Genomic DNA, 72089 nt, shown 5'->3' with positions numbered 1-72089 from the left:
TATCAACACTAAATTCTTTGAAAAAGTTCAGAAAAAACCCATCTTCAATTCCTTCTTCTTGACTGTTGTTTTCGATGGGCTTGAAGACAAATATCAACTTGAACTAGAGGCAAACAAATACGTTATACTGAAGAATAAAAAATCTATGGGCATTCTCATGACACACAGAATTCAGAAGAGAGATGTGGAGAAGGTCCTTGATAAAACGTATACTCCTCTGATTGAGGAAATAAAAGCAGTACAAAACAAAGCTATTGAGGATTTAGACAAATCAGAACCGGTTTCAAATGGAAATGCACTAGAGGAAAAACCCAAAGCTTCTGAAATCAAATACAAACTGAGGCGAGAGCCCGTAGCTGGTAAAGTAGAGTATCTTATAGGAGAATTCAATATTGATGCAATGGTAAGACTTTCTATTAACATCTCCAAAATAAATTGTTAATCACCCCAATCTTGTGTAGTGAATTATTAAATTCATTTAATTTTCCAGATATCTGCGACAGATGTTCAAGTGGATGTTGGGGAGGATCGTATCATTATTGAGGTCCCTAAAAACAATCAGATACTTGACATTTTTATTCCGTACAGAATAATACAAAAAAATGTCAGAGCCATTCTCAACCAGAATACTGGGGTGCGTAGATCATTTTCATTCTATGACCATATTAACTCTTTCTGGGCTGCTTACTGTCTTAACAAAGTTGACGGCAAAATACACGTAACTCATGAGAAGGCATAAATTATTTTTTTTGCAAACAAATTTTAGTCATACCAGAACATGTCAATGCCCTTAAAAGGTTAAAGTACTTGGCAAGGTTCCAGTCAAACCTTCTAATGCTTTTTGACGATGGAGCTAAGCTCAATAGTTCTTGGTATCCGGTAATTGACGGCTACACCAGAGCTAAACGAAGAAAACTACTTTAAATAAAAAATGATACGTTAATGTTAGCTCAGAGGGTTGGAGCTGGCAACACGGTATCACATCCTCATACATAAGCTCACATTTCACCACAACCTCAAATAACACATCTGCCCTGATGATGGACACTGCAATGCTGTCCGAAACGTTGGCTAAAGAAGGAGTTAGCGCAACACGGCATAACACCCCAATAACAAATATACTTTCGGCCGTGAAAATTTTAAATCATATTCTACTAATGCTTATATAAATTTATTGTTTGTCAATCGTATTGTATGGAAAGACTGAGTGAAACAGATAGGATTCTCAGTGCCATAAAGTTAGCCTTTCCACAAGTTAGATTACAACTCTCAGTCCCTTCGTTATCATCCTCGCAATGTGTTCGGTGGACTGTTCCCAAGGGTCGTTCATTCGGGCACTTTCTGGAAAAAAACATATCGGGCCGTTCGTAACCTCATGATGTAGCTTGAAGTCCGAAATGAACAATCCCCTTTACTTTTCACTATATACATAATATTAGTTTTTGGTAAATCTATGTTTCCTTGCACTTATGTTTGTACATACGAGTCAAATTAGTCAAGTTAATAAGATGTAGTTTTTTAACAGTAACAATGTGGTATATAGAAGTGAATAGTAGAAAAAGCCAGAGACACCCGAGGAAGACTTAAATGCATTTTCTCTGTATTGGAATGATATAGGGAGTCGAATCAAAGTAGTTTTTTTAACAGTAATAACATTGTAGGTATAAAATCGGGGGTAATATTATCTCGACCTTAAAACTACATGCAGTTTTCCGGTACACTACAATTCGAAACCTCAAAACTTTATCCCAAACCATACATAAAACCGAGCAGCATCAGATATTAAATATTATTTTCGGTACATATTTCCACGCATTTACATATATAGGTTTGTACATATTTTGAATACATCATCACTGCATACTTTTAACCTCTGTTGAATTTGGCAGCCACCTCTGGTCTGGAGCCTTGATTCAGTGCGGAAACGGGCCGTCAGTTTGATAGATTCCCCTGTCTTAGCAAACGGTTTGCAATTTTTAGAACACAGGCGTCAGCTGGTAATGCTACCATGTTCTACCGGTATTTCGATGGAAGATGATCCGAGGAACTAGTGTCATTTATCCCTTGGGCACTGGTGCATAGTCAGAAATCATGCCAAATGTGCGCCCAACATTTATACTTGGTTGACATTATTTATCTCACGAGAATGGGTCAATGGTACCACTCGTTATTGATTTCAACTCATGTTTCTTCTCTTCAAGACCCATGTGGTAGGAGGGACAACCTCATCTTCTCAAAAAGACCCTCTACACAGCATCCCCAAAGATGACGTAGCCCCTGAGGGAAATTATTTTTCTCAGGGCCTCCTGTGTGGAGTTAATGTTAAAAAATAAATCCACATTAAAGTTTGGCTTTTTTCAGTATAATTATGTTGTATGTATTATAAATAAATTCTATTATTCCATTTAGCTGTGATGAAAAGGGTTTGGGCTATTTCGGTAAGAGGAAGATGGGGACCTGGCTATTCACATGTGGTCACCAAATACGGCTAAAGCCATTTCAAGCAACATTCTGATTCTGAATAACTTTCACAACTTTCACCAAGGCTATAATATATCTTGGTTTGAATAAAATTACTCTCCACACTTTCATATCCTTGTCATGATAGTTTGCTAAATGAGATTTTTAATTTGAAAATTTTAATGTAAACAAAATATATCGGTACAAGAGGCTCTAATAACCACGATTCTACATCATCAAAGTCAGGGCTGGCACTATGCGGGCGCAGTTGGAGCAGTCCACTCCGTGTGCCCAATTGTCAAGTATATCGCTGATAATACCGATGTCCGAACACATCGCCCGTGATGTATTTTATTTATTGTTTTTGTGTTTAATTCGTAAAACTCCATTTAATTTTTTTTTAAATTTAATATAAATCAAATTTAATAATATTATTATTAAGTTCTGCAAGTATTTTTTGGTTTTTGTTATTGATTACAGTACTCACCTATCTCTAGGCGTCTACTGGTTCTGACTAGGGGTGCCAAATTTTACCCAAACATTAATTTTAATATAATAATTACTGTAATATCTGCGCCCTTGAGGTCATTTTTCACAAAAAAACGACACTATACAAATCATCCAAATATTATTTATTATTATTATAAATAAATCATTTGCAAATGCATTCATAGTCACTCGACGCCACTTGTATAGCAATAAATTTAAATTTCCCATCGGAACTTCAGGCTCTTTCTAACCAATCACCACTCTACTCCGTCGATGAGTGAACCTTGTTAAGTATATATTTTCTACGAACCTAGGAATGTTCCCAGGACAGACCACATAAGCTATTTAAAAAAAAGTGCTTCCAATATGGATACATCTGTGTGTGATAGGATTTTATGAGAAGAAAAAAGTTTGATTTGTCCCATCATTTGAAGTTTGACCAATATGATGATATTAGCATTTCATATAAAATTTAAAATTTTTCAATTCATATTAAAATTCCTGTAATATTCAAAAATCTGTTAATGAAAAAATAAGAAAATACACAGATTTAGGAAATGAGATAAGGAGAATTTGGCATTCTCCGACTATAAAAATATTACCATTCGTTATTTCAGCTACTGGCATTATACCTAGCTCTCTCATTTTTTGGCATATTAGATCTATCAAAAAATTTATACATAAAGATGCAAAAGTCGGTCATTTTGAATACATGTAGGATAACGAAAGATTTTTTAAATATTTATGTTGAGGGATCAGTAGGATTTATAGGCCCTGTTAGAAGTTCTACCGAGCCGAACCCTCTGATATGAAAATATCTGGAGTCGGTGAATTATTTTCCCATTTGATCTCTGGTGAGTTGACGTGTTGTTCTTGTATTGTGTTGTATTTATTTTGCTTATATAATGCACTTGCATAATGTTGATTGACTAGATCAGGGCTGTCCAAACCACGGTTTAGATTATTGCGGCCCATTGAACCTTTTTTTAACCGACTTCAAAAAAAAGTCCGGAAACAGGAATTGATTTTTTTAAGCTCCTCGCTGAACGTTTCCCGAAACTGACGAATTTCGGGCAAAAAATGGGCTCGATGATGGGCAGTACCTACCTTTGTGAAAGTGCATATTCAACAATGAAGTTTATTAAATCGAAATACAGGTCTTCATTGACAGATACTTCACTTAAACATGCACTGCGCCTAGCTACCACTAGTATTGAGGTTGATGTTGACAGAATTGTAAAAGACAAATTAATGAAAAAGTAGATAATAAAATAACGATATTACGTATTATTACCAGTATTTTATTTTTATAAATATTTTGCGGCCCACCAATGTATTTAGTCTTTTTTATTGGCCCTGGGTCCCATCTAGTTTGGACACCCCTGGACTAGATGATCATTTGTGGAAAAGTGTGTGGAAGGGTTTAGTTTTTCGGACATAAAATTTTTTTTTTTTTTTTTTTATAGTGAATACCTCACAAGAGTCCCAACTGCTCCCGTCTGGAGCTAGTGAGACTATGGCATCCCCAATTGGGGGATGTTGTGAGGCTGAAGGTAAGTGGGGAAGGGAAAGAGGAAGGTGAGGAAGTACCTGGCTATTCAGATCTAGTCACTAAACACGGCTAAAGCCATTTGGAGCAACGTTTCAATTCTGAATGGTGGTCTTGCACCAGGGGGATACTGGTAGTATCTTCCAATCGGAAAAGATAATTTTTTTTTGAGAGAAATGTGGATAGAAATACCTTTAGCCACGGAAATGATCAAACATAACAATTGTCTAAATATATTTATTTTCTCTTTTCAGATATTGACTGTCAAAATGGCTGCTTGCGATGCAGCTTAGTACAAAATTGTGAAATATCAAATAATAATCCTGTTATTTTGTAGACATGAGATAACAGACCTACACATTACACATTATACATAAGACATGTATGTACTTAAACAGTAAAATGATTGGAAGAATACTGAATCATAAATTACTAGCCATTATCAGACCACTAGATGGATGAAGGCCACACGGCCACACATGTTGGCTTGCTGCAAAATATCATCAACTAAGAAAACTTATCTTTGACAAGATTAGCAATTCATTGACAATCAAAAAAATCTAACAGCCTTACTAAAAAAACGAGGTGTAAATATTACGCAGTGCGTAAGGTTAGACCAGTGAAAAACTTGACTTATGGCGGATAGATTTGAGATTAACGCCGTGTTGCGCTAGTTCCTTCTTTAGCCAACGTTTCAGATAGCATTACAGTGTCTATCATCAGGGCAGATGTGTAAAGAGGATTGAAGTTGACGACACGGTATCACATATACATACATAAGTACACACTTCACCACAATCTTTGAACATCTGCCCTGATGACGGATACTGTAATGCTGTCCGAAATGTTGGCTAAAGAAGGAGGTAGCGCAACATGGCATAATATCCCAAAAATAAATCACTATATTACCATGGCGTTTGTTTGGTAAAAACAGCCTTAAACCAGGCTCGAAGCCGGCTTTACCACACCAACGTTGAACAGGCGTGTAAAAATCTAAATAAGTACGACAGTAAGTACTCAATTTTTTTCTAATTAAATTGGAATCTTGGAAAAGTTGGTTTGTTATTTTTTGCAGTAAGCCAACAATATTGAGTATTTTCCTTAAAATAATATCAGACTATACCTATGTAGTTTAAAACAAAAACAAATTATCATTCAATAAATAACATTAAAATATAAAGTAATAATTTTTTTCCTCTCTTAGAATTATTCTTCTTATGGTGAGGGTTGGTTAGTGGGGGTTAGAATGGGATGCTGAGGTTATTCAGCCAGTGGACGGCATCGGGAGTCACTTGGTTCAGCACAGATCTGCCTCTGCAATACTGATGAGGGGGACATTCTTCCATGATGTGTTCTATTTGAATATGTTCACATTCACATAATCCAGAATGCTTTAGGCCCCATTTGTGCATCACATACGCACAAAGACTGTGACTGCACCGGATGCGGTTCAGTGAGGTTAACGTCTTCCGAGGGAGAGAGCTCTGGCAGTTTACCAGTTGGGTCCACAACAAGGTGCTAGATTTTCACATCTGAAGTCTGCCACTGAGCTGGCCATGACTCTTCAGGGTAGTGTCATGATGGAAGCAAAAAAGGTCGAAAAAAATCATGGAATGCTATTTGTTATACTTATTTTTCAGCAAAACTTTGAAATTTATGTTTGTATCATCAAATATCTAAATAAAAAAGTCGCTGATGTGTCTGTCGACATTTAGTTCTTCTAAACTACGCAATGGGTTTTCACAATCATTTAGAGAATTTCTTCCGGAAGGTTTATGTATGTATACAATTATAATACATACATGTTATATTTATAGAAAGTAGAAAAATTCGATGTTTTTTAATCAAGTCTAAAAAAAATATGATGAGATACATCAACATAATTTACTACGGAATTGTATATCTTAAACAGGCCTACAGAAAAGTCCGCGATGGTATATGTCTACCTCCTGAGGATAACCCCCAGCAACGTCGGGTACATGTAATATATTATTTTAGCTGACGCTAGTATAATTATAAAAAAATCAACCCGTAATAAAAAAGTTGCTTTACTTATAATACATCTATTTTAAAATGTCTTTAAAAACTTTTTTTTGGTTTGTCTGAGGATTGAACCATTCTTCCCAGGGACAACTACGCTAAAAACCTCGCCAAATGCAGACCGGGTAGGACTGATATTTATTTTGTATATTAAGGGGGTATTTCACTATGTCAGGCTAAATATCTGACTAGCTATCCGTTGGCTGGATTTAAAGATCAGAATAACTTCGTTATTCAACGGCGACCGTTTCACCATTGTTTCGAACTTCCGGATAGATAACACTCGAAATAGTCTGGCAACATCGCAAAATGTTTGCAGTTACTCCATCTACTGCCACGGCTGTCATGCGTCACAGTCCGCACACCGTGCATTTTTTTGGTTATGTTATGTTGATTATCAGGTCATTTTAGATAGATTCCTGTCGAATTAATACATTGTTTCTTATTTTGAACACAATCAAATAATTCAGGATGGATCATACAAGCATTCAAAATTCATTCTACAAAATTCGACTCACTTCTCAGCTGTCAAACTCGGAATGTTTTGACGCCATCTTTGATTCGAGGAATAGCGCCTTACGTGAAGTTCGAGCACTGATTAGTCAAATCTAACTTTAACCCGAGCGTTAGCGTTATTCAGATATAGTGAAAACGAAAAAATGACTAATCCGCGGATAAGTGCTTGGTCAGAACATAATCAGAGATAGTGAAATACCCCCTAACTGTTGTAATGTCATCCGATTTCAGAGAAATGCGTATACGTCCACGTGTGTTGTCACCAAAAGTTAATAGAATGCATTGTCATCGACAATGAGTCTATCTGCTGAGTTTCAGCTCAATTGGAAGTGGATTAATTTCCGCTTCCAAGATTTGCATTCATTGATTCCCGAAAACAAAATGGATATTCAAATATAAGATGCATTTAAAAAATATATTAAATTTTCTCCAGAAAATCTATGATCTAATGACTATAACTATGTTATCTGTCAAGTGTTTGGAATGTTCGACTAGTTCATCAGGATACACACATGCAAACAAATCAATTATTTGATTGTTAATCTCTCGAGCACTCTTGAGCAATCTTTATAGCTACACTTGGTTGCCTATCAGTACTTACTCTATTTTATCTACAAATCTAACTTGCTAATATTGTATATGGGCATTTTTGTCAAAATTTGTACATGTTTTAATCATTTTTATACATTCCATTTCGTTACTTCTATGTTTTATTTATCCGCTCGAGCGATTGGCCTATGTATATACATTTATCATATTATGTAATTAATATCATTCCTCGAAATATTAATATGGAAACATATGAATTGCTTACTGCGGTTTAAAGCCAATGAATCCACCTAGATTTCGCCGCCTATCCCATATTAGGTTCAATAAATTTGGCATATTACGAAAAGCGATCGCTCAAAATGTTTTTGCAAATTTGCCACAATTTACCAAAAATCACTTGAGTGATTGTGTCAAGTTTCCAGCGATACCAGATTCTAGAAGTGGGAATTTTTTTTTCAGTGCAGAAATTCTGGGACTTAATACTGTAATATTATGTACTCCTCATGGCCCAACACTATTGGAGTGTAATAATGTGGATTCTTGACCCAGAATACTATTGGAGGGTAATAATGTGGATTCTTGGCCCAGAACACTATTGGAGGGTAATAATGTGGTTTCTTGGCTCAGAATACCATTGGAGGGTAATAATGTGGATTCTTGGCCCTGAACACTATTGGAGGGTAATAATGTGGTTTCTTGGCCCAGAATACCATTGGAGGGTAATAATGTGGATTCTTGGCCCTGAACACTATTGGAGGGTAATAATGTGGATTCTTGGCCCAGAACACTATTGGAGGGTAATATGTAATGTGGATTCTTGGCTCACATTACTATTGGAAGGTAATAATGTGGATTCTTCAGTGGAAATCTTCAATTTATCACTTCATAAATACAAAAGATTGTTGCTGGGTCACTTCAGTTATGTATAAAAAAAACCGTTTGATAGTAATATAATTGTGTATGATTTTATAAACTTTTCCTACGTAAAAGCCCCTAAAAAGGGTGTTAAACATAAATAAATATGGTCACGTAATGGAAATAACAGATTATTTACCAGAAATATTAAATTTGATTTTTTCAATGTTGGTCCAAATTTGCATAAAAACTATATTTGAAAAAAAATTAAGCTATTAAAAAATTACGCCACAAAATGAATCTCAAATACCTAAAATTAAATACGAAATCAGACTTTGTTTAATTGAACATAGAAATGGGACATGGTAAAAACACACATCTAAATGATTAATAAAAAATATAGACAGTTTTTTTTTAACTGAATAAATAAAATAATGTTGCAAGTCAAAATTTATAACTTTCCTATTGGAGTATGAATACATATTTGTAACTATGGAAAAACCAATAAAAATCGTGGGACATGACAAACGCTATATACAAGTTGGCAAAAATGTCCATGTGCAGAATTGTTAATTGTTCCTATTTAAATATAATTATCCTCTTGTGTTGCGTGTACTTCCATAAGATATTTCTATTCTGCGATCGGAATCCATGTCTCCATTTTCAGGCGTGGTTATATCTCTCCTGGACGTCGAGTAAATCTCTTTAAAATGAACATCTAAATCTTTGAAGGCATTCAGCAGTATGATTCCAACAATTACAGTCAAAAAGCCACAACCGCTACCTAGAATATCCACACCCGACATGTTCTTCCATTCTTGGAAGAGAATAGACGAGGCAATGAGAACCAGAGAGGTGAACATGACGTAATAAACTGGAGTTACTAAACTAGTGTTAAACAGATCTAAGGATTTGTTCAAATAATTCATTTGTATCATTATACATAAGATCGTCGCGATTAAGAGAGTCCATAAACCGTAGTTGTAAAGTTCATTTGTGTCGCTTGTAAAGGTTTGTTTTAAAGAAATACCAATGCCTTTGCAAAAGACGACAGTCAGACTCCCCACTGCGGAGCACAATATCAGATAAACAAGAATATTCTGTCTTCCGTACTTGGGTCCCAAGTAGAACGGAACGGCGCCAGATATAAACATGACAAACATTAAATAAGTTAAGAAGAGTGGTTCTTGAATTTTCATTTCCAACTCTTCCAAGGAGTAGATTTCTTCGCCCTTGGGAGCGTGGATGACTATGATAGTGGAGCCAACTACACAGAGGAAGCAACCCAACTGAAAATTAAAGAAAAAATATTTTATTTGTGTTCTTTCATAATTCAGTAGAGCAAAAAAAAAAATATTTTAAATTTTATTATCACGATAGAACTCACCTTTCCGATAAAGTTGAGGCGTTCCTTCAGGAACTTGGATGACAAGATAGCAGCTACGAGCACACTAAGAGCTCCAAGTGGAGTGACGAGCGATGCGGGAGCAAAGGCGTACGCCACGAAATTCAAGGCTTCTCCAACCCCCACTGGAAAAATAATAAAAAGTAGTTTTATCAGAAATATTGCACAAACAAAAGTATTATTTTGCAATAAGATTTTGTGGCGGGAATGTTTGAATCCTTTGTCTCAAAGAAACATAAAATATCTAATTATTTATCAATCATTGTCTACACAAAGCTAAAATGCTCTGTGCAGACAGCTTATTATGTTTATTTATTTATATGCCCATTGGGCTTTTACATACATAGTTAATAAAAAAATAATATTCTGAAGATTGCAAGTTCACAAAAGTAATAGTAAAAATACATATAACCATATCCATTTGACATATTATAACAGCAAGTAAATAGTACAAAAATAAGAATATTCCTACTCCTAAGTTATACAGACTTAAATTAGTTAATAAGAAATGTAAAGTTTATATGTAAATGCTAGGTAGTGGCAGCAGTAACATGATACAATACGACACATAGTGTATGAGGCCTTTGAGTTAGAAAGCTAACGAAATAATTATTATTGGCAGTATTGTTAACAAATATACTGCGTTTGACTGGTTGTAGTGGCCTGCTCAATCGAGGGCGATCGGTCAGCCATTTTACATAGTTTATATAAAAAAAAATATTGTGCAGATTATAAATAAAGAATGGTAAAGCAATAATATTACATTCACCATTAGCAGGGCCGCCGAGAGGGCACGTTAGCCAAGTCCGAAACTTGGGGCCCGGGCCTAAAGGGGGCCCGGGACGGGGCCCGGATATTTTACTAAAAAATGCCAATGACACTAGGAACGGACGTGGGCCGGGCGCCCAGGCCCGCACGCTCCGTAGGCCCAACTGTCAGAGCGAGTTCACACACAGCACACAGCTATAATATGCGAGGGATAGCGTATTTCGGCATAACGTTCGCCGTACATTCCAAATTGGAATATATGGCGAGCGATATGCTGAATTACGTCATCCCACGCATGTGTGTGAACACGATCTCAGAGCGTGCCACTCACAGCTCAAGCTACAAGCACGCCATGCCGGCCGGCCCGCTGTGGGAGGGGCGATGCAGCCGCCCGCCGCGCCCCCGCTCATACTCACCCCCGGGCCCTACCGACCCGATCGGCAGACCGTCGCGTCGGCAATCCGTCGGCGACAGTCATAGCGGAATCGCTGCGCGCTGAGTTTGGTATGGTTTTATGGTTTAGTCAGGTTAAGTAGTGTTTCGTTTGAACTGTTTAAAGTAAAGTGATCGTTGTGGCGTTGTGTCATTGTGAAGTTTTAAGTGAAGAACGAAGCGACTCATTCATATAACACTAATAATGAGCTATCGCTATCAATGGGTCAAGAACGTTTAACAAGTTTGGGAATGTTATCTTTAGAAAATGGTCTGGCCAGAAACTTGGATTTTGATGATGTTATAACTAGCTTTGCAAACAAGAAAAGTAGAAAAGCAAAATTTTAGATGACAATCTTGATACATCATCTAGTTCATTATTTAAAATATTTATTAGTTCTTTATAGTTATCTCCAATTAAGTATATAAGTGTATCATCGGCAAATAGTCGTACTTTGCATTTTGAAAATATTTTCACCATGTCATTAATATAGACTTATAGATTATGAACAATAGGGGTCCAAGGATCGATCACTGCGGTACTCCTAATTTATTTTCCATTGGTTTTGAAAATTGATTATTTATTTTTGTTACCTGTTTTCTGTCTTTCAAATATAATAATTTAATTTAGCCTCAAGATATCTTGATTAACGAAGAATATGTAAATACACACAAACAAGAAACACAAGTATTTTATCTCGAGTATTCACCATAACTTTTTAAACATTTCCATTGAATAATTATGCTAAATTCGAATGATTGGTATAATGGTATAAGAAAAGGTAATGAAGTAGTATTCCTAGCAGTAGCAGGTAAGCATGAACTTATTAATTGTTATCTCCCCCCCCCCCGGTAAGTTGTGGGGAGGGGGCCCGGTATAGTCTACTAGACTTGGGGCCCAGATTAGCTGTCGGCGGCCCTGACCATTAGACATATAAAACCAAGCAAAAAGCAAATCTAAACATGATAGTTTGTAGGTATAAGCCTGTTTTGTCAATCTTGAGGAAATAATTCAATAAGAGGTGCAATAGCTAGATGTTTATTGTTTTATTTTAAAAGTTCTAATATTTTGGTTTTAAATTTGGAAACCGATTGGAAATGATAGACATCGATTGAACTATATTTGTTTCCAAGTGTATGAAGCCTTTGAATTGGAGAGTTTACGAAGTAATTATTGGCAGATTTGGTAACAAAATATAGAGCATTTAAACGGGTATCACGGGTAGGTATACGCAAATTAATTAAGCTCGTTAAATCGAGGGCGTCCAGGTTGCCATTAGATATATTGAAAAGGCAAACTAAGTCACTCACTGTGCGTCTTGTAGTTAAATCGCTTAGGTTTAGTAATTCCATTAGACATGTATAATTAAGTTCTTCGATTGGTATTCCAAGTTTGTAATTAATAAACCTTAGAAATTTATGTTGTACTCTTTCGATTTTTTGCTGATGAGTCTTATAAAATGGAGCCCAGATTGTTGAGTTGTACTCCAAATTACTTCTTACCAACCCAGTATAAAGCAATTTGAAGGAATTAATTGTTTTAAATTCTTTTATCATCCTCAGAATGAACCCCAGGCATTTCATGGCCTTGTTGGTTATTTCATTTATATGAGGAACAAAAGTTAATTTACTGTCAAATAATATAACCAAGGTCTTTAATTTGTTCAACTCATTTTAGGACATTGTTGTTGATGCTATATTGATATTTAATGGGATTTTTGATTCGGGTAAAAGTTATTGATTGACATTTTTCAATGTTGAGAAACAGTTCATTAAGGGTGCACCACTCTTGTAGCCTCACAAGATTTGATTGCAATACGCTACAGTCATTAAGATTAGTTATTGTTTTGTAAATTTTTAAATCGTCCGCAAATAAAAGAATCATAACTCCATCAAAGATGGTAGTTATGTCGTTGATAAACAAGGAAAATAACACTGGGCCCAGATGTAACCCCTGTGGGACTCCGGTGAAGATTTCAAAGTGATGTGAAAAATGTGAATTGATTTTTACTGATATTTTTCTTTTGTGAAGGTAGCTTTCGAACCATCTTAAAATATGCCCAGTTATACCTAGGGATCTTAGTTTGCTTAAAAGAATTTTATGTGAGACTTTGTCGAAAGCCTTACTAAAGTCTGTGTACACTACATCTGTTTGAAGACGATTGTTCATGGAATTAGTTATATATTCCTGATATATCATTAAGTTTGCTAGAGTAGATCTTTTTGCTATGAAACCGTGTTATCAATGTGAAATTACTTTATTGATTTCAGGCGAGAGTTCAGAGAGCAGGACAGATTCAAGTATTTTCAGGATTGACGACTGGATACAGATAGGTCTATAGTTGGATATATCAGATTTATCATCTTTCTTGAATATTGGAGACAGAAAGCTTGTTTTCCATTTTATCGGAAAAATGCCAGTTTTTATGGACAAATTAAAAAGTTTAGTTAGAGGATAAGTCAATACTGATGAGCATGAATGTTGTAGATAGCTTAGGTGTATTACTGATAATACTCACTCATGGTCAGTCCCAGCCACCAAACCCAGTCTTTCAGATATCTGAAACCTCCAGATCCTGCTCTCAGATATCCAAGACCACCCAAACGTTTCAAACCACTCTTTTTTATAATAAAGCTAGACCCTATAAAAACGCTTGATAAAATAGCGAGGGTCAAACCTATCGTAAAAGAGGTTTGGTCGTATTTTGCGATATTATTTGGAGCCGTTGTTTGTTCCATTGTTAACATTTTCGATGGTCCGAATTCAAATAGGTTTCTATTTGAACGAACTGGAGCTACTTATATAAAAACTTCTTGACTATGTAAAACAAACATTTGAGCCATATATTTTGAACGAATATTGCTGTGTCGAGGATACATTCCTCATAAATGACTTTCCAATGAATTATTGGAATTATTGGATTTCCAATCCCATTTTCATCGAATCGTAATTAAATTGCGTTTTGAAAACCAAACGTCAAAATAAATAGATAAGAACATAAACAAGACAGCATACATAAGTGATGTCATACCGCGAAAATGAAAATCGCTTGATTTGAGTGAAAAAATCTAGACATTTTCGGGAGACGAATGATTCCCCACAATATTATGAAATCCATGGGGGAAGGGGTGGTTAACGAATTTCAGACAATAATAATTCCCCAGATATTTTCAAATCATATGGGGATGGGAGGGATGGGGTAGAGAATTTGGGGGAAAAAATACCCACCTATTTTCAAATCCACGGGGGGGGGGGAGGTATGTGGAGAATTAAAAAGGTTGATCCCAGAATGCAAAAACTTCAGTACATATACTGTGGATGTCAATAAATTGAATTCGCTAGATTTTCGAAAATTTCGGTATATTTTTGAAGTCGATGATTTACCGAAATTTCGGTAGGTATGGCATCACTGGATTGCACTGGATCATAGATATATAACACCCATAGTAGACTAGATCGCCAATCACCCTACCTCCCGTATAGCAGCGCCCGTAGTGATTTGAAGAGCCGATCCGCCATCTTGTAAAGGTCAGCCGTGATTTGCCTGCTTGTGTACAATGGAGAATTGATTGCAAGTTTATCAAGTTTAATTAAATATTTTGGATTGTTTGAACCATGGTTGTGGCGTGTGCAGCATGGGGTTGCACCAACAGACGCGACAAGAAGAGAAAATTAGAATTTAATTAGAAATATAGTACTTATACATTTCATAAAAAGATGTTTAAAATAAATTTAAAATAGATATTAAAACAAATATTTATTTATTTATTTATATATATATATACGCCTAAAAAGGCTTTTACATAGAAGTGATACATGATGCAGTGTACATAGGAGAATATGTATTATACAGGAGATATTGACAGTAAATAGATATAATCCATTTTAAAGAAGGTACAAAATACACACTTGTAAAATAGTGATTACAAGTATAATAAGAAAATATTAAAAAATATGAAGCAAAATTAGTAAAACGTAAGAGTAACATAAAGTAAAAAAGAAATTACAACAACACTACATATAAGACAAAACATTAAAACTAATTTACCAACGCTACTCAAATTTGTAGGATTCAATAAAGTGTTGGTGTAGATTATGGTGTACATTCTATACATGGAGTCAATAAATAAATCTTTTTTATTTTTCGGAATAACTTTATTAAGTAAAACCTCAAATTGTAATATTTAAATATTGAAGACAATATTAGTGATTTCACACATTTTGATTGGCAACTATAGTTGCCAGTAAAAATGTGCGGTGAAAAAATGAAGATAATGTTAGTAGTTCTTATTCGAAGTATAATACAGTTAAAAGTGACCGAGGGGAATAGGGTCCCATTAGCTCAGTTGGTAGAGCACTGTCCCGGAAAGACAAGGGTCCTGGGTTCGAGTCCCAGATGTGACCGTTTCCTTTTCTGATTTTTCTGTTTCAAATTTTCGTTTAGAAATCACTAATATTGTCTTCAATATTTTAATAAATAAATCAATAGCGCCCCCAAACTTGTTGCCCAGATCATGCATCCTATTGGTCAGTGAGTGTGTCTGATAGTTGGTCGAGTATGTATTACAGAAAAATGTTATATTTTGTCTTGTATTCCTAGTCGGCACATGTAGTTTAATAGTAGCAAGGATGGCAGGACTATCAATTAAGTTGTTAATGACTCTGTGTAACACAACCAGGTCTGAAATAATTCTCCTGTCAGACAGTGTTATTAGATGCAATTGATTCATCAAACTGACATAATTAATGTAATCAATAGGAATTCCGAGCTTAAAATTTACGTACTTAAGGAATTTGTGGTGAACTCTTTCTATATTATTGGAGTGAACTTTATATAAAGGGGACCAAATAGGTGAATTATACTCCAATTGACTTCTGACTAATGAAATATAGAGGGTTCTCATACAATCTATGGACTGAAAATTAAGTTAATATTAGTTAAAGTTCTGCAAAGGAAGCCAAGCATCTTTAAAGCCTTATTAGATATATAGTTGATGTGTTCAATGAATGACAAGTTTTCATCGAATATTACACCCAAGTCACGAAAATGTGATACTGGTATTAATTTAATATTATTTAATGTATATTCATGTAGTATATTATAACTGATAATATACTACATGAATATAATAATATAGTAATAATATTATAATGTAGTAGGTATATTATAACTGATAATATACTACATAAAAATATGTTCTTAATGTACGATAGAATGCATGTATTTTGAATTCCCGCCGTAATCTGACTCTTTCAAGATGGCTTCAAATTCCTACGGCAATGGCCGCCAGGTTGGCGATCTAGTCCACTATGGGTGTTATATATCATTGCACTGGATCACCATGCCCTAGAGACGGCATTGCCATGCCCATGTCAGAAATCAGAAATACAATACAATAGCGGCGTTGCCAGGGCGCAAAATAAATAATATCATCAGTGTGTATGTTCTAAAATACCCGAAATAAATGTAAAAAAACCACACATTTGATTCGACATAATGACAATAAACAACAAATTTTTGAAAATGGTGCTATTTCCTTCAATTCGAAAATAATATTTTACGGCTTTAGTACGGCGGTCAACTGTCATGTTGATAAAACTATAACCTATTATAAATAAAAAAAATACTTTTTTAGGCCCTATTTTTTAATTATCGAAACTAAGTAACCTATTTTGCAAAAAAGGTTTTTATGTTCTTAGATTGGTTTTCTTAAAAATAAATATTGTTTTAGTAATAATGCATATTATGCTACATTACGTGGCATTATATTTTTATCACGAAGAAATTTACCAAGCAAAATTTGATACGAAATGAAAATGTATTGGTTATAGCGATCTTCGATCACGATAATAAAAAAACACAATTTCAAGAGAAAAATCTATCTCTATTATTCATCATTCTATGTTAGTAAATATCTATGTAAAATCTGACGTTTTGGGTTGAAATTCGGAAGCGTTTTTATTTTAAGGATGGAAATTGCCCATTACCCAGTTTTCGGCAAATGTTTGATTTGTGACTGAATTAAATATTTAAAGATTTATCTTCGAATTATTAAAAAATGTTATTTGTGTTCCTATATATACACTAAAATGCGACTAGTGACAGCTATATTTTTTCCCTGAAGGGTTTAATGATTACGTTCTACTCATCTCTCTTATAATAATCAGGCGATGCTCCCGTGGACATCAAAATTAATGATATTATAATCAAATTTATATCATTAAAATGGAAGTGCCCATACAAGTTGCTGTCCGTTTACGTCCGCCAGATATTCCTGATTCCCCACCATGGCTCGTGACAGATCCAATAAACCAGGCCGTAATGACCGGCAGTGGTCAAGTATTCCATGTGGACAACGCTTTACCCCTGGAAACTACACAGGCGTACCTTTATTCATCCATTATTGCAACGCAAGTGAATTGTTTCCTAGATGGGTGCGACACATCCATCGTTATGTTTGGGCAATCTAAAACAGGAAAAACATACACTCTCTTGGGGCCAGGTAATATTTCTTTTTAACGATTAACACTTAGATAGTTTTATGCATACAGGAGCCAGAAGAGCATGCTAAAATTTAACGAGTTTCCAACCCAATAAGCCGACAGCTAACAATGAATAAAGAACTTAAACCATAAAATGTATAACAATTATTTTATAAGCAATAATTATTAGCCTGAAACACTCATCCAAATTGAAAAATCTCCTGATAAAAGATACATGACGCCAACAGGACTTGAACCCGTGTACTTTCGATTTCCGTCTAAAGGACATTGAAATCGAAAGGACACGGGTTCAAGTCCCGTTGGCGTCATGTATCTTTTATCAGGAGATTTTTCAATTTGGATGAGTGTTTCAGGCTAATAATTATTGCTTATAAAATTATTGTTACCCCTTGCGCTATGCATAAAAAATCTTGTCTTAAACATCAGTTTACCAAAAAAAAAAAATAAATAAAATGGATAAACTCAAAGTATGATTTGAACTTGTACACAAATTGCTTACTTTATATTATCTAATAAGTAGTCATAATTATCCAGTCATCGCAGTTGTTAATCAATTCAACACCGTGCCATGTTCCAAATTTAACATAATAGCGGCAGACCAAAAAACTAGGTAGTTTACGAATTGCTTTTGAAATATTATATCTTGTACATTTTGAATTGTAGGAGCAGATTCTATTTACGGAGATCAGGACCGTGGAATAATTCCACGTTTTATCCAAGATGTCTTCCAGAGACTTCATCAAGCCTCAGAGCGTACCTTCATCATTCATCTGACCTGGATGAGAGTGACCAGCGGGAGAGTGGTGGACCTGCTGGGCTGCGGTCTGGTGCGCTGCAGCAGTGTTGCAGAAGCTTTCCAGTATCTCAATAAAGGCTCCATTAATGAATGCTATGAACCTTCGCACACAGTATTCACAGTTAGCATTGAACAGAAATGGATTGGTGCTGGCGGGATCCTCCATCACAGACTATCAACTGCTAGCTTCTGTGAACTCTCTGGATATCCTGAACCTAGCCTTAATAATTTAGAAGATATTATTAAGAGTCTCCTCCAGCCCATGGAAGAGAAAGCTGTAAATTACGAGCAGTCCTTGCTAACGGCAATGTTGAGAGATTCCTTTGGGGGAAGAGCTTTTACTTGGATTATCTGTTGTCTGAGTTCAGACTTGCGACACTCTGAAGAATCTATCAAGAACCTAGAACTCTGCTGGTGTTGCCGCGGAGTGCGTAACTTTGTGACAGTAAACGGGTTTGCAGATAATAATACTCCAGTTGTTCCCGAGAAAGAATTGAACAGACCTCCGGATCAAATGTTTGGTTTGCAGTTTGCAGCTCAGCAGTGGATCAAACTTGTATCTAATGCTGAAGGACTGTTTCAAAACCTACTGCAGTCCAATATGATTGGGGAGGCGGAAGCTGCACAGATTAACGAGTGGCTGTTTTTAAAAGCAGAATGTGACGAATGCTTGACTCCTGCTGTGGGGATCGGCGGTTCTGATGGGGATCCAGAGCATGAAGATACAGGAGTGAACAAACAACCCTTACCCCGCATTGCCGAGGACACGGAGCCCAGTGAGTTGAGTGACTTTGAGGGAGATTCAGATACGGATACCAGTGTTCAGCATGATGATTTTCTATTCACTGACAAACTATGTAAGTACATGGAATTCTTCAGGGAGAAAACTGACGAATTGGCTTCTGACAGATGCGAGGAGTACCTTCACTGTGGAGGATCAGATGAGAATCTTGATAATTCAGACACATGCTTATCAGAATCTTCGGCTCACGTCGGCAGGAGAAAAACTATTCAGCCCGGAGAGAGTTTGTCGGGAAGTGATTTGGAACTCTTAAGGCGAGCTGCTGCTAAAGCCATTTCTCCAGAATCTCAACAAATAATCATGGATTCTCACAAGACCTATGCTGATCCCGAACCTAAGTTAGTTCAAAGGGAGCTTCTCAAAATGATTGATTCTCCCGTTCCTAGCGAAAACTGTAAAAAATACAAAACTTTGCTACAAAAGTATTCCCTCAAACAAAGTTTGGTTACAAAGTTGTCCAAAGAAATTCAAGACGGAGAAGGACAACTAAAAGAGTTATTGAGTTTATGTTTAGCCAAGGAACAACTCATCCAGGATTTATCTAAAATTGTCAAAAGACAAAATAATGCTAAACAGTGTACAGAAAAGCAGTCAAACATCAAAGAAGAATATGAGAAAGCGAAAGCAGATTTGGTTGCGGCCCAAGCCAAGTATATTGTTGGGAATGGTAATCCAAGACTTAGCCAACAAGTTCGCAAATGCAAATCCATTGTGGATCACTACGAGCGGCGGGCGCAGGATTTGGAAGTTAGCAAGCGAGTAGACTGTGACAGCAATAAGGAAATAAAGAAACATGAAAATAAATTGAAAGCGTATAGGAAACAAATTGACTTGGTCAAAAAGCAAATAAAGCGAGATGAAAAACGTAAGAACACCCTAGAGCTTGAATTGATCCGAGACAAGAGCAAGTTAGACGACATGTACGAAAAAGATTTGAATTACCAGGGATCTGAAGTAAAGAGCAAAGAAAAGAAACAGCCAACATTGAAGCAAGTCAGCGCTCGTATAACACACCTGGACCATATTCTAAAGGAGAAATCTTCAGACTTGCAGAAGTGCCAACTGTCGGATGACAAGGAGTCTATGTTGAGACGGGAAATAAGAAATCTTCGGAGAACAAGAGAGTGTCTCATCGATCAGCGGTGTATTTTAGGACAGAAGCGGAAAACTCACAAATCCCTCTCCGACACAGAGGTAAATATATATATTTTTTTTTTTTACACCCGTCAATTTACAGCATATAAACTAATGTTGTTTAATGTTCTGTAGGAGAGGAAGATTCTGGAATGTGAAGAGGCGATAGAAGCCATTGACACGGCCATCGAGTACAAGAACGAGCTGATCTGCGCCCGTGGGCCGGTGCGCGATGTGACGGCCATTGGGCAGAAGCGCGAGCGCGGCGAGGAGATGTTGATGGCACGCCTTAGCAAACTGTCAGACAACGAGATGAGGACCCTGCTCTATAAGTACTTTCAAAAGGTTAGTGTTTGTTGTTTCGAATTTTAACATCACCAGACGACACCATACCATGAGATGAAAATGAATCAGTTGTAATATGTGGCCGTATTAACAGTTGATACGGGAATGAATCAGCATTTATAAATTGACTTGTGAATAGTTAATGTGGGAATGAATGCTGCCAATAATAGCATGACTTTCATACAACAAACCTGATGTATGTAATCCGAACATAACGATATGTTTGCCGACACTTTCAGAAATTAGCCAAAAACTAAATTTTATTTGGAAAAACAGATTCAGTTAGGCTAGATCAGGGGAGATTGATTTAAGGAGAACTTTTGACGTCTCCAGCAGGACTCCATTGCCTTGCACCCCAGTGGGATGGAAGGATTCATACGTCTATCACTCCTGGATACATTGACCCCCAGATTCCTACCCACCCCTCATACTTTTTTCCTTCTCAGAACTTAGGGAAACAGAAGGAAAGGAAGGAGAGAAAGTTCTGTTAAGGAAAATAGTATGAGGGGTGGGTAGGAATCTGGTGGTCAGTGTGTCCAGGAGTGACAGACATTTGAATTCATCCCTTCCACTGCGGTGCATGTGGGTAGTGGGCAAGATTCTTCAAGTAATCTTCTTGAAAGATGGCGTGCTTAATGGATGATCAGTTGAAGTGTCTATCACCCCTTTTGTGTTTATTTGTGATGAATCGGTTAGTGTTTTGTGAGATTGATATTTTGTTGTGATTTTAATAGATTTTTTTATATAGTATGTATACTTAATCTTATCTTGTACATATAAGTATTGTTTACAGTATACAATTACAGTATTTGGTTTCGTATTGTGCATCATAATCTTATATGAAAAGATAAATTTATTACGATTTTCCTAAGTGGAGTATTTTGTTATGTGCTATTAATTAATCAGTAATTAAAGGTGGGGATTATTTAAATCATGGTTTGCAATAGCTGTCGTAACAGAGACTGGAATGCACTGTTCAAATCGTGGTTTGCAATAGCTGTCGTAACAGACTGGAATGCACTGTTCAAATCGTGGTTTGCAATAGCTGTGATAACAGAGACTGGAATGCTCTGTTGAAATCATGGTTTTGCAATAGATGTCGTAACAGAGACTGGAATGCACTGTTGAAATCATGGTTTGCAATAGCTGTCATAACAGAGACTGGAATTCACTGTAGAAATCATGGTTTTGCAATAGCTGTCGTAACAGAGACTGGAATGCACTGTTGAAATCATGGTTTGCAATAGCTGCCATAACAGAGACTGGAATGTACTGTTGAAATCAATAGAGTAAAGTTACTTGCAATATGAATGTTTCTTCACCAGGTAATAGACCTGCGCGGCACATGCGTATCTCTGGAGGCGCAGGCTGGTGCGGCGGCGCGCGAGGCAGGAGGTTGGAGACGACGCTGCGCCGACGCCTGGGCTGCGTTGCACCATGCCCGCCTCATGCACGCCAGACGCACTACCACGCTCACTGCCAGGTAACAACACTTTTCCAACAGACGGAATTAAAATCCAAAAATCATGTTTTGTTATTGATTGAGCGTAGCGAAGTCCTGTTTTAACTCAGACTACTCTAACGTTTTCAGTTTGTCTTTCTCCAAATTTATTTGTTACGTTTCGGTTCAAGATGTTGGCTGTATTAACCTGCCGTAAGAAATAAAAGAATCAGCTGACGCACTGCGAAAATTTAGAGCGTCGGCACATGATGGGTTAATGGTTCATTAAATACAATTTTTTTTAATGTGATTGATTGTGTTTATTAATTATGTTGTTAAGTATTTAAATACTTATTTATAAATCTTATGATTTCAGAGGAAATTTTGTTTTTGATTTATTAAATAAGAGAAAATCAGAAACACACTTGCACGCAAGGCAGTGGCGGATCCAGGGGGGGGGTCACGGTGGTCATGACCCCCCCCCTGGGCCCCAGCCCAGGGGGGGTCATGACTACCTAGGTCCTGGGCCCATCCAATTGTTAAACATAATGTTTTTATATATTTTTTGTCACAATATAAATTTTATTTAAGTACTTTCAATATTTAATTAATTTAATATAATACTTTGTTTGACGGCAAACGCATTATTCGGGAACGAACGCATCGAAAATTCGAATGTTACCGCGTCTCCGCGCACCGCCACCGGCGCGCGCTTCGGCCGCCACCTTTCATATTATTATGACACATTTCGTGTAACCACGTGTGACGCTTGCGCGCGCTTTGTTTCGACTAACGTCTAGCGTCTAGCAAAACCTAACCTCAATCGGAACGACGAAACTTTATTAATGAAGTGTTTACTAAGTTAAAAAAAAATAAGTTCCAATATAAGTAATAGTGTTCTTAAAAATTGTTGCTGCAAATTCAATTCATTACAAGAAATGGTAAGTAATCTAATCAGTTTCTTCATTATGCCAGTGTATGTGTGTTTAAACTCAAATGTTATTTGTTAATGTTCTAAGGCTGGGGTTAGACTCGTAAGTTTTTTTAATAAAATCAATTCAAATTTTATAAATATTTACTTTTATTAGCGTTCCCCATAGTTTGAGGATTGTCGATAATATTGACTACGCTGCCGGCTCGGCCGCTGCTGGCAAAATAGAATGGACGGTATTCATCCACCAGGTAACAAGGTATTAACAAGCGTATGGAAGCATCGGCGAACGGAGATCTCGCTGGGCGCTTCTTACGTATTGTAAGCACCGCGTCATGGCAACAATATTTATTTCAAATTACTTGCCTCGTGCAAATCAGGCCAAAATATGACAGTGCAAGGCGCTCGGTTTTAAAATTTATAAAGCACAAGAATCGAAATATTTCCAGCGTTTATATTCCTCTTAAATATGGAAGTACAGTACTTACATTTATTAATAACATTTGCTGCACACGATTGGTCCTAAAGGAGTTCAAATTTTTAATTCATTCGGCCTCACTATTGAGAAGAGCACGCTGGAAGGCATTATTCTACTCTTCGATAGACTGGATAGACACTTCATACCTACAGTGAATATTTTTTTTTTATTTTTTTTTTATTCTTTAATATATTTGTTATACAATGGTATAGTATATTGTCCTCCACGCTAGGAGTTCACCTGTGTTGTGGAGGACTTTTTCAATTGTAAAGTTATATAATTCTAAAACAATACAGTGGAGTTGGTTACACAAAGAAACATTAAAAATTAAAATATAAAATCGATTTTTCCATAGTTATAACAGTAGTTTTTCCATAGTTATTCCAAAAAAGTGAAATATAAAAAAATAAATATTAACAGGATTGTAGCCAGTTCCATATGTGTTTTTTGTATTCTGTAAGATTAGATGTTTTATATTGTGTTGGAAGTGAATTGAATAGTTTTATAGCCTGGAATCTGTAGTGTTTTTGTCCAAAGGATGTGTTGGTTTTTGGTATTAGTAGTTGGTGTGCATGTCTTGTTCTGGTATTGCGAGAAGTTTGTGAAGTTTTAAATGTGTTTAGGTTCTTGTAAAGGAAAGTAAGTATTTGTTTTGAATATAGTTTTTGAATCTTCAACACTGGGAATTGTTTAAATATGGTTGAAGTGGGTGTTAGTATTGGTACTTTAAGTATAACTTTTATTAAGGTTTTCTGAGCTTTATATAGTGTGTCGATGTATTTTTTACTGGCATAGCCCCAGGCAATAATGCCGTATTCCATTATAGATTGTGCTATTGCGAGGTATATTTTTTTAATATCAAATATGTTCAGTATATTTCTCACGTTTTTGAAAAAGTAAATCAACTTGTTTATCTTTCCTTTAACCGATTCAATATGTCTGTCCCATTTTAAATATCGGTCGAAGTATAAACCAAGATATTTGATATTTTCGGTTTGTGTGATTGGAGGACAATTGCACGGGGTGCTCGCTGAGTGACAGGAATGTATTTTAAGGTAGATGTTTTTGGCGGGTTGGCCTCTCGAGTTTATGCTAAAGGTTATGAATTTAGTCTTATCTATATTTAAAGTTAATAAGTTAGAGTCAAGCCATTTTTTTGTAATATTTAGACCAATTTCAGCTTTTGTGATTAGTGTGTTCCAGTCAGTGGCCTTAAAAAGTAACACAGTGTCATCAGCAAAGCTTATAATTTCCCCGTCTATTTGGAGGTGACATAGATCGTTAATATAAATAAGAAATAGGATTGGGCCAAGTACGCTGCCTTGTGGTACTCCGTAGGATACTTGTTCCTTGTCACTACATGTGTTTTCTATTGAGGTATATTGGGTGCGATTTTCCATGTAGCTTTCAATTAATTTGAGTTCTGTTCCCGTGATTCCGAAATATTTAAGTTTATTGAACAGGTTTTGGTGGTGAATTGTGTCAAACGCTTTTGCCAGGTCGAGGAATATTCCAAGGCATTTTTTACCCTGATCTATATTTGTTTTGAGGAAGTCTGTTACTGAGGCTATGGCATGTGAGGTACTCATATTTTCCCTGAATCCAAATTGATTTGATGATAGTATATTGTTTTTGTTAAGAAAAATTAAAAGGTGGTTTTTGATATGTTTCTCGAGAATTTTTGAAAGCGTGTTTAGAATTGTAATTGGTCTGTAATTATTAATTTCTTGCTTGTTTCCTTTTTGTGGATTGGAATTACTTTGCCCGTTTTCAAAATAGTTGGGAACACTCCTTCTTTAATGGACCGATTTATAAGTATAGTAAGTGGGATAAGAAGTGCTGACTTTATTATTTTTAGTGTCATCGGTGATATTTTGTCGCTACCCTGAGAGTTTGTGTTTTTTAGTTCGTTTATAAGTTTTAGTGTTTGTATTTGGGTAATGTATGGAATTTTAAAGGAAGAAACACTAGTGTGTGTATAGTGGTTTGAGAATTCTGGGATATCGTCATTTGTAGTGATTCTGTTTGCTAATACCTTGCCGACGTTAGCGAAATAGTTATTCACAAAATTACATACTTTTAGTGGTTGTTCTGATGTCTTAATAATCTCGTTATCTATTTTAATCTCGGTTATGGAATCGCTTTTCTTTGAAGATGTGTGGGATATTTCTTTTAGGATTTGCCAAATTTTTTTGGGGTCCTTGTTGCATTTATCTAATTTATTTTTATAATATATTTCTTTCGATATACGTGCAAGTCGTGTGCATAAGTTTCGATATCGTTTATAGAAATTTATGAGATAGATGTCATATGGGTTAGATTTGCATTGTTTGTGGAGTTTGTCTCTTTTACTGAAACTTGTTATGAGTCCTTTTGATATCCACGGTTTTAGAAGTTTATGTTTAGTTGGAGAACTTTTTTCGGACGTGATGGTATTTTTTTTAAATTCGTCTTGAATACATTCTATAAAAAGTGACCATGCTTCATTAATTTTATTATTTTCTACGAGTTCTTCCCATTTTTTATTAAGTAGTATGTCATTTAGTTTTAAAATATCAGTTGTATTGTGGGTTTTTGTGGTTTCGGAGTGTATTTCTTGTGAATTGTTTGTAGTGTTTATTTCCAGGATAAGTGTATAGTGGTCTGTAATTGTCGAGTGATGGATTGTGGATTTGTATGATCTTTTTGTTTTTAACATAATGTGGTCAATACAAGTTTGCGTGGGTAATAGTGGAATATTACAGTGGAACGATTCAAATTCTTTACCAGGAAGCAAAGAAATAACTGTCAACAAGCTGTTATTATTTGTCTATTTTGTCGTGACAAGCAAAGTGTTACAATAATAATGTCGAGTCAAATTCTGCAAATGCAGAATGCTACGGATATGGTTGGCGAGTGGAAACGTTTTAAGCAATCATTTCTTTTATATATGATGGCGAATAACTACAATGAGGAAAAGGAAATTCAAAAAGTTGCAAGATTCCTACACACAATACTATGTTGAAGACACACCTGACACCATGTTATATTGTGGTGAAATAAGAACACGATTAATAATTGTAATCTGTACTGTATTGGTTGACAATTGACATTACACGAGCCTACGCCGCCCGGGCTTGCGGAGCAAAAGACAATCTTAATGATATACCTAGTGTTACCATATCCAACAATACCTACTTTTTACTTGTATATATTATTATCAAAATTAAATTATAACTTCTTGTAACTGTAACTGACCGGACCTAAGTCCTCCATCACAACACAAGCAAGCATTTTCGGCTTTCTGTGGTGGTGGTAGGAGTTATTGTTGGGTTATTCGTAACCCGGGAATGTTTGTCTTTCTTTAAAAAAAAAAAAAAAAACTTGACCACGACTACGTGACCCCCCCCTGGCGCCAAAGCTGGATCCGCCCTTGACGCAAGGTGTACTGTTCACAGAACTAGTAGTTAACAGAAAGTAATATTACTAGTAGTTCACAGAAAGTAAGAACAAGGTCTCAGAGAGTGTGAACAAGGTCTACTGTTCACAGAACTACTAGTAATATGTAGGTATCACTAAAAGAGTCTCTGGGTGAGGGTATATCCATTTTTAAATACATCTATTAATAAAAATATGTATAATGAAAAAAACTGTTTTTACGGGTTGATTTTTTTTCATCTCTTTTTACGAGCATCTAGTTTTGGACAAGAGCCTCCCTCAAATCTTAAATGTGTCCAGTTATTCTTTATTCTTTGTTGTTCTTACCTGTACCGTGTCGGAAGTTCTCTTCAGTTGGTCAGCCTGTCTCATTGGCGCCCCCTGTTTCTTTTTCTCAACAAAGGATGCCATTTTTGAAAGTCATAAAAATTTCAAAACATACTAAAATCATTTATTTTATGTAACAATTCAATTTTAAACGGGGTATGACTTTCAAAGGAAATTAAATTTTTGCTGATAACACACTTTAACATTCTATTACATATTTTATATTTGATACTCGTGTATGCAGAAATGAAATCCCTCAGGCGATGTGTGGTAAAATCATGTATGGCCGTGTGAAAAATGTGGAGATCCGCAAAGAATGCAAGACTGATGGAAGAGGAATGAATAAGATTAAAAAAGCGACGCTTAGATGGTTTGGGCATGTAGAGCGGATGAATGAATAGAGGAGTTTCAGGAGAATATACCCACTCTAGCTATTTTTGGCATACTATGGAAAGTTTGCAAAAACGTTTCGAGCGATCGCTTGTCATAATATGCCAAATTTTGAACTTAAACATAAGGTATAAGCAACAAAACCTAGGTGGGTTCATTGACTTTAAACCGCAGTAAGCATTTCATATGTTTCTGTATTAATATTATTAAAATAATATGGTAAATGTATATATCTGTACCTGAGAAGCATACGGATGCAACTCCAAAACACGAAATGTTGAGGAGAGCCGAAAACCTGTGTTTTTAGCAAATCTCACCTTATTTACACTAATATTTTGATTGCTGATTGAAAGAAATATTGTTTTTTTCAATTATCAATAATGATATTTATGGAAATAACGAGAGATTTGCTAAAAATCATCCGTATGCTCCTCGGGTACAGATATAAGCAACCAATCGATATAATGTGAATGCTAGAAAAAGTCAGGGAAACCCGAGGAAGAGAAGACAAGATCAAGTGAACTAAATACTTGACTTGGGTCATCAAAAGTCAAAATAACAGAAGAAAATGTATGAATATAACTGAAGCAAGGAGTGTGTGCCAAGACCGAGTTGTTTGGCAGTCCATCCTCTCTGCCTACCCCTGCGGTTAAACGGCGTGATGGTTAATTACTTAGTTTACTCATGCGTGCTATATTTTTCAGACACTACCACACTCTGAACCAACTGATGCGCGAGATGACAGGCGGCGACACTGAGAGTGACGGAAGCATGTATGGGAACAACATTTGCGGTCGCATGCCGCTCCCCTTGGAGTTCCCGCCCGGTAACGGTTATGGCAACACTGACTCGGAGGCTGACACAATGCTGACAACACAGCACAGGCGCATTGCATCCACCACGGCCAAGATTAAACTCAAGGATAACACAATGGAGGGAAATGCAAGGTTTCTAGATGGGATTCAGCGCCTTGCGAGATATCATCAGGTAATTATTGCTTTACTGCTTTTTTTCCACTGACGTAAATCATGTTTTCTTCTTGTCTTAATTAATTACGAACTTTGTATGTTTTATTTTTTTATTTATTGTACAAACTACTACAATCCGCCGTTATTTTTTCTAGTTGTAAGCACAATATCAAGCTCTATAAATCGCCGGTATTTGTATGCCGAATTCAGTAGTTCACCGCCTGCATAGACTCGCGCCAAGCTTTGTACATCGACGCAACGGGTTTGGTTATCTCATTCTTACACACTCAGTTACTATACTGCCGTCTAGCTTGCTCTCGATGACCATTATACCAATCACCAGTGTTATTTATTATTGATTTATGAAATTTTGGTAACCGAAATTTGTATTCATTGTATTCTAGTAACTGTTGTAAGTGTTTCTGTCCGTTTCATTCTGCCACTTTTTTGTTTGAATAAGTACAAAATGGAGTCTTCCCGCAAGCATAAACATGACACCTTAACTTTAAAACAAAAAATGCATATTTTACGAAAGATCGATAGCGGGGTTTGTTTGTTTCAACGAAAAACCTGTTTTAAATTTTTAGCATATTTTGTGCTTTCACTAATTGGACATTTGCGCGATTTTTTGAGGTGATTAGTGAGAGAGGATCGTAATAATAATGGTTGAATATAATTTTAGACGGCCATTCCGAGTCAGAACCTGAAGCAGCTGCAGCCGGCCGGTCACTCCCCGGCCACCAGGGTCACCCGAGAGAAGAACAGGCTCGTCATCGTGCAAGAAGATAAACCAAATAAGTGAATTATTACATCTTTCGTGCCTCTTCCGTGGGAAGAGTTTATGGAATATAATTATCATACTCATTTTGTGTGTATGTTGATTCAATGAGGATTCATTGAAATACCACGTTTTTCATGGTTCCTTTATCATGAATTCTGTGGTATTTCTTGTGGAACCCTAAAATAGGGGTTTTGTGGAATATCACCTTTTGGTATCACATAAATCATCACATCCATATGGATCTTTTGATATCGATTCTGTGGAATTTCATATTTTTCACGATTCTTTGATATATATATTATTATATATATTAACATGGAAAATTATATATATATATATCATTTTCCATGTTTCTTCAATATCGATTTTTTGGAATTTGTATCACCTTTACCATGAAACTTCTGATTCCTTGGAATACCCATAGACATGCAAATTGATAGACTTGCCCTAATATGATATCTGAATCTCATTTCGATGAGCTGGAGGCAAACCACATGACCATATTTTTGGCACCAGCAGGGTTTGAGAATGGTTTGAATAAAATACGACACCAGTCGTACATTGACCGCCGAAGAGCGCACATTGTAATACCAGACCTTGCGTAGAAAAGTAAAGTTCGCTAAAGTAAGGCAAAGGTTTGTAGCGCAGTCCATTGTGGAACTTATCTACCCAGGATCTAAATGTTCATTTTTAAACGAACCGCCTGGCTTAGTGATGCTAAAAATGAGCGAGGTAGGCAAATGAAAGATTCTAAAAGTGTCTAACTAAATAGTGTAACAAAATATTCAATTTTAAAATAAACAAGCCCAAACTTTTGTTTACCCGATTTTGTAGTTTTTACGCAGCCAGCAAATTTCTCATTGTAAAAAGAACTAGTAGTTTGTTAGAAGATTTTATTTACGAGGACTAAATAGTGATATTACAATGCGAGTTGCCTGTATACTGTCAGATTCATTTATTGAAAAATCACAAAAAGTAGACTGTCACACCGGGGAAGTTGGTTTGTCCCCCTTATCCTAATTGGCTAGTCTATCAGTTTGAATGTATGAATACCACATTTTCCATAAATCTTTTTAATAAGCTGTCCGAAGGATAACACATTTTTCATGAATTGTTTAATAGGGATTCTGTTGATTACCACATTTTCCAATGGTCCTTCAACAGGAGTTCTGTAGAAAACTGCTTTTCCAAGTGGATTGTCCCATTTTTCTTGGATCCTTCAGTAGAGAATTTGCTGTAGACCACATTTTCCAGGGACCCTTTAATAGAAGGTCTACTGAAAACCATGTGTTTCATGACTCCTCCAGAAAGTATAGAATGTTGTATTTGAACATTCATTATTCTAAGTCATTAAGCATCCAACATCTAAGATGTAAAAAAATTGAATCTCTTTAACCCCCCAGGCCTCTGGCATATTGACCATTACATTTCTTAAAGAAGCTGTCAGAACATTCGTGTTTATTTCCCGTTCGCAATAAAGTCCAAATAAATGGAATATTTCGAAATGTATCTGAAATCTAAAAACTTTTTGAAAGGTGAAAAAACACCAAATTATTAGAAATAAACATACATTTTTTTAAGTCTTTTCGTCTAAACACTGAACTAAAATTACTGATAATGAAAAAAAACACATATTTTACTAGACAAGTTATACAATAAACATTACTGCCATCTCACTTTTTGTAGTTTCATACAAGAATAATTCATTAAAAATTGACAAAGTTTTATAATTTTTTTTCAAATTGCGGTCGGAAGCTTTGGATTCATAGAGGTGCACAATTTAATTCTTCTTTGGTTAACTTCTAGATTTGAATATAAAGTGTGGTGTTTTGTTTTTCTAACGTCGTTTAGATCATATTTCTCACCATGACAGTAAGGGAGACCATACGAGCTGTTCCCAAAAGTTAATTAATTAGCTTGAGGGGTTAAGCATCAAAAATCTGAGACGTAAAGAAAATTGAATCTCTTTAACCCTTAGGATACAATCAACTACAATAGCAGTTCAGTGAAATCAAGACTACCTTCAGGCGCACTGCAATGTGCAGTGTATAGACCTAGGTTTTACAAGTTTTGAATTTCAATATTATCCATGTAAATTCATAAGTAAAACGTTGACATTGTAGATGCCTGTCAATTATTTCAAATATAATTTTCAATATTATATTTGGCTTTGAGATATTTACAAAATATTAAGGGTTAAGATGCGTGTTAAGGCGATGCACTACATCGTGTAACATTTTCAATCGGGCCGCTAATAATAACATTCCTTATGTAGATGGTGATAAGCGTTTGATTCCCGCTTAACACCAGCCGCCTGTTATGATTTATGCAAGGAGAAATATCGCCAAAAAGTGGCATTTATTTTTTAATTTCAGATACAAATTACAAGAGCAATTTTTATAGGCCTGATACATATTTTTTTCTGTGCTTATAAAAACTCAATTATTTCAAAGGCATTATTTCAAAAACATTTCCAAGCGATCAAATTTTCAAATCAAAAATACATGAATTTGCATTACTACGTAGTGCTTCGCCTTGCTACAATTGTTTGTAATTGTGTTTTTAATCAGTTTTACAAGTTTTGGTAACTGAAGGTTGTGAATTTCAGAGCACATAATTTCGTAAAGATTTTATGGTACAAAATGCTATCAAATTATCTAATGTTGGTTGTTTCTATTTTCTTATATGCCAAATGCAATCAAATTATCTGAAAAGGTTGTTACTTTTTTCTTATCTGCCAATCTCTGGCTTTTCTGTGCCAATTTAGGCTTATTGTCTAGGTATTGTGTATGTAAAGTTAAAGTGTTATATAAATAGCTTTTGGGTTTGAATTTACGATTGTAATTTGTTAAATTTTAAAGGATGCAAAGTTGAATTTACTGCTATTTGAGATAATGTTAAATAAAATGATATCAGATTATGTTGTTTGTGATAATCTACCACACTATAAAGTTTCTCAATTAATATTTTAGTAGATGAACCAAATTATTGTCAATTAAATAATATAGTTTTACTGTTACGTACATTCCTAAGGCTATGTGTACACACATGAGAAAAAATTGCCAAGCACGAATTATGAGAAAGGAACAAAGCAACTGCAAACGGTGCGAAATGCCGCTTACGGTTGCTTCATTCCTTCCTTAAAATTCGTGGTGAGAAAAATTTTTCAAATGTCAAAAGTTGTTTCATAGGATTATTTAAAAATTTTCAGGAGCGTTTATGGTAAATTTTTTAATGCAAACCGTGCAAACAAATAAAAAAAAGTTCTTTGTTTAAAACCACATTATTTGATTGTACACGCCGACCGTTTTCGATTGATCTCAACCTTCATCAGGACAATAAACATAAACCAGGCGGTCATCGTGTTTTAAACAAAGCCCTTTTTTCATTTGTATAATGTCAAGCCCACAAAGCGTTTGGAATCTTCGATAATTTGATATTTTTCAAAAGTTAAATGTTGTTTTCTAGAATTATTTAAAATTTTCAGGAGCGTTTAGGGTAATTTTTTTATGCAAACTGAAAGCGCCGTATTCTCTCTTTCTAAGACTGTTTAAATCATATTTCTCACCATAATACAAAATGAGACAGCATAACTTTTATTAGACCGTGTCAGGCTGGGATTTATATCTCCCAAAAAGACTCTATGTGTGTTTGTGAAGAATATCTCCCAAAATTTCCCAAGGGGTTAAATCTATATTGATTTTGACATCTTTGATTAATAAGTTTGATTTGTTCTTTTGGTGTTTTTCTATTTATAATGTATGTACTTAGCAGGTGCGTACAGTCCATAGAGGCTGTAAATCTGTTTTTACCGCAAGAATCTGCGGTTTAGGGTCTAATGACGTTTAGCTCTTTTTTTAAAAACTTTTTATTAGTAATGTGGTATTTTTACTATATCCATTTCATTTAAAATATATTATAATATTATAAAAATAGTGTGATTTTTTCTGTATGAGCAATTCATGAAAATTATACTCCTTATACTAGTGAGTCCATTTTTAATAATAATATGTACAGTTTTCAAGGGACCGAAAAACAAAACTTCTTATGCGTGAAAATTTTATTACGTATTTAATATATTTAATGTGAAATTTTATTATTAATTACTGAATTTATCAATATTTTTTATACACATTGGAATCTCTTAGGTAGTTTGAATTTTTTTTTTTAATATTTCCCTGCATTAATTTTGTATTATATGTACCTAGTCCAGAATTTTCTTTGAAGTTGCAACCACAAATTTATTTTGTTTTGAAGAGTTTTATTTTACATGTACCTTTATTACTTGATTTTTATTTATTTGCTGCCGGTTTCAACACTTCCGTGTCATTCGCTAGCAATCTTTAGCAAATAAATAACAATCTAGTAACAAATGTAAAATAAAACTTTTCAAAACAAAATGTCTAGAAATTGTTACATACATAGTAATGCCCAAGAAATACAAAAAATTGAACAATTTATGTTTGTGTAACCAAAATTTGTAATTAACCCTTTCAGACCTTGATTAAAACTGGCAGTGGCAGAACTTTTTTGATGCTTGATAAAATTAGTACAGATGTTTGAAATTTAAATTGGTACTTTAATTTGAAAAAAAACCATTATGTCTCAGAGGGCTACAACGGGTATACAACGACAAATCTTACAAGTAAAAGCATAATGTTTTATTTCTTTTAAATTAATAATTGCAAAAAAACCTTCTAAACTTACATCTAAAAAATTTGATTGAGATTAAACACAAAAATCACCCTTCAAAATATGAAAATGGCTTCTGCCTGAACTAGTAGCTAATATCCAATAAAAACGTTCCGCGTAAAGTCAGTTATACCAGCAATTGGAAAATGAAAACTGACATTTATATTCACTCTAGATAGTGAGGAAAAAGTTCAGAAATTTATGTATTTTCAAATTTACACACGGTCTGAAAGGGTTGAATATTTTTTATCTGTCCTAAATAACGTTTATTATAACAATATTGTATTTTCAGAATATATAAAAAATATTAAAAAGTTTACCTCGTTTTGAATTTTTTATTCATCACTTCGACCGTGTCTATGGGAAACAAGCCATAAATTATTGTTTTTATTCATCACTTCAACAGTGTCTGTGGGAAACAACCCATACATTATTGTTTATATTCATCATTTCAACCGTGTCTGTGGGAAACAAGTCTTAAATTATTGTTTTGTCTTAAAAAAAACAGCCATATTAACCTTTCCCTTACTGTGCTAAAAAAATCCACGCGTTCCGGTGCTGTGTAGTCAATACACATCTCAAAATAAGCGATTTAATATGGGAAAAATATGAATATTCATAGTTAATCGCTTATGTTTATTATATTTTATATCAAAAGTGATAATAATTGTAATTTAATTGCTGAAAACATGAAAAAACCATCGACAGATGCTAAACAAATGTGCGAGGAGTCCTTATCTAACGACGGCCCGAGACCGACAGGTCGCAGGTGCTTGATGGGCGCTGGACGCACACACACACCTATGCGGTCGTAGGTATCGATGGTCTAAATACAACTGTGGACGTGTGGATTTGCATAGCGAACTAAAGCGGAACATCAATAGCGCGTCATTTCCTCGCAAACTCTTCGCATAGCAGCGTCACACGGTTGATTGTATTGGTGTATTTTTTCCCGATTTTTAACAAAACACTCTGATTTTTAATTGAATTTGAAAACTATGTAAAACATTATTTTTTTAATTCAGTGCATAAATGTATAACAGAGGAATACCTAATATCTGAACCCAGAATTTATTATATTTATAGAGTTATTAGAAGCAATGTGTAGTAAATACACACCACAGATAAGGAAAGGTTAAAAAAAAAAAAAATTGTTTAAGTCAAGTTTTTATTTTTCACAAAAATATAATTCATTATTATATCATTTTATTTATTACAAACAGTTGACCTAGTATAAAACTAGCCATATTATTTATTTAATAGGCAACACTTTAGCTGTAGAAAAATAACTAATTTTATAACCTATGAGTACACGTAGTTCATGTTCAAAAGACTAGATTTACGTTTTATTAGCATCATTTTAGGCTATGAATTTTACCAAATTTTACAGGGGAAGCAAAAAAGTTTTCCAGTTTTAATAACGGTTAAACTCATGCACATAGCCGAGATTGGACCCGAAATCTAGATTAAAAGAAAAAAAAATGGTGTAAAAAGCTCCGCTGAAATCTGACACAGCCGTTTTTTCAAGTGTTTTTCGTGTACAATAATGTCAATAGAAACAAACCCTATTTATTAAAATTGATTTGAATGACTATCTTTTCGGGAATGACTGTTGAAATTAATATGTTACTATCCTATTATATCAGATTATGTGTATGTATTAAAGTATAATAACAAAATATATGGTGTCCTCTATTTCATTTAATATCTCGCGTTAAATATAATGGATTCGATTGATTATAATTTAAAATTCTCATGGTAACAGAGAAATTCTATATTGTAAGTAACTGTTTATTCTTCAACTATCCCAAAATTACTTTTTGGCATCATTTTAATTTGATGAAAATAAATGGCTTTTTTATACACATGATTTAATCAAAATTTAATAACATATTTCGAAACCAATGGTTTTATTTTCGTAAGGATAAACATAATAATGAAAATTAATGAATATAAGAATGGAAAAGTACCTATAGACAAAACTACATATTTATAGATTCTGTTGTGTTCATTCATAAAAGTTATTCTTATATAAATAATATAGTACCTATAGATTCTGTTGTGTTAATTTATAAAAGTTATTCTTATATAAATACAGTAATTACCTATTTTATAATAATAACTAATTAATCACAGCTCGTTGGAATATTTTTGTCTATTGGTACTTATTTGTCTATTCTTATATTTATTAATTTTCATTACACATTTCCTTACACACTACGCTATACGCATTATTTGGGTGTGGCCTATGCGTATTATATACTGAGGTGTCACACTACTAATCTTCCTCAGGAGAGGGGGTCAGACCAATTGGGGAACTGCCACGGAATATCATTTATTTGTATGGGATCTGTCACCTTAACAGATGATAGCCTCGTAATTACAGCGCTCCGTAAATCCATCTGATCCCTTATTCCTGCCTATGGCCAGGCGGTAGCATAATTTTCAAATATTGCCTGGCTAGGAAATCACAGTGTATCATCATCTCCATGCCCTTCTTATAACACACCATCTTTCAGGTGTGACAGGTCTGTATGGGATTGTATGGCGAGCAATATGGAGTTATATAAAATGCTTTGAGCTTACAGAGTAATCTGTCACCCCCATAATCCTGACAAAGAAACCACCGGTTTCGAAACATGTCGATTATTTTGATTAATTAGTACATATTATATAGTATACAAAGTGATTTATTTTCATTAAACTGTTTTATTGTCCATTAAAAATTCTTCCACTTGAGGGACTGCAGATCATATTGATCTCTGGTTGGAGTAAATTTTGTAAAAATGTACACATGCATAGATTGCAGAGTTGTTGGACTTAGCTACATATTTACTTTCTTTTTGGAAGCGCACTTAGCTTAATATTAAAAATGACTTGCACAGTCAAATTATTGTCACAAATTATGATGTTAGGTTACCATTTCCAGTCCCACGGGATGCACATGACTCCATCTGATAGTACGGAGTAGTAGCTGGTTATCCAAAGAGTTATACCGTATAGTTCCTGGAATTGAAAAAAAACTGTTCAATCTCTAAATAGTATAAAATAAAGTCACTTAGTTCTTCTAAACTACGCAACTGATTTTGATAAGGTTTCACTATCATTTAGAGAATTTCTTCCGGAAGGTTAAATATATATAATGCATACATGTTATATTTATAGAAAGTAGAGATAAGTCGATGTTTATCCTAGAATTCAAAACTTTACTCCAGATCATTCACAACCAGGAGCAGCTCGTGCTAACGTTCACTCATGCGCTGAACCGCCAGCAAAATTGAACAAAATTTTACAGCTTATCGTATTCCTACATAATATTTTTAATTATAAAATTGCACACAATCTTAAATAATGTTAAAAATAAAAATGAAATCTATCTAAATATATTAATTTGATTGAGAATAATTTATTGCGGACACAAACTTTGCTTCCCACACGCCAGTCACGACAGCTACAAACCGAGGTACATATCATTCTGGGCGATAGGGCTAAACGCCTCGTTGGGAATGGTCATTTTGTATGAAGCTCCTAGCGTACATCGCTAAACCGTTATATCCCACAAAATGTAGTGAAAAAATTGCCGCTGGACGTGCAGTGCGAAGATGACTCGAAGAGAATCGAAAGTATCCGAAGATTACCGAAGAAAGGGCTGCAGCGAACTAATTATTCTTGACCTACTGTTTGAACAAGATAGTAATCATATTTCTCTTGTAAAATGCAAACATTAGTCAACGAGTCAATTACGCGTCTCGTTTAATATTATTATCTTTTAATACAGCCCTTGGGTTAGGGAACCTATTTGACATTGACATTATTAGTTTTATTTGTTTTGCAGTTATAAAGTAACCATTTGTTTATGTGCGTTTTTTTGTCACTTATTGCAAACTTCACACCAAAGATCATTAGCTCAGTAAACACCCGCGCCGCAAAGTGAAATGTTTGTTAAGTATTGTGTTATTATCAGATCTATTATATATAATTATTCTGGTATCTCTAATCCTATATAATTATAATAATCTCTTTATATAAATGAATGAAATTCTTTTAAAATGAGTGATGCAATAATAAATGTGGAGTGTATAATAAAAGGGTCAAAGTATTGACCTACTCTATAAATAGGTAAGATACCCACACTTATATAAATTATATATATTACGTTTTGGATGAATTGCTCGCTGAACCAATAAACATTTAAGGCACCGGCTGCGCTTGTTCACAACCCCGAGCAACGCCGGGTAGACGTCAGATAGTTAACAATGAAGCACCAAAGTCTAATGAAATTTTGTAGGGCCGCATGTAAGAGGGGATATTTTAAGTGGATTCTGGAAGACTAGGATCGATACTTACTTCGTGCAGTTCCTCTGCATGCTGTAGCAGATGTTGGCAACATTGAATCATTCGGTCTGGTGTCACACAATCATCCTTCATTAACTCCAATAGCCTCAGTCGTGAAAGGCACTCAGTGTGCAGTGAACGTTCAATGTGCTTATTACTGGAAAAAATTTAAATAAATTTATACATACATTTATAAACACCTCTTGTAAAAAGGGATTAAGGTTAAACGCAACGCTCGTTGTATTCTACGTGTTCACAGATGGCGTTAATTAATTAATTTTGTTTAAATACGCTTTTGCAAGGTATTGCTTTACAGTATTAAGACAAATTTTTTGTTTGCGCCCTCAATAAATACAACGACACGATGAACTTCATTGTAGAGGTAGACAAGGACATCCGAAGAACTATAATACAAAAAGAAAAAATAAATATCGGATATCAAAGAATTTACGCCGAAGATGCAAACCCGCTGGTACAATGTTTCCATTGCTTACGCTTTGGACACACATCAAGTAGATGCCTTGGGAAAGAAAAGGACGCAGCTAGCTGCAGCTATTGTGGAGGCCCTCACACACATACGGCTTGTATTAATATAAGCCAAGCACCCAAATGTCTGAACTGTGAACAACATAACCTAAAAAATAAACTGACATTTCCATCAAATCACCGAGCAAATGACAAGATTAATTGTAAGTTTTATAAAAAAATGCTTGAAATTGCACACCAAAAAATCGATTATTGAAAATCGTAATGTTTTAATGTTTTCTTCATCAGGATGTCATAAAATTGACATTTCTAACTACATTTTACAAATCCATATTCTTGAAGTTTATTTTGTACTCTATAGTATCTATAGTATTTTGCACATAACTCTACAGCAGTATTCTCTCGTATTATTATTGAAACATATCTCTTTTTATATATTCTACTTACACGCCGATATTATTCAAGTTTGTTTTGTATTACTCAATACTAGGTTGTACATAGCTTCTCGGGAAATAGTATCAAATAATACTAAACCCAACAACCATAATATTAAAATATACGAGGATAATACTATTATTACAAACAGTTCGATATTTTTCTTTATAAGATGCACAAAATTAAAATCTATTTTTCAATTGATTTTTTACAAGCCTACAATATTCAAGTATATTTTGTACATCATTATTATTTTGTACATTATTAATAGATGCTATATTTCAACTTCCAACCATTATACTGAATGTTACGAGTATAATATTATATTATATTTTTAAATGGCTTTCAACTATATTGAAAATGATACTGATGTAGAATTTACCCGAGTAAGCAATTTAGAATGTTGGATTCACGCACAAAATATTAATAAAAGCAATACTAACCTAACCTGTGTCCAAATAAATATAAGATCACTAAACAAGTATTGGGATATTCTTCATGCCTATTTGAAAAACTGTTTGAAAGACATAGATGTAATTATGCTTTGCGAAACTGCAATTAACGAGGAACTTATTAAACTATATGATATTCCAGGATATAAATCGTATTATTATTGCAGAAAACATAAACAAGGAGGTGGAATATTGCTGTATATAAGGGAACATTTAAATTTTAAACAAAAAATAGTTGAAACCATTCACTTTGAAAATGTGTTTGGAATATTGAAATTACCTAATAAATGTAATTTTTATATTTTAGCAATTTATAGACCACCTAACCTCAATAAAAAGGGATTCTTAAATGAAATTTCTTGTTTTTTTTGCAATAATGTAAACTTTAATGATAATATAATATTTTTTGGGGATATTAATCTTAACATACTAAATCAAAGTGATTCAAATATAATAGCTTATGAAAATATACTTACCAGTAATTACTTAACAAAATGTATTAATGATACGACTAGAGAAGCAATCGTTGCTGGTCAAATAACCAAATCCTGTATTGACCACATATATGTTAGATCTAATAAATGTAACTTGTCCGCGTGTGTAATTGATTCGAGAATTGCTGATCATTTTATGACGGGACTAAATTTACAATACCATGACGTCAAAAATATTGAACAAAATGAAAAAATCACAATTCTGTCTCAAAAACGTGTTGATAAAGAAATAAAAAAATATAGTTGGAATATTCTTTTGAAAGAAGTGGATTGCGTTACTCTGTATAATAAAATTAAAAATAAATTTAATGAAATCTATGAAAAAAGTACTGTAGTAAAGTCTTATAAACCTCAAATCAGACCTAATGCCATAAATGAATGGATAAATGAAGATTTATTATCAAAAATCAAATTAAAAGATACACTTTACAAAAGATGGAAAAATAATCCTACAAATAAATTTTATGAAAGAGAGTACAAATGTAATCGAAACAAAGTTACAAAATTAATCAGTACATGCAAATTAAAATTCTTCAACTCAAAATTTAAAAATTACTTTGCCGACTCTAAAAAAACGTGGGACGAAATAAACAGATTGTTAGGGAGGAAGAGCAAAAGTAATTGCGACCAAGTAATATCAAACTATTTTTTAAAAAAAGAACAAACGACTGAACAAACATCTAACAATTTTGCAAACTTTTTTTCTGACAATGTTAAGCAACTATTACATAGATGTGACAAAAAAGCTTTTCATATTCAAACACATAGACTTCCACACAGCATGCTCTTAACACAAGCAAAACTTTGTGATATTGAAAAAGTAGTCAGAAGTTTAAAAAATAGTCAATCGCCGGGGATAGATAAAATTAGAATGTCTGACATTAAAAAACACTTTAATATCTTAGGACCTATTTTAACTCTATTAATTAATATGATTTTATCGGAGGCAATTATACCTGAAGATCTTAAATGTAGCATAATCCGACCTATCTACAAAGGTGGTAAACACAGTGAAATTGAAAACTATAGACCGATCAGTATTTTACCTGCAATTGAAAAGATCCTAGAAAAATATATATCTGTAAAACTAATAAAGTACCTTGAAAATTTTTCTATTATTGATACCCATCAATATGGTTTCCAAAAAAATAAAAGCACAGATCTACTACTTCAAGAATTTTCAAATAAAATTAATAATGATCTTAACAAAAGAAAACATGTACTCGTATTATTTATTGATAATTCAAAGGCTTTTGATACGATTGATCATAGTAAATTACTTAAAACTCTAGAAAACATTGGAATTACAGGAAACCTACATAAATTATTTGTTAACTACTTTCAAAATAGAAAGATTTGTGTAAAAATTTTTGATCATTTTAGCAAAAAAAATATTGTTTTCGCAGGCGTACCACAAGGGTCCATACTAGGCCCTACCTTGTATATAATATATGTTACTGCAATGAAATTTATTTTTTCTCATGTAAAACATTACGTTTATGCTGACGACACTGCATTAGTTATTTCACATGAGGATTTATTAATAGCGAGTAATTTACTTCAAATTGACTTTGTCACTCTTCAAAAATGGTCACATGATGTAGGTTTAATAATCAATGCTAAAAAAACGAAGCTTATGCACATCAGATCTCCTCATAATAACATCACCATAACTCCTAAAATTATTTCTCATGACTTTAATTGCATTCATAACTTTGTAATACAACCATGCTCATGCAAAAATATTGAACTTGTTTCAAAATACGTATATCTAGGCTTAACAATTGATTGTTATTTTAAATGGGATATACATATACAAAAAGTGTGCACACGGCTTAGAGCTATAGTGAGCAAACTTTATAGATTAAAGTTTTTTGTTCCACCAAATACCCTTAAAATAGTATACCTATCATTGGCGGAATCCCTAATAAGATACGGAATAACTTCATGGGGACATTCAACAAAAACAAATCTTCTTTCAGTCCAAAATGTACAATATTCTTTGGTAAAATTATTATTAAACAGAACTAAATACGAACAAAGAAATGACGTACCAAAGTCATTACTATACAACTCTGTAAATGTATTATCTGTTCGTGCTTTATTGTGGCTTAAAATTGCGAGTCAGCATACATCTCAATCTGAACATAATAAAATAGTGACACATGTTCATAATACAAGACTAATTGCAAACGATGGACTTGTAGTTCCCAGATACCTGAATAAATATGGTCAAAGAACTCTAGAATACCTCGTTCCAATAATTTACAACATGTTACCAAACTCAATAAAAAGCTGTGAATTGACTCACAGAAGGAAATGTATGTTAAAAAAATGGTTATGTGAAAGAATTTTTTTGTATTAATGTAATTATGTGTATATTTTATGTACTTGTTAAAATTGTATATGTATTTAAGAAGTAATTGTTAAAAGAACCCGTTGACAAACTGATATCAATCAGTTTAACGGGACTTAATTGTAAAAAATGTATTTTTGAAAGTTGATAAATAAAAATAAAAAAAATATACGCAATATGAATATGAATAAATAGTTTTGTCCATATAAAAACTCAATTCTATCGAGAAAGGCATACAAATACAATATTGGATTGAATCATCGGTAAAATATTGTATTTGTGTGCCTTTCTCGAAAGAATTAAGTCTTTAAACGAACAAAACTATTGATTCATATTTACATTGCGTATATACGGGCGCAAACAAATGATTTGTCTTAATATTGTAAAGCAATACCTTGCAAAAGCGTATTTAAACAAAATTAATTAATTAACGCCATCTGTGAACACGTAGAATACAACGAGCGTTGCGTTTAACCTTAAGATAATCTGTATATACCTTGGATGCTATAATTTATTTACCAATAGGTACTTTTTAGTAAACAATATTTTCAATCATGACAACATTTATAAGCACAGCAAAAAATTTGAATTTAGAGTTTAGTCGAAGCAAATAGTTATTTCTAGGGTATTTTAGATTGATTCAAAGTGAAAATAAAATATTGAATCAATGTTACATTTTGTATCGGGTGAGTCCTTCCATTGCTTCATCAAGGTTCTTAGCAATAAAGCTGATTAGTTGATCACCTGGACAGGAAGAGGGTGTGATGATTTGTCCCGTTGGAGAAATCATCAAAGGACCTGCTTCTCTGCAAATTGAGAAAAATGATTTAATGTTAGCTTCTGCTCATTAGTAAAATGTTATGTTTTAATGAAATAACTATCAAAGAGTTCATACATTAATTTGGTTATGGCATATTACAAGCCCTATTGATTTCCAAGATTACAAGCCTAAATAAATGCATTTTCGACATATGCAAGACCTTACAAGTTCAGTACTCGGCATTTAAATAAAAAAAATTATAGACAATAGAAAAGCGTGATGGAGATATGCCTATTTACTATGGTTTTAACCATATATTTGAAGATATTTAAAAAATATTAATTTCTGACTGACTAATTTTCAGGTAAAAATTCTCAAGAATTCTTATAATACAGCGAAAGAAGAATAATTGATTATTATTTTTTTGGTAAACTAATGTTTAAGACAAGATTTTTTATGCATAGCACAAAGGGTAACAATTATTTTTATAAGCAATAATTATTAGCCTGAAACACTCATCCACATTGAAAAATCTCCTGATAAAAGATACATGAAGATACATGTCCCGTTGGCGTCATGTATCTTTTATCAGGAGATTTTTCAATGTGGATGAGTGTTTCAGGCTAATAATTATTGCTTATAAAAATAAGAATAATTGAAAAGGTTGACAAGTCCGTGATGGATTCAAATTGAAACTTTAATAAGAGTTTGTGTTGGATTTCAAAATTAAAATACAAATATGTTGGGTTCCTACTTCCTGCCGTCAAGTATTATCCAAAGTACCTACCTTCCTAACCATCACTTATTTTAAGTAGAAGAACAGAACAAAAGTGAGTGTTTTCAAAAGAAAAAGAGTAGTTTTTGTTGCTATACATTTTTCATCTAGTTTTGGATGTAATTTTTAAAGTGCTTTGAATAGTTTAGTAATAGCTAGGTTTAACTTACGGTTCAACAACGATTTCATAGGCTTGTAGAGATTCAGGAACAGAAGCAGGGAAGTAGCCACCACCCACATGACTGTCGCCCAGAGAAGTGGTCAGGCGACGCAGTTGGTTGCAGTATTCGGCTGCCATCACCTTCGGCATGAACTTTCTGTCACAACAGACAAATTTATGTCAGGGATTACGCTAATTGGATTTATTACTCAAGACATTTTTTGAACTGTAAGTAAATCTATAATACATGATATAAAAGTACAAGTCAAGAAAGCCAACTTTTATTCATTTAGAGTTGTAAAAATTAGACTATTTTATAAGGTTTAGATTTTTTACATGAATTCTGCACAAAAGTTCCCAACTGCTCCCAGAAGCAGTGGGACTACGGCATCTCCAATAAGGAAATCCAGTCCCTTTTTATTATTATTTTTTAATCCACAATGACCTTCTAAGTTGACACTTCGTTTAGTTGGTACAACTGAACTGCTGATTTATCACAACCGGTCTACGTGAGTAGTATGTATATATGGTCAATATCCACATCAAGGTTATCAGTAATTTTATTTTATTGTTAGTTTTAATATTTAAAATTATTTTCAAAGTTTTAATTTTATCAGGTCTTGCAAAATCGCACCAAATCTATGGATATGATGCATGACGTCTCCGGTCTCAAAAAGCCTATGTTTTTTTATCAACTGGTGCTGTATTTTCCAGTGACACATTTTATTCTTAAGATTACTTGCTTTTAACATTGAAGACCTCTAGGTAAAATGTCAGCATCTCATCACTGATGTTATCGTACTGCACTGCGGGCATTGCAGACCAGAGATATATTACTCACGTAAACTGGTTGTTATGTCAAAATCAGTAGATTCAGTCATACCAACCAAATGGTGTGTTTTAATGTGATGTTGTTTTATTAGTTTTTAAATGACAATTTATAATTTCTATGTATAGTAAGGAACTCCAGCGACAAATATTATGGCTTAAAAAAAAATTCATATAGATCAACAATTACTGATTCTGAATATATAGGTTTTATTATACGTATAATTTATAAATCGTCATTTAAAAACAAATAAAACACCATGCCATTAAATCACTTTGTATGGTTGGTACGACTGAACTGCTGATTCATCACAACCGGTCTACGTGAGTAGTATATATATGGTCAATATCCAAATCAAGGTTGCTAATTCGTGGAGAATTCTCCAACTTGCGGGGAATTTCTAAGATTTTTCAAGAATTGGTTTTGTTGTTGGGAGATCCTTTTTGTGGGGAAAATGCGAGAATTCTGGGCATTTCTTGACTATCCATATTAAGAAATAATATTTAAAATAATTGTACGAACCCACTACATTTCGTTTTTGTTTGCAGCAAATCTTCAAAGAAAGAAAAAATCCGAAAATGACTAGATAATAAAAAAATGCTAATTTCAACAGTATTTTGTTTCATTTTGGAGGTAAAGGAATTTATGTGGATTTTGTGAGAAATTTGAATTTCTCTTCATCTCTTTTGGGTATTTTAAAACATATGCATTGTCAACTCTGGTCCACATTCACCTTTGAACCGGTAATTTTTTTATCTGGTGCGGTCACGGATGCATTTTTGCACTTTGGTTCAGTACAGTAACATTAGTAACGAGATGCTAACATTTTACCTAGTGTGCTTCAATGTTAAAATCGGGTAATCTTAAGAATAAAAAACATCTCATTTCCCATACAAAATACAGCACCGGTTGAAAAAAATTTAAGGCTTTTGGGATTGGTCACTGGTGATGTCATGGGTAACGTTTATAAACTCAATGTGTTTAACTCCCATCAACGCCAGATACACGTCAGCTAGTTAAAATATAATTTATTGTCATCTCAATAGTAATGAATAACATACCTGCGTTTAATACGAATGTTTCTCAACACAGTTGAGAGGGTTTTCTCAAAGTTTGGAATTCTCGATAATGCATGATCGTGATTATTCACATTTTTGATAAGCTGAAACAAGTAAATTTCATAATAATTAACTTACCAACATTGAAACAATAAACGGTTTTCTAAGGGGAATACATTATTTAGATACTGAATAGGGTCTCACATCTAACCAGGCATGTCTGACTTCGGTATTTCCCAGGAATACATCCCCATCCAGACTAACTCCAGTAAATTGACCTAATACAAGCGTGCGCCCTAAAAAGAGTTTCAAATTACATATTTATTTCGTTTCGAAGAGTGTGAAAAGGCCAGTTTTAAAATGCAACACATGGCAGGTTTCATATTGTTTCAAATTAAAAAGATACCTTTAAGGGTGTTCATCTTGTCGGAATGCTGAGACGCTAAGGCTTTGAAACTCTGTAGACCCCCTCTCACATGACTCACATTATAGCCAGACTCCCATTTTATCTGAAACATATTCATCACTCAATGGAAAGTTCTGGCATAATTTATTTTTTGTTTCCCTCGCTTCTGAATAAAGGGGGGGGTCTTATGGTAGCCAGGGCCAGGAGTCAGGATCATCTACCTTTTGCAAGCCATATTCTTGGCAGAGCTCTTTGATGAGTTCACTGATGTGATGTCTGGTCGCCTTAGTGGCTTCGTGCTGGCTTCTGGTTTTGGTATGATTGTTTCTAACCCAAGTTCTGTAAACATAAATTAATACACAATCCATAATGCAATCTCTTCAACTTTATGATTGTAAAATTAATTGTATAATTACAAAGGCTGCAATGTGACATTTTGGAGAAAAATGAGTTATGAATGTGGACATTGTCGAGGATTTGAAACTCCAAATATCTGTATTAGAATTCCGAACCAAAAACTGCATTTCGGCCTACAATATCAAATTGAAAATGCAATTTAGTTTCCCTTCTTCGCAAGAAAGGAATATAAGGAGAATATATGATGCAAATGTGAATGATAGCAGAAGTCGGGGACGCCCGAGGAAATCATGGCACGACCAAGTGAATCAAATACTTGAGTCGGGCCATGTCAAGAGTCAGAATAATATAAAAGTATGAAGGAGACGATGTATGAATGTGAATGAGGCAAGGAGTGTGTACCAAGACCGAGTTGTTTGGCGGTCCGTCCTCTCTATCCCTGCAGGAAACGGCGTGATGGTTGGTTAGTTAGTAAGATTTAGTTTCAATCACGGTAATCTGCTATATGTAATATCGAACAATCACAAAGCTCTTTGATGAGGTAACACAATGGTCAGTATATCGGTTCATAGAAACAAATTAAAAAATTAACAGATGAGAAACAAAAGTAATCTGTAAAAATGTTAGAATCATAACCGGCAATCTGACACTATTCTGGAATCAAAGGTAGCAATGAGTAAATGTCACTTTCAAATATATACTATCTAAGTATTCTGAGTTAAAGGTTTTTTAGTCTGCTGAAAAAATGACAACATCAGATTGCCGCCATTGAAATTATATGAGTCATATATACTAGTTTTACATACTGCCCACATTCATCATAATTTTTTTACAGTGTATTTCAACGCTCTTTTAACCCTAGATTACTACTCTATGTCGCTGAGGCGCCCACGTTTTTTATATATTGCTCTCTCTTTTTATCCTTCGCGCGTATCGCATTTACGTTGAAGGACATCTCAGTCATCGGCAGCACGTGTCGCAGGACGGTTGTTGCGTTACGGTAAGTTTGCTAGTATTTTTGATATTGCTACCCTTGGCGCTCCAAAGACGTATGAGTAGCTTGTATGTAAGTTTTGCGCTATTAGTCAAATTATTTTGTTAGTGTTTTTTTTGCATCATTAGTTACTACCAGTGCGTTATATCTTTTTTTAGGTACGGTTTGAAACTTCAACATCATGACTAGTAATAGAAGAGTTAAGGATGATATAATAGCTAATTAGCTAGAAGAAAGCGACCATAACAGTGATGATAACTTTTCGGGAGATGATTCTGAAATTGAAGATTATGTAAGCGATGATGATATATAGAAGATGAAACTATGGAGAACTCAAGTGAAAGAAGGGCTGAAGAATCTGTGCCATCTTTTGTCTCAGGAAATAGTGACACTTTGGAGCCATCCAGTTCTGATCGACGAATCCTTGTGCCGGCACATCAAACATTGAAGGGCAAAAACCAGCACTGTTTGTCTACTTCTAAAACCGAAAGTCGAGGTAGAACCGCTGCTAGCAACATTGTGCACACTTCTAGAGGCACTACTAGAATGTGTAGAAATAACAAACGGGAAATTTCTCAAGAAATGCAAAACACCCGGCTTCGACCCGTTGGTACATTCATATTCGCCTATGATGGCCCTTTGACTTTGGTTTCCTACAATCCAAAAAACCAGCTAAAATGGTGTTCCAGTTATCTTCGTGCGACGAAAAAGGGATCATAAATAATGAAACTGGAAAGCCGGAAATGATCATGTTCTACAACCAGACCAAAGGTGCTGTAGATACATTGGACCAAATGACGTCCTCTATGTCATGCTCTAGAAAGACTAACCGATGGCTATTTTGTATGACATGCTAAATATATCTTTTCGAAAACAATATATGAAAGAACTTAGCACGCAGTTGACTACTGAATGGATGCAAAAAAGACTAGAAGCACCTACGTTGAAATGCAATGTCCGGTTGAAACGCAATGTCCACCACCGCCAAAAAAAAGAATATATTGCTTGTATTATACATCTAAAAAGAAGAGACCGGAAATTGGTCAAATAGGCAGTAACAATAATTCCGCATTCTTTAGGTGTGCATCGCTCCATTGCTTGTTGTTAACTAATTCTCTCTCTGTCTACAACATAAATGTCAAAGAACAATGACATTTGAGGCCCATTGCAAAAATTATGGCACATATACATTATGACAATACTTTCGCCCCATCTTGTACATACATAATTATGATAATGAATAATTTGAGTATGGCATTTTTGATAAAATTAAAGTAATACATCATTTGAAAGTTGGATCCTTTGCTTTATAAATACATGTTTCTGTAATTATAATATAAGAGAACAACACCAACACAACGACTATCTAAGTGAATAATGGATCAAATCGAATCGTACCTACTCACTTTAAAGAATCTAATTGTTTAGCAGTATTGACCTGTTCTCTCATTATAAAACTGGTGTACATAGGATCATTTTCGTCAAACCCACTGCCGTAGCTAAATGGCCTGAAACAGATAACAAATATATGTATTTATGCACATTATGTATTAACCTTTGCATTACATTAAATGAAAGGTGTTTTTAAATAACAGACTCTGCCCACAGTCAGGTTTTTGCACACGTCAATATCATTATCACGGTCAACGAATAGTGTAAATGCTTGAAAATAGTCATTAAGTATACATGGCAATAACTTATTACTAATCCAAGCACAACCAGGTAAATTGTGTGCAGGCCATAGAATAAAGAATAACACAAGAAGTGCCTTGTGGGTGTGTTTCGTGATCTGAATATTTGCCATAAGGCTCAATTTTCCACAATACAAAACTGTGTTTACGGACTTCAAATGGGATGGAGATGTACGATGTCAGGCGAGAGTAAGTGTGACGGAGCGCTGGGCTAAATGGAACATTTGTTTCCATTCAAATTTATATGGAAGGCACTTGCAGTTTTTTTTATTGTTCTGTGGTGCAGGCAAAACTTTAATGTTATATAATTATTGCAAAATGCCATAATTTTCACCTTTTATTGAAGTTCTCTGTAGAAGGCTTTTTTGAAATCTTATCAACATATTCAGTGGATATTTTGCACGCATTCAATATTAACAGGACGGAATTTCTAACATCATTTCCAGATAGAGTAATTTTGATCAATTTTAGATTATCTGAAAGTAATAAAAAATGTAATTATAAGGTAAAAACAGTATAAGCACCATGAATATAATTATCAAACAATGTTATCTAGTCGGTGATAACAAATTAATTGGTAAATAAGACAGATGGGAAGTGGTGCCCGCATTCTCTTTGTGGCGGATAGCAACATAAGTATGTAATACCTCGTTTGACCAACTACAAGTTTCAAAAACTTTGTGGAAACATCATTGGTTGAATAGAAATAAAATAGGAAAGATCGTCATACGTAATACAAAAGCGTTAATATTGACAACACTGCATTTTTCTTAAATTTTTAGAATGTAACAACTAAAGTAGATTTTTTCAAAACTCAACAAATGCGTAACTCAGTTTTATATATTCTGTATTTTTGTTTTCCTTTTGCAGATAAAATTATGTAAAAAAAAATTTGCTATGCCCTTATTCATGTTCAACTTACAATTTGTTGCCCTTATTTAAGTTCAACTTACAATTTGTTGCCCTTATTTAAGTTCAACTTACAATTTGTTATGCCCTTATTTATGTTCAAGTTACAATTTGTTGCCCTTATTTATGTTCAACTTACAATTTGTTATGCCCTTATTTATGTTCAACTTACAATTTGTTATGCCCTTATTTATGTTCAACTTACATTTTTTGACAATAATACTGCTTTTTAAATACATCTATTTGAATTTCACTTTTGTTTTCGATAATGAATGAATGCAAATCTTGGAAGTATAAATTAATCCACTTCCCGACATCCGACCGAGCTGAAACTCGGGGAGATAGACTCGTTGTCAATATCAATGCATTCTCTCAACTTGTGGTGTCAATCACGTTCGTTCACACATGCGGACTTACAAGCATTTCTCTGAAATCAGACTATATTACAAGAGTTAATATACAAAATAAAGATTGGTCCTACACGATCGGCATCTGGCGAGGTCAGTAGAGCAGTTGACTCTGGTCCCTGGGAATTAAGTGTCAATCCTCAAATAAACCAATTTTTATTTATTTCAAAAAATTTTAAAATAGAAAAAGACATTGTTTTTTATAGGTTGATTTTTTATTACTACGCAGACGCACAGCATTGAAAAAAAAATGGTGAAAAATTTTACCTACGAAATATGTTGAGTTTTGAAAAACGCTCTTCTATTTGTAGTTTTGTTAGGTTATTTTCCAAACAAAAAATCTAATACTTAATTTTCTTGTCTACTAAATCTACACTTTCATTGATAATTAACATTCTTGTTTTACGGAAGACTTTTTGAGTTTGAAACAACTTGACTAGATGAAGAACGATCCAATTTATAAGTAATATTACATAATAATATAAAACATTATATGAATACTTGGATAAACCAAATATTGCTGCAAGCCATTATTAAAATTATCACTGATCGGTTTATTGATACCATATTAAATAGTATTTCAATTGGGCTTAAAATATTACCTTTGTCCTGATTCTTTCCACGAAGGTAGAATGAAAGAGGTGTTATCGGTAATCTTGTCTTAGCTTGCTGCGCCTCTAACACCGCACTGAGCTGCTTCAAGGAATTTTCATTGATAGCCTAGAATCAAATTGCACGACTGTTACCGGGGGCACACGTACAATGTTAATGCTTATTTAAGAAAATTAATTATTTTTTATTAATTATATTATAGTGCAATTTGTGTTCTTTACCCTTTCTTCTGGAAACTTTCCAAATAAGTCTGGATGGACTGAAAAATAGAAAGGCCTGAGGGCGGTTGATACTTCCGCAGTACTGAGATGTCTGCACAAAGCACACCCGACCCTGAAATATAAAAATCAAGACCAACAATCAATCATTTGTTATGTTCAGTAATTAGATATAATAAAATGTTTAGTTAAATTGCTTACCATCTTTTCAGATTCGTATACATATTTGAAATTGATTGCGTAACTACAGATATACTGTTATGTTATGTTTACAAACATTTAGAGCTTTTTGACGTACATCCTGTCACATATTTAAAAATGACATTCACAATTTTTTTCTTTTTCGTGTTTATTATCTGTGGTGATCTGTGGCTAGTGAATCGTTAACAAATAAAGGCAGTCAGAATAAAGTGATTAAACAGCTACTAGGTAGGCTCAAAAATAAAAGCGGCGAAGATTTTGAACATACATTTGAAAATTGGTAATACAAGTAATGGACTTATTATTTACAGATTAAAATTAGTACTTACACGAGGCACAAATAATAATTGTAGTCCCTCCAATTACCCTTTTTTTAAATGTCTAAAAAACAATGCTTTACGTTCTAATTTAGTCAAAGATTTTATTTAGTTTGTCGTGGGACATAAATATATTTCGTTGAAATAATTCCAAAGCAACAATGAGAATAGTTTCTTCGAAAATCGACTAAAGCACTCATTTTATTTGAAAAAGAATGCCGAAAAGTTATACACATTCCTGAAACAATTGACAAACCCCACCCCATTGTCCTCTTCTCAGCGCGATCCGGCCTAATCAGCCGTCACTTAACGAGGAACTGTTTGGGGGGCTATCTCTACACTTCTCCCACCTACGTTGCTCGAAGTTACCCTGCCTTTATTCTTCATTACCATGGTTTTAACGCCGCGAGGAATGTCAGATAGGCTGCGGAATGCATTCAGGGAAAATTTTCACACAAAAGGTTTGTTCACGAGAAATCGGCGGTTACGGGAGGACGTTAAGATAAAAACATCGATAAGGCTTGCACCTAATAACGGGCAGTGAATGGATACTCTGGATACTGGGCTGTAAACCATCCAACTACAAAGAGATTATCAATGACACAAGATGTCACAAAAATATTTACCCATGAGAGAACGATCCTTTTTTTGGTCTATATGGCGGCTTGAAACAAAAGGAACGATACTTATATATGGTCCGTGCACGGTTTTGCACTCTACTTTATGGCGTGCGGTACCATGATTCGTAAAATATTAATGGACAGGGTCGTTCGGGGCGATTTGTTCGTAATTTGCCCTACCGCCTAGACAGCCTTACTGCCATAAATAATACTGCTTTATCTAGATACGAGTCGTATAATATGTCAAATTATAACCTATAAATGAATTAATGTCGTCTGGGAGTTCACTAGATAAGCAATCAAATATTGTGAGTATAAGTAATAATAATTGTAGAGTAGAAATAGTAAGTAGGTGGTAAGGCTATTAGTTTTATTGTAATCTTGAGGAATGAGAAACCTTGCTAATCAGTTTGATGAATCAAATGAATTTAAGGAGTGTAAGGAAGGTCACTTTCCAAAAAATGTTTTTCATGAGAATCCCATAGTAATTCCTGATACCTATTTCTTACATAAAAGATACGTAAGGCTAATATCACGTAGGTAGCAGTTAACGAATGATGAAACCATGAGTTCAATGCCTAAAATAGACATTAAATTACATATTTTAAAAAATCCCACCTTCCCTTCGATTATTTACAAACTTGCTTTTGCTATGACATATTTTGGCTCTATAAGTGCATATTCTGGAATCGATAGTGCATATCGGTACATATTACCCAATTGATAGTGCATGAATTCGGATGTTTGAAGTAGAAATAAGTAAGTACCTACTTACTGTATAGTCCTGTCACTAAGAGCACATTTGGAGAAAAGGTTGATATCAGCGGTAGGCTTACACGTATACAAAATGTTTTTTTAAGGTTTTGAATTCACCACTGTTTTTTCAGACCGCCGATCCAAGTACCAAGCAGATAAAATTACGTACCCGTAGGTCGAGTAAATAGTAAAGCAGCTAAGTAGTTAGTAATGGGATGTGAGATGACGCAGAGAAACAGGGCTAGCTCGTGAGGACTGAGGAATGCCCGCTGCCGCCCAAAACAAACAAATAGCGCGGACCTAGAAATAATTTGGTAGCATGACTCAGGAGTAGCGGCTTCTCTGACCCGGGGCAGAGTGGCTGGCACAGGGCACAGGGCACACAGGCCCTGACTGTAGAAACTCGTCATACAATCATACAATCATCACACATCGCTGGAACATACATCACACAATTAAATTACCAAAGTTTCAACACCCCAATTTTCCCTTAGACTCGAGGAAGTTTTACGGCAATTTCTAGCCGTTAAGATTTACGTATTTTCGTGCAAGTTTGTCGTGTATTGCCTATATATTTTGACTTGCCGGAGAGCTCGCTCGGCTACCGGTATACGACAATATTGCCGGGCCAAATCCATTTCCTTTTCACTGCTTCTAGAATGTGCGTCTCTGTTGGCTACTTAACCGCTTACAAAACTGTCGTAATTTCGAACGCGATTATTATAATCATTAATACAAGTTCGGTGGAGTTATTGTAGGAGATCGTTTTTTTGTGTTTTGAATTTGTTTATTGTTTATTGTTGTTGTTATACGCCCATAGGGGCTTTTACATAGATTATAAATAAGTTTTACATAAGTTATCGAGTTAGAATTTATACTAAGAGTTATAAAAGTGAAGAATTTTAAAAAAATATACAAGTAGTTTTTGAAGAATATGGCGTAAAGAAACATTTTAAACAACATAATATTTAACAATAACAAAGAACAAAATATAATATAAAACATTACAATAACATATCTAATCGTTAAATCTATTACAATAATTTGTATGATTCCACAAAGTGTTGGTTTAATTTGAATTTAAGATTATAAAGGGAATCATGGAATATATCTATAATACCACCAAACTTGTTGCCCAAATCATGCATCCTATTGGTAAGTGAGTTTGACTGATAGTTGGTTTTATATGTGTCGCAAAAGAATGTTGTATTTTGTCTAGTATTTCTTGTCGGTACATAGAGTTTAATAGCAGCAACGATGGCAGGGCTGTCAATAAGGTTGTTCATGACTCTGTATAATAAAATTAGGTCTGAAATGGTTCTTCTGTCAGACAGCGTAATTAAATTAAGTCCATTCATCAAATTTACATAATTAATGTTTTCTATTGGAATTTTAAGCTTGAAATTTAAGTACCTAAGAAATTTGTGTTGAACCCGTTCTAATTTGTTAGAGTGTACTTTATAGAAAGGAGACCAAATAGGTGAATTATATTCCACTTGGCTTCTAACTAGTGAAATGTAGAGTGTTTTCATGCAATCCAAGGACTTAAAATCAGTTAGGGTTCTACAAAGGAAGCCAAGAATCTTTAAAGCCTTATTAGTTATATCATCTATATGCGCTGTGAATGTTAAGTTTGATTCGAATATAACTCCCAAGTCACGAATTTGTGATACTGGTGTTAATTTAACATTATTTAAATTATATTCATGTAAGATATGAGAATGAGTTCTGGAAAATCGTATTACTTGACATTTCTCAATGTTCAAAAATAACATATTTTGTTCGCACCATTTAAAAAATTTATCTAAATTAGCTTGTAAAATTAGGCAATCATATATATTTCGTATTCTTTTAAACAATTTTAGATTTGTTTTATACATTATTATTATTATTTATACATTTTGTTTTATACATTACGGCAATCTGGACGGGACAATGCAATATTGACTACCAGTTCCCTGCCCGGCAAGACTAAAGCGGCAAGATAATTATTATTGTTCGGCAATAGGCAATAATAAGTAATTTACCTTGCTCATTCACCAGCACCTTTAGAGTGTTGTTAATTTTTCTTTTCATCTTTTACATTATGCATTTCTAGTAGATAGGTACCTACTAACTGCATTATTTCCAGTTGTTGAGCGGGTAGATACAAACTCTGCGTTTCTGGACATGTTAGCTCTGGGGTTATGAAATTTGCACAGTAGTACGAATTCTCAAAATGTGCAGTGAGCAAATTATTTAGGGCACCATATGAATTGTAAAACAGAAAACAGAAATAAGAAGTGAGCTCTGGAGTCGTGAAGTTTGTTCATGACGCCAGACATCTTTTTATGTCTAGAATTTATAGGTCAACTTTACTATTTTCAGCTTGTAACGTAATTTCGATCTTGAGCTATGGAGCCTTTAAATAACCATTTAACATTAATACAATACAATACAATACTCCATTGCGTTTGTTAGATATTTTCTTTGGAGTGAAGCGTATATTGTTGATTTTATATTATGTGTATTATTTTAATTCCGATAACAGAAGGGTTAATTACTTTAATTGGTTTTCTGATTTAATTTCAAAACCTTAATACATTTTTGCTTACTTTTCCACCTTTCCCGTTTTTTTTAAATATGACTTATTTCATTAAATGTTATTTCACAATACCAAAAATATTGACTTATTTCATTAAATGTTATTTCACAATACCAAAAATATTGACTCATTTCATTAAATGTTATTTCACAACACCAAAAATATTGACTTATTTCATTAAATGTTATTTCAAAATACCAAAAATATTGACTTATTTCATTAAATGTTATTTCACAATACCAAAAATATTGACTTATTTCACAATACACAAAATATTGACTTATTTCACAATACACAAAATATTGATTTATTTCATTAAATGTTATTTCACAATACCAAAAAATGCGCCCCTTTTATATAGTATACCTACTTAGCAGTCAAGGGAATAATAATATCAAACGCTGGGCGATATCTTTTCAGGTTCTAAAAAATAATTTATTACCTCCGAACAATCGCCATGTTGTTCTCGTTGCCATAAAAGAGATAAGGCTTTTGAAAAAATTGACACATTACCTGTTAATGGAAAATTTATTTAAATGGGGGGAATTTATTGCTGCCTCATAAACAGGTAGGTACCTACGCACTAGGGAAATATAATATACAGTGCTGTTTTGGAGAAAAAATCAGGAGATTTCTGTGTTTCCATCAGTTGGGATAGGGTTCAACTGGTTCAGCTTAACACGAATAACTTTGCAGTCGGCGGAACCATATAATATGTTGGGGATACTAGAGCCAAAAAAATCATCAAACGCAGGTTTTATTAATTTGGAACACTTAAAACATGAAAACATCGAAATGTATCAATACATTTTTCACCTTCGGTAGGTGTAATCTAATCTAATATTTATTATAAAAAGAAACCAGTATTTCCCTATCCGCCTAATTTTCTTGATAACCAGCCATTTCCACCCACCAGTGGTTATGTTGGTAGCTAGCCCTTGAATTCGTCCAAACCAAATAGATGTCGTCATCAAGGCTGATTTTCCAAATCCGACGGAAGATCTGCAACTCTATAAAATAATCGTAAAAAAATGGTACATCGTCCATGTGGTTCACTGATCAAAAACTCGCCACGCGTGAAAGACAACAAATGCACGAAAAGTCCGAGACCATTCCTGGACGAAACGCAAACGGCTATTCAAAGTATAGACGTTGATCACCTGAAAACGGTGGATTTACAGCAAAAATGACGGCCGGCGTGGTCTAGTGGTATACGCTTTTGACTACAGATCCGAAGGTCGCGGGTTCGAACCCGGCGTGCGCAAATAAATTTTATTTGATTAATTTGTGTTATTTCACAATTAATTAATTTAAAATAATATATAGTATATTTGCGGCACGTTCCAGAGTGGAAGATACTCTCAGTATCGCCCTGGTGTAAGACCACCATTCAGAATTGAAACGTTGCTTGAAATGGCTTTAGCCGTGTTTGGTGACCAGATCTGAATAGCCAGGTACTTCCCCACCTTCCTCTTCCCCATCTCCCTCCCCTCCCCAATACCCTCAGCCTCACAACATACCCCAATTGGGGATGCCATAGTCTCACTGGCTCCAGACGGGAGCAGTTGGGACTCTTGTGCGGTATTACTGTAAAAAAAAAAAAAAAAAAAAAAATGAAGATGCGAGGCATGAAGAAATCGAAGACAACAATTAATGGATGATTTCATACAATACGCTCCTGTCAAAAATGTTCAAGGCTATACACGTCAGTAAAATCCATCAAATACGTCTGCAAGTACATCAACAAGGGTGGTGACATGGTCGTCTTTGCAGTAACCAGAGAAAACCATCAAGACGAAATAATACAATATCAAATGGGTTGTTATATCAATAGCAACGAACCAGTGTGGAAAATTTTAGGTTTGCCGATACACGATCATGATCCGCCAGTTGTCCATTTGACACCACCTAGAAAATGGACAACGAGTTTACTTTACTAGAGAAACGACTGAAAGAGTTGCGACAGAACCAACAACATAAACAATTTTGATTGCTTTCTTCGAGCTATGTCAAAACGACCCATTTGCAAGAACTTTACTTTATCCGGAAGTGACAAACTATTAGGTATACATGGGACGCGTCGAGACCTAAATTTAGGATACTAAGGAATATTGAAAGGAGAACCGATCGGACGAGTCTATACGGTGCATCCGAGAAACGCTGAATGCTTCTACTGATGTCTTTTATCGCACAAAATCCGTGGTCCAAAATGCTTTAAAGACGTAAACAATGTGGACGGTTACATTTGTGAAAAATATAGAGAGGAATGTCAGAGATTCGGCTTGATGGAAAATGAGAAATCACTGGGAATTCGCTTTGAGAGAGACAGCGGTGGACCAGGTGCGAGAAATATTTGCCATCATACTGACGATGTGCAATCCATCGAAACTGAATCATCTATGAATCTGCAATAAAGCCCCGATAATAATAATAATAAGTAGAAGATAAATGAATTGCAATGACCAACCGATGTTTAATTCAGCTTGGAATGCAAGAACCGCGACAAAAAATCGACATTATGAATACTGATTTGCTGAAGGAGAAAATTTACAATGTTAATGAGTTGCAACGTTACATCGAACGCAACAAACTGTTGCTAATCGAAAGCCAAAAGCAAGCAAATAATATCATCATGATCGAGACCGTGTAAACAGACAGCAAGGCGGTACAGGAAAAACTTTCCTGATCAACCTGATTTTGGCCGAAATTAGAGCAAATAAAGGAATTGCACTCGCCCTGGCATCATCCGCAATTGCGGCTACATTGGTGAAGGGGGAATCGAGTTTAAGATTGGCGTTAAATATAGTTGAACAGGAATTTCTACTTTGCAATATAACGAGATCGTCAATGCGTGGCCAAATTCACAATGGCTAACACAAAATCATTTGAGGTACTGGATAGGACTCTTCAAGATTTGCAACAAAACACAAGACTTATAGGAGGTGCCCTCCTAATATTATCGGGCGATTTCCGTCAAACGCTGCCTGTTATCGCTTCATAGCCGAACTAATTCATAAGTTTTTTCCAAATATTGGCGAAGATTACAGGAGCTCAGAATGGCTATGTGAGCCAGCCGTTTTAGCGACCAAAAACGAGATCGTCAATAACATCAACAAGATAATTTAATACATGATTTCCGATCAAGAAAAATCCTATAAATCAATTATTTTATCAGCTATAGCTGAGAATAGATATTAATCGTCGATAATGAATGCAGCAAGCGAGATATCACCATTCAACGCCGAAGCAATACACCCCAACGTGTTGCTGAAAAACAGTGCAGCTACAGTGCGGCAAAATATATGTTGACATTTTGGCAAGGTAAAGACGGTCCTGCAAGGCAATCCTTTCACAGGTGCCGAAACTAACAAAAAAATAAGTCAACACAATTCCATGCTCACCGAATTATGGTCACGGGCGAAGCCGGGCCAACCAGCTAGTCATAAAGGCGCTACTGCGTACTAATTAATATCTTGTGGAAACTTGTTCCACTATATAACGCGATAAGCGGTGCATTTAGACCGGATTCGGTGGTTTTATTTAGAGCGTTGGGAGAGTTGGAGGTCAAAAAGCGGAACCTTTTTTTTCGCTTCATGTCTCATCTAAATATAATACATCAATGGGTATAATATAATTAATACCAAATACACATTTCGAGTGGGTCTCTGTCTTTAACTCCGGTTCAATGAACTCTAGAACATTTCCTTTGACTTTAGGTGTCGTGTTCAAAATTGGAAGAGTTTGGAGAATTCAGGCAAGAGATAATTTAAAATTTTAACAAAAACATATTTCAATTGCCATTTTCAAAATTGGAACTGAATTGACGAGAAATCAGGCTATCCCATTGATGTATTATATTTAGATAAAACGCGAAGCGAAAAAGATGAGATTCCACTTTTTTACCTCCAATTAGATCTCCAAACTTCCCACCGAATCGAATTGTGCAAAACACATTTCGATTAGAAGGTACGCAGTAGCGCCTCAATGATTATCGCGTATATTTTTCGCGGTCTGCGCTAGTAATATATAAAACTAATATTTAAAACTTACTTTTAGCTTAGAAAGTTCCTATCCACCGAATACGCAAGTTAAGAGGGTACCTACACTCCTCACATTGAAAATATCCTCGAATTATTCTAATAACATTATTAGGTTTGTGAAAAGGTACTTACCCACCTAGGTACAGTTTCACTTTGAAAATAGAACTACTCCGAATTATTCTAATAACATTATTAGGCTTGTGAAAAGGTACCTACCCACCTAACTATGCAGGTACAGTTTCACTTTGAAAATAAAACTACTCCGAATTATTCTAATAACATTATTAGGCAGATGAATTTAAAAAGGTACCTACTCAAACTACATAATCTAAGTAAGTACGTTAATGTGGTGGGTCCGCTCAGGTGGGTAGATGCACGCCGACCAATGGATAAAGGTGGGTCCCAGTCCGAGCACTGGACACTGGGTAGGTTTGGGTGAGCCGGGTGGGGGAGGGTGGGGTAGCGCGGGATAGCCACCTGTGAGCCCTGGGAACGCGCATACTAATGGTGCCCATTATTTACATCAACATTTCAATAAAAGTCACGGAATGCAGCCAAAAACAAGGGAGCGGCCTGGTACGCCAGATCTTAGAAATGTAGAGCCATTAATTTGAGAAAATTTCACCAGATAATGTTTAAAACAGTTTTTTTATACCTGTCTCTGAATTGGTATGCTCTAGTTTAATTTCCGATGAAATGCAAATAAGATAATAGATTTTCCGTAATATATATATTTGTCACGTTTTTGATATCTAATTATTTAGGTAAAGAAACACAAAATTGTGTTCGTGTTAAACTTTTACAATTTTTTAAATTCAGTCAATTATATTGAAAAAGTTCATTTTTGCACCATTTTAAATTTCAATGGAAAAAAATAATCTCAAATTTATTTTGTTTCCAATGTCGTACTAATTTTAAAAAAAATCATTTTTTTAAACCTAAACTTACACAAAATAATTTCTATCGTCATATGTGTCTGTGAATCCAATTGGAAATCGTCGATACCATTTGAGAGGGAAGAATGAGCAGAAACGGTTGGTCCGTATTCAAATGGTTACTTTAATTTTTATATGTGCTGCCAAAAATAAATAACTACATACAGGGTTTTCCAATAAGAGGTGTTATTTTGAATAGCCCGCTATTTCGGTAGGTGTTACTTTTGAAGCTGTCATTTTTTGACATTTGACAAGTAAAAACTACGCCATTAATACAAATGGAACGATACACGCTTCAACAACGCATTGAAATTATTAAAATTCACTTGAGTGAATCAAATGCAAATCATCTTGAGTGATGAGGCCCATTTCCACCTCGGTGGCTTAGTCAACAAGCTAAATTGTCGCATCTGGGGCTCGGAAAACACAAGAGTTATTGTTGAAAAGCCTCCCTATCCTCAAAGTGTGACTGTTTGGAGCTGTTTACGGTCCGACGGAGTCATTTTACCTTAATTTTTCGAAAATGAGGCTGAAGCAACAGTTACGGTGAATGGATTGCGCTATCGAGAGATGATTAATGATTTTTTATGGCCGGAATTGGATGGTATTGATCTGGACAACGTTTACTTTCAACAAGACGGCTCTACGTGCCACACAAGCAACAAAACCATTGATCTTTTACGATTGAATATCAAAATTACATCTCTTATTGGAAAACACTGTAATATGATATAGTTCAGGTAAATTGTTACCTTGTAGATTAGACCCGTTTTCTTCATTAGACCCGTAAAATTTTTTTTTCCATTTATAAAAAAAACATTTTTCAATTGCTTCATGAAATAACACATCCTCTTTAATTGTTTATCCCATCTCAAGACCCGCATCATAAGTGGATTGTTTTTGGCTTATTGGAAATAACTCTTTAGGGGTCCGCTGGGTCTTTATTGTTTCAAAATAGAACTATGATTTATTCGATTTAGATCCGGACTGCCGAATGGCCGGACTGCCGAATGGCCGGACTGCCGAATGGCCGGACTGCCGAATGGCCGGACTGCCGAATGGCCGGACTGCCGAATGGCCGGACTGCCGAATGGCCGGACAGCCGATAGCCGATACAGCTTTTAGTTAATGGGATGATAAATAAGCAAGCACAATAAAATAAGAGTAAGGTATTATAGCGGATTAAGAAAAACAATTCTGTAAAAATTATTATAAATTGATTATTTCATTAAATAGGTAGGCGTCTATTTACTGTATAATAGGCGAATGAAGTGACATTGACCTCTTCTGATCAACTTTGAACATTAAAATAAAACAAATTTTATCTTCAATGAATGATTATTCATATTTACGTTAGGTAGGTATATATACTATTTTACATCTTGAGCTATGAAGATTTGAAATATGAATTTTAGTGTAAAACATGTAAACAAATCATAATATTTTATATCCGTTCAATAATTTTTTTTTTTTTTAAATTTTTATTATAGCGACTATTTAAACATTGTACATACAAAATATGATGTTAAATATATGTATAGTATTTCTTAGTCCTCCTCACTAGGGTGACCTGTGCTGAGACGGACTAAAGTTATTCATTTCTATTTTATTAGTTTTCTATGTCGTTTTTAATGTTTTTTTCAGAGATTTTTCATAAATCTCTTTCAGCCAGATTTTTACTCTTGATTTGTAATCATTCAAATTTTCTATTCGCTTTATATCAGGGGGAAGGATATATTAGTATGTTCCTACATGCCCCACTTTGTCAAATTTTCCACATTTCATAAACAATTTTATTTCGTTTGTTTTTTTTTAAAGTTATGTTATTTATTTATGTGCTTCAAATCCCGGCAAGCGCAAGTAAATTTTATTTTGATTAATTTTGTGTAATTTCACAAATTATTAATTTAAAAAAATATACAGAAACTTGCGGCATGTTTCAGAGTGGAAGATACTATCAATATCTCCCTGGTGTAAGACCATCATTCCGAATTAAAAGGTTGCTTGAAATTGCTTTAGCCATGTTTGGTGATTAGATTCTAATAGTCAGGTACTCCCCCACCTTCCTCTTTCAACCTCTTTCAACCTCCTTCCCTTCCCCATTACCTTCAGCCTCACAACTTACCCTAATTGAGGATGCCTTAGTCTCACTGGCTCCAGACCAAATACAAAACCCTTATATTTGTAGAAGCAAAATTTGCCTACATACATTTTTAAAAACATAGAAAATAAGATTTTTAATAGCGGTGCCTTGTTACTTAAAAAATTATATTGTTGGAAGAGATATGTGGACGACATTTTTTGCATTTGGTTAGGAACAGAAAGACAATTGAACATGTTCTTTAACTTTTTAAATAAAATACACAAAAATATTCAATTTACATTAGAAATAGGTATAGATAAGAGTTTAAATTTCTTAGATTTAAATTTAACAATAATAGGTAATAAAATAGATTTTAATATTTTCCGTAAAGATACGTACACTGATATTGTCATTCATAATTCATCAAATCATCCCTTTTCTCAAAAAGTCGCAGCTTTCCATTCTATGCTTAATAGATTAATTTCGATTCCTTTGTCGGATCCTAATTATATCTCAGAATTAAATATCATAAAACAAATAGCATCTAATAACGGCTATCCTAATAAATTGATAGATGAAATACTAAATAAAAAAATTAAACATAAATTCTTTACACTTTATATTTATCCTATTTATAAAGATACAAACAAAAAATGGCGTAGAATTCTATTTGTAGATAATGATACTTCCAAAATTATAAATAAAAACATCCCCTTCACTATTCAACCGGCGTTTTATACGAATAACAAATTAAAAAAATATATTCTTAATAATAAAGATATTGATAGTCAAACTAAAAAATCAGGTGTTTATAAACTCAACTGTAATGATTGTAATTCTTTTTATATTGGAAAAACTAATAGAAACTTTGAGATCAGAATTAAAGAACATCTTAGGGCTTTAAAGGGAAACTGTGAATCAGAATTTGCGGATCATTTATTAAATAACGACCATACTTTCGATATTAATTCAGGTTTTAAAATACTACATTCTGGTTACAAGGTATCTCAAATCAATAATTTTGAAATCCTAGAAATAAGAAAACACGTGAATATGAAAGCAGATATTATTAATAAACAAAAAATTTTTATAAACCCCATTTTAAATATTTTCCCAATTACCCGGTCTTTCCCGTCTAATTACATTTTAATTCCTACTTTGAATAACCCTCCCCCACTCTTACCCCTCCCCGCTCCTTCTACCTCTTCTTTCTAGACCTAATTTTAATTATAACTTTAGTATACTTGTGCTCCTGATGAAGTGAACTTGGTTCATGAAACATGTTGAGATTTTGTATCGAAATAAAGTGATGTAAACAATGTTATTTGTGTTTTAATAAAAAGTACTAGAACCATTTGCTCATTTTCCACAAGGGCATTAAAATACTAGTCTCAATATTTAATATAAGGACACTAAACACTACACTACAGTATACAAGTTGAACAGAAGAATAAACCCAAAAACCCTTCGATTTGCCATCTCTGCCCCGCAGTTGTTGCTAGGAGCTGCCCCCGCCCTACCGGGCACTCTGGGCAGGCCGGGCACGCCAAGGGCCACCCTGGGTGGGCACACCAATCCCGCGCCCGAACCCCGCAGCCGTGCCCTTTCATTATTACCAATTACCAGGCCCGGCCGGCCGCACGGAGTAATCACCTATCTATTTGTTTTCGGCACTTCTAATTGGTAATAACGCGAGGATATTGTGAGCTAGTTTACGAGTCAACAGATTGGGGCATTCCTGTCTGATTATATCGCTGATTGACTAGTTCCGTGTGATTAGGAACGTTGTTTGTTATATTAAAATATTGTTGGATTTCACCGCTCGTTATGCCTGGCGAGTTTTGATCGTCCCGACAGATTTTTTATTGATTCAGGGTGATAAAGGTTGATTTTTTTAAAGTAAGTAATGATAAGTTAGTTACGTAACTAATTTTATTATATTTAATAACGTAATTTTATAATCATTTATATTTTTTAATAGATATTGGTGTCGCGAAGCTGCGACTCCACTATATATTTTAAAGGTGGTGTGATATGCCACACGCCCAAAGGACCAGTCCCAAACTACTCCGAATGATAGGTTATGGGACGATATATGCATCCGACAAACCCGATGGACAGTGCAATAATCAAAGGTATAAATCTGGGCTTCTGGAGCACAAGATAAGCCCAGATTGGAATGCAGGAAAGATGGACTCACCCGTTGATGACTATCACACGTCTCCAGGAGTATTAGTTGATTTCACTTCACAAAATATATGTATATTCGCCCTGTCTGATATTAATTATCACTCCGAACTCTGATAAGCAACTGACCCCAGTTGTCAGATTTTACATGTGTTGCAACAATATTTTTAATATGGTGACATTTTGGGATGGGTAAGAGGGTAGGTAGGACATTTGCAGGATTTGGTATTGACATTACACTTGTCCTTTAAGCCTGTGGATGCATACCTAACAATCCCATATATATTGCGCGAACATTCTCCCGGCGTTGAAAGTACCTTCCGAAATTTTAAGTACTTTCAAATAAAGTAAAAAGTTAAATGTAAAACGAAAGATGAAATATAAATATTCTTATCAATACGCTATTAATATTGCAAAGTTAAAACGAAAATTTATAAAATAATGAAATAAAGAAATAATAATTATTGTGTAGGCAAAGGACACAATTTTACGACTGGTCGTTTAAAGTTCCCGGAAGGGGTCCTTACGCGTGCGACACGAACCACTCCGTCTTTACCAGGGAACACCTCCTCAACAACGCCCACCGGCCAATAAAGTGGAGGCGCATCCTCTTGATGCACCAATACTATGGTACCTACTAGAATGTTATTCGCGGGACTATTCCATTTTTTTCTCATCTGCAGAGAGTGAAGATACTCTATATGCCACTTCTTCCAATAAGATTGAACGAGGTGGTCCAAAAGCTCTTTCCTTTTCAGTAGACTAATGCTTTCATTAGTCAAATCATAAGCAGGTAGATGCTGAATCGGGGTAGACATCAGAAAATGAGCCGGAGTAAGAGCTTCTGGATAATGAGAACTGCTTAATAAACATAATGGCCGTGAATTAAGTACAGCCTCTATTTGTGTCAGAACTGTGAGAAGCTCTTCATAACATAAAAGTTGAGTACCCACAACCCTATACAGATGCGATTTAATGCATTTAATATTTGACTCCCATAATCCTCCAAAGTGAGGAGCGCGGGGTGGAATCGTCTTCCATTCAATTCTCCGATTGTTAAATTCATTACGAAGAACTTCTTTAGTTGAATTTGCCTCTAAAAAATTATATAAGTCATCCAGACAATTCTTTGCGCCTATGAAATTTGTCGCATTGTCACTGTACATACACGAAACCGGTCCGCGTCTGGATAGAAAACGCTTAAATGCGTTTAAAAAATTGTCCGTGCTTAGATCTGATACCACTTCCATATGTATAGCCTTCGTTGTTAAACAAATAAATAGACATATATATGCCTTTTGACTTTTTACCCCACGACGCCTAGAAAGGGTTATATTTATTGGTCCGGCAAAATCTACACCCGTATGTGTAAATGCCTTTGCTTCCTGAACTCTAGCTGTAGGTAAATCTGCCATTAGCGGTATAATATTAGAAGGTGCAGTTTTAAAACAGAAATTACAAGCATGTACTCTTTTGCGTATTAGATTTCTCCCCGATAAGATCCAATAACGCTGTCTAATTATTGACATAAGGAGATGTGCACCAGTATGACAATTCACACGATGGTGAAAGTCTATAATTATATCGACAATATGATCCTGTCTTGGCAGAAGTACTGGATGTTTGTTTTCAAAAGGTATATTCGCGTTTGTTAATCTACCACCTATACGTAACAAGCCATTATGATCTAAGAACGGGTTTAGTTTTCGGATTGAAGGTGAGCATAATTTATCCCTCTGTATTGATTGTATATCGGCACTAAAATACCTATTCTGTAAAGCTTTTAATACATTCATTTCAGCAATGTTTAATTCCGTGGAACTTATAACTGTTGAGCGTGATAACTTTCGCATAAATCGTAAAATATATACCACAATTCTCAGCAGTTTTGGCCATGAGGAAATTTTTAAAGCGAGATTATATATCGGAGAATTTTCCTCTATTGACGTTATCGTAAATGTATGCGATTTTTTCAATTCCAAAGTATTCTCCTCCTCTCGTGAGGGGGAAAATCTTTCGACAGGCCACTCGGATACTGGGTTCACAGCCCAGGGCGGACCGTGCCACCAAAGAGAATGATCGACCAGCTGAGCAGGCAGTAGTCCTCGTGATAAACAATCACTAGGATTGGTAACGCCATCTATGTGATAAAAATGTTTCGCGGGTAAATTTTCCTGAATTTCACTGACTCGATTAGCTACAAAAGTTTGCCACCGGTGAGGGGACGAGTGAATCCAAGAAAGTGCTATTTTTGAATCTGAAAAAGCAAATATATCGTTTATCGAAACGCGATTTCTATAAGTATCTATAATAGATCTAACGAGTCTAGATAAAATAAGCACAGCGCATAATTCCAATCGAGCGAGCGACACTGTTTTCAGAGGGGCCACCTTGGATTTAGAACATATCAAATTCATTGTAGTGTTGCCACCCTTATCCGTGACATGAAGATATATTACACAACCGTACGCTTTCAAACTCGCATCTGCGAAGGCGATAATATTTATCGTGCAGTCCTCCTTTACTCCCAAATATCGAGGTAAATTTAAATTAGAAAGCATCGGTAATTCTTCCTTGAATTTGACATATCTATTAACAATACTTTGGGGTAGTTCCTCGTCCCATCCTACTTTCTCTAACCACAGCTCTTGTAAAAGTAATTTGGCATATAAAATTACCGGAGCAACCAAACCTAATACATCGAATAAACGAGCTATTGTGGAAAGAATTGATCTTTTACATATAGTTTTTTCCTCCGTCGGACATATCATAAATCGAAAACAATCAGATATCGGATCCCATTTTAATCCTAAAATGCTACATTTATCCGAAAAATCCATTGTCGCGCGGTGCGACTCTGGTAATTGGGCCAGTAAATGAGGAGAATTACTCGACCATTTGACTAATTCAAATCCTCCACACTTGAACATCGCCATTAAATCTGTAGCCAAAGTGATGCCTTCACTTATAGTATTTACAGAATATACAAAATCGTCCATATATAAATCATTAATTGCAACTTCCGCCGCTTTCGGATAACGATTTCTTTCATCGCTCGCTAGCTGCCGTATAGTTCGCATTGCTAGAAATGGTGAACAGTTCAAACCAAACGCGAGTGAATTAAATTGATAAACTCCAATTTGTTCATCTTCGTGAAATCTATAAAGAATTTTTTGATATTTACGATGGCTTTCCGTTACCATTATACGTAGATACATTTGCTTAACATCTGCGGTTAATGCTACAGCGAATAAGCGAAATTTAATTAAAAGTGTAAATAAATTAGATTGCAAATTTGGACCTGTATACAAAGTATCATTAAGTGACAACCCTGAACTGGTCTTTGTACTTGCATCTAATACAACACGAGTTTTAGTTGTTGATTTATCTTTACGAATTACTGCGTGATGAGGAATGAAATATCCCTCATCAATATTAGATGAAGACGGAACTTCAACCCTCATATATCCCTTTTCCAGATATTCAGAAACTACTTCATTATAACTGCAATGCAATTCTGGCGACGTATTAAATTTCCGTTCTAAATATTCATATCGACGCTGCGCGACACGGCGCGAATCACCTAAATTATTAGGATCTATCTTAAACGGTAAAGATACAATATACCTTCCCGATTCATCCCGTTGGACTGACTCGAGGTACATTTTCTCACATTCTGCATCTTCAGCACTCATCAACGACTTAATAGGCATGTCTTCCATCGTCCAAAACTTGGATAACGCATTATATAAATCTACATTGGTTATGGGGCCGAACGTCCACGAAACCTCCGGCGTACACGTAGGTATTTCACCCATTACAATATACCCGAATACTGTCTGTATAGCCGGTGGTGCATTCGTATTATGTTTAGATAAAACCTTATTCCCCAGCAGAATATATGGAAATAACTGTGCACCTAATAAGATATCAACATCGGATGGAACGTTCCAGGATTCATCCGCTAAGTTTAAACCCACTAAATGCTCACATGACTTTGTGTCAACATGTTGTGTAGGAAGCTTATCAGTTATTTTATCGACAACTAATAGACTAATTTTATAAGTATCTTCTGAAACGCGGGATTTAATTTTTAACGCAACGTGTCCCAATATTGGTGTCTCTACTGAACCAACACTTTTAACTACTGAATTATTTAAAGGAATTATTTTAAGATTTAATTCATTACAAGTGTTTAAACTGATTAAATTTTGTTGCGAGGCGCAATCAATTAAACACCTTACGGTTACTTGATTATTTTTATTGTCATAAGCAAATAACTGCGCGGTTGACAGTAGTACATTCGTAGCTATATTACCCGCAGAAAAATTATTATAATGTTTATTATTACGCGCTATTAATGTAATGGCTTCGTTTTTCGATTGACTTTCAGTATTCACCGTGCTCTCAAAATGCAGAGCGGTGTGATGTCGTTTTTTACAAATTCTACAATCCGATTTAGATGGACATTTCACAGTTTTATGTTTATCGCTTAAGCAGTTTACACATAAATTATTTAATTTCACAAACTGAAAGCGAGCATTTGGTCTTAATTCGTTAAATTGTTCACATTTAAACAATTCAACATGATCAGAATGATTACATTTCCGACACCTGTTACGATTATTATTACTTTTTTTTTTTTTTTTTTTTTTATTTATTTGGGAAAATCAACAGATTATTTACATATATAAGAATAAACTAAATAATATAGATAAAATCCAATAACAGATTTTCACTTAAAATTATAATAATAATAAAAAATATTAAAACAAGAAACTAAGGGTTCTGTACCCGTGGCCTGAGAAATTTACAAAAAATACAAAATTGTAAATAATAAATAAAAAATAATAACAGATCTAGGAACACAAATAATATACTAATAACCAGCTAAATTTCAAAAATTTAAATTTAACTGATATACTAATAACCAACTAAAATTCAAAACAAAATGTATTGTAAAATTTCAACACAGCAGCAATCAATAACACTACACAATAGCAATAATATAACAGATTACAGTGTCACACACACGTCATTTTTCGCTCTCTTAAAATAATTGCTTTCCTACAGTTAAAACATCAAATTGTATCATTGAACCTCGCAAAATTTTTCAGTGAACTCACATAAAATTGACTCTTATATAATCTCTACAGTGTTGATGTTAATTTGCTGTGAAACCAATATTATAAAGTCCAGTAAGGTGCAGTTCCGCGTAGCCATATTTAATACTACCTACTAGAGGCAGTGCAGTGCCGTGCGTGCTCTGACAGACATACATACTCAGCTATATATCCACTTCATCGCCGGTGCCCGACAATCCAGAGGTGCCCAACCTTTTCAACATGAACTGTTCTAAGTGCCAACTAACTATTACCGACGGCATCACGTGTTACTCCTGCAGTAAGCAGTTTCATTACGAATGCGGAGGAACATCTGAAACTACATTCAGAAAGGCTAATAACGAGAAAAGAAGAAGCTGGCGCTGCACTGCATGCAAAACTTCACTCCAATCATCCGCTACGTCAACCAACCCAATAGAAGATGTAATGGTAGAAATAAAAAAAATATCTTCTGAACTTGCCTCTCTCAAAACACTTAATAAGCAAGTCAAGGAAGACATGTCAGAACTGAAAAAATCTGTGGACTTCAACAACTCAAAATTGGATGACTTTTCCAATAGATTCCAAGCTTTCGAACAGTCAATGAGCAAAGTAGACTTTTTGGAACAAGAAGTTTCCTCCCTTAAATCGACCATCAAACAAATACAAGAAGATTCCAACAAAAGGGAGCAATGGATGAGACTACAGAATGTCGAAATAAAAGGAATACCTCAAGATAACAATGAAAACATTCCAAACATTCTATCAGAGATGGCAAACAAACTTGGCTTACACAACTTTAAAACTAACGAAATTGAGTTCGCCACCAGAGTCTCGGCGAAAGACCCACTTCATTCCAAATTAATCAAACCAATAATTGTTAAATTTACCACCCGCTCGCGTAAAAATGAATTCATCACCGAAATTCGACGAAGGAAAGGAATAAGCACGAAGGACCTGAATTACCCTGGTGACGATAGAAAAATCTATGTCAACGACCATCTGACTAGTTCTAACAAAAACCTCCTTTTTCGGGCCAAGGGTATTGCCAAGGAGAAGGGATTCCAGTTCACGTGGATAAAAAACACCAGGATATTTGTGAGAAAAAATCCCACTTCGCCTCCCATACCAATTTTCAAGGAAGAGGACCTAAAGAAAATAGCCTGAGTCGATCTGCATTCTCTTCGCGTCGTAAAATGGATTTTTCATATACTCATGTGTCTCCCCATACATTTCCCCCCTCCTTTTATCCACTCCTATTACACTCACCCTCCCTCTACCATTTCACCCTCTCCCACAAACTTTCTAATTCTTTTCTAAATCAGTCAACACTTCTCAAGAACCAACCTGGAATACATTTTACCGCATGTTGGCGACCCCCTGCACTCCCGACAATCAGACCTACTCGACGGACAATCGCGGTCTCACACACACTAATTATATTCTCCGCCGTGGTAAGC

At 34.7% G+C, this 72089-nt stretch overlaps 4 protein-coding genes across 6 annotated transcripts in view; 2 read left to right on the top strand and 2 right to left on the bottom strand.

Moving 5' to 3' along the window:
- Positions 1-5201, top strand: part of Pih1D1 (PIH1 domain containing 1) — a 6704-nt gene extending 1503 nt beyond the window's left edge. Inside the window, exons 3-5 of the mRNA XM_089635838.1 lie at positions 1-403; positions 491-634; positions 4753-5201. The exon at positions 1-403 is cut by the window's left edge and continues 220 nt beyond it. Of these exons, the coding sequence (XP_089491964.1) occupies positions 1-403; positions 491-634; positions 4753-4791 (586 nt within the window). The 3' untranslated portion in view covers positions 4792-5201. The remainder of the gene's footprint in view (positions 404-490; positions 635-4752) is intronic.
- Positions 5202-5336: 135 nt separating this feature from the next.
- spict (magnesium transporter spict) lies at positions 5337-13991 on the bottom strand. The gene is made up of 3 exons (XM_089635837.1): positions 13583-13991; positions 9846-9988; positions 5337-9747 (listed from the first exon to the last, which is right to left on the bottom strand). The coding sequence occupies exons 1-3, from the start codon at positions 13809-13811 to the stop codon at positions 9052-9054; spliced, it is 1068 nt and encodes a 355-aa protein (XP_089491963.1). The 5' UTR covers positions 13812-13991; the 3' UTR covers positions 5337-9051.
- Positions 13992-16897: 2906 nt separating this feature from the next.
- Positions 16898-29683, top strand: cos (kinesin-like protein costa). The gene is made up of 6 exons (XM_089635834.1): positions 16898-17567; positions 18232-20360; positions 20436-20645; positions 21971-22128; positions 28334-28616; positions 29280-29683. Exons 1-6 carry the CDS (start codon positions 17291-17293, stop codon positions 29397-29399), a joined length of 3177 nt encoding a protein of 1058 aa, XP_089491960.1. The 5' UTR covers positions 16898-17290; the 3' UTR covers positions 29400-29683.
- Positions 29684-35269: 5586 nt separating this feature from the next.
- Positions 35270-52125, bottom strand: LOC149421148 (T-cell activation inhibitor, mitochondrial). 3 transcript variants are annotated; one of them, XR_016302608.1, is made up of 13 exons: positions 52006-52125; positions 51808-51919; positions 51577-51694; positions 49993-50134; positions 49374-49475; positions 46838-46955; positions 46617-46719; positions 46415-46506; positions 46214-46314; positions 44334-44480; positions 43373-43434; positions 38418-38562; positions 35270-37076 (listed from the first exon to the last, which is right to left on the bottom strand). XR_016302608.1 is itself a non-coding variant. In XM_089635388.1 (13 exons), the coding sequence occupies exons 1-13, from the start codon at positions 52026-52028 to the stop codon at positions 36987-36989; spliced, it is 1425 nt and encodes a 474-aa protein (XP_089491514.1). In that variant the 5' UTR covers positions 52029-52125; the 3' UTR covers positions 35270-36986. The 3 variants fall into 3 exon arrangements, 2 of the variants coding, with proteins under 2 accessions (XP_089491514.1, XP_089491515.1); XM_089635388.1 differs by having other exon boundaries at positions 43303-43434; XM_089635389.1 differs by lacking the exons at positions 51577-51694; positions 51808-51919; positions 52006-52125 and adding an exon at positions 50773-50894 and having other exon boundaries at positions 43303-43434.
- Between the last annotated feature and the right edge of the window lie 19964 nt (positions 52126-72089).

Source organism: Hesperophylax consimilis, chromosome 9 (assembly GCF_061612785.1).
Source record: "Hesperophylax consimilis isolate HC1 chromosome 9, BYU_Hcon_1.0, whole genome shotgun sequence".
In the NCBI taxonomy this organism is placed as follows: domain Eukaryota; kingdom Metazoa; phylum Arthropoda; class Insecta; order Trichoptera; family Limnephilidae; genus Hesperophylax; species Hesperophylax consimilis.
Note: the sequence above shows the minus strand (reverse complement) of the source record. Positions and strands in the feature narration are given on the sequence as shown.

Excerpts from the sequence above, each read along its gene's own strand:
- spict (XM_089635837.1), bottom strand. The coding sequence starts at position 13,811 with ATGTTAACAATGGAACAAACAACGGCTCCAAATAATATCGCAAAATAC. Across the intron at positions 9,989-13,582 it reads GTGGCTGGGACTGACCATGA|TGGGGGTTGGAGAAGCCTTG; the intron begins GTGAGTATTATC and ends TTATTTTTCCAG. Across the intron at positions 9,748-9,845 it reads GCCTCAACTTTATCGGAAAG|TTGGGTTGCTTCCTCTGTGT; the intron begins GTGAGTTCTATC and ends TTTAATTTTCAG.
- cos (XM_089635834.1), top strand. The coding sequence starts at position 17,291 with ATGGAAGTGCCCATACAAGTTGCTGTCCGTTTACGTCCGCCAGATATT. Across the intron at positions 17,568-18,231 it reads ATACACTCTCTTGGGGCCAG|GAGCAGATTCTATTTACGGA; the intron begins GTAATATTTCTT and ends TTTGAATTGTAG. Across the intron at positions 22,129-28,333 it reads ACTACCACGCTCACTGCCAG|ACACTACCACACTCTGAACC; the intron begins GTAACAACACTT and ends TATATTTTTCAG.
- LOC149421148 (XM_089635388.1), bottom strand. The coding sequence starts at position 52,028 with ATGTATACGAATCTGAAAAGATG. Across the intron at positions 46,956-49,373 it reads AAACAATTAGATTCTTTAAA|AACTTGGGTTAGAAACAATC; the intron begins GTGAGTAGGTAC and ends TTATGTTTACAG. Across the intron at positions 46,507-46,616 it reads CAAGATGAACACCCTTAAAG|GGCGCACGCTTGTATTAGGT; the intron begins GTATCTTTTTAA and ends AACTCTTTTTAG.